Source organism: Cololabis saira, chromosome 6 (genome assembly GCF_033807715.1).
Source record: "Cololabis saira isolate AMF1-May2022 chromosome 6, fColSai1.1, whole genome shotgun sequence".
In the NCBI taxonomy this organism is placed as follows: domain Eukaryota; kingdom Metazoa; phylum Chordata; class Actinopteri; order Beloniformes; family Belonidae; genus Cololabis; species Cololabis saira.
In genome coordinates, this window is record NC_084592.1 from 12,562,959 (window position 1) to 12,635,047 (window position 72,089).

Here is a 72,089-nt window from a genome sequence, read left to right on the forward strand (position 1 = left end):
ACAGAATTAAACCCTGCATCCACGAGAAGCCAACGGAAGTCAGTGCAAGCTAGATGAATCTACCAGCTTTCATGTCTTACCTGAAGATGCAACAGAAATATTTAGTCTGGTCTTGGAGGCATCACAGCCTGCCACTGGAAATACCAGAGCACGCATCTCTGAGCGCGCTCTCTCTGCTCCTATTCCCACACCAGGCCACAAGTAGCAAAGGTCAGCAAACAGATCCATCTGGTTGTCAAGGGAGAGTCAGAGGTTGAGATTTACTTCACACTTACCTCACTTGACTCCCACTCATTTGCAACAGCCCTGCAACTGCACCTCAGTCAGCTTAAAGCCTGAGTTATGGTTCTGCGTCAAAACGACGCCGTGCACACGCCGTCGCCATGACGCCGTCTTGAACCCTTCAGACTTCTCCGTAACTCCATTTCTCCGCGGTGCAGTACCCCCCGTGACCGCTAATTCGCGATCTTTTCCTGAATGGTTTATCCGACTTTTTCCGGTCACGGTGAATCAAAGAGATATGACTATTGTGCAAAAAAAACTAAATAAAAAAAATCACACATACATGAAGAAAAGAGCGCTGAAAGTTCACGACTGCTTCAAACCGGAAACTGGAAATGCGTTGCTACCAAGTGAACCAATCACAGCCCTCTCCGTCTGCGTGTGGTCTGCGTCGCCTCGACGCATAGTTACAATTTTTGGGAGGTGCACGTCAGTGACGGCGTCAGTGACGGCGTCAGTGACGGCGTCAGTGACGGCGTCAGTGACGGCGTCAGTGACGGCGTCAGTGACGGCGTCAGTGACGGCGTCAGTGACGGCGTGTGGTCTGTGTCGACGAGTACCACACGCCGTAGGCACGGCGTCGTTTTGATGCAGAACCATAACTCAGCCTTTAGTGTCATTTTTCCAGCACTGTTCTGCTGTACGACGGCTACTGTGTGAGAACTGCTGCATGTGATCATTAAAATGTGACGCTAGACTCTCAGAAAAGGTTTCCATCAAATCTAAAACTCAATTCTTGCTTATGACATGTCACTCGAACCAAGACAAATAATGCTTTTTTGTTGTTTTTGCATAAAAAGTCCAGATGCAGCTACTCACTGAAAATGAGCGGGCAGCGGAGTTGTCACTTTCGCCAGGTAATTTACATATTGCGTCAGATCATGTACAAATTGACTCCAACATTTATTTAGAACTGAAATCAGACATGAGCAGCAGAATCCTCCACAGTACAGTGCAAACATCCACTAGTTTTTTCTTTCTAGATGTAAAATAGGATACAAACCAAATAGCGTTGAAAGCAGAATGTGGTAAGAAAGGCTACACCTGTGCCTGAGTTAATATGCCACATATGTGAACTTTAGTGAAAAGAGACACATCCCTGCTGCTATTGTTTTTATTTCTCCATCTCAACAGTGAGGCGATGCTGCTGAGATCCTGTCCCCCACACAGAGATGCTCGCGTACGCGTACATGCTGGCGGAGGCATCTCTCGTGAATAATTCCCCTGCTGTGGAACTCAGCCTAATGCTCCCACCGTATCACCAAATACCACCCCAATTAGTGCCAGTCCTCCCCGTTGAGCTCTGCAGCGTGGGGTCAATTAACGTATGTGGGGTGGTGCGCTGGGATCTGCACAAGACACGAGGAGGATGCATAATCGCATTACACAAGCCAACAGGCTGTTTTTCCCCACACGGTGTAATGAGGTACGAGACACCTAATGACGACGGGAGGAGGCTGAGGGGATTCTCAGTCCGGTCTGACGAGTGAAAGACGTTTCTGTGTCGGTGTGCTGAGTGATGGAGGCTGCCTTGTTTTGCTTCTCCTGTGAGACTTCATCAGGCATGGTCTCCCAACCCCCCCCCTCCTCCTCTCAAACAACCTACCGACCTGCAGAAAGCTGGCGAGCTGCGGAGCCGTCACTGCAGTCAGTTTAATCCCCTCAGCCTCGGCACAGCACGGACATGGAGCCAAATGAACCTCGCGGGGCCTCGGCAGCCGCGGCGGAGCGGTGTCAGATTCTGCTGCAGCGACTCCCGCGCTGATATTCAGCAGTCACATCATCATGTCAGTTCATGATGTAACAGCCGGCTGTTTGCCTGCAGACAATAGGGAAGCTGTTTGTTGATGAGGATGATGATGATGGGTACAGTCTGTGTTCCTCTGGGAATCACTGCTTTCACCTCACTCACTTCCCAGAGTGACAGGCTGATGCACCAACTCACACTCGGGATATTGATGCCGATCATATCAGAGCTGAAGGAATTCATATCTGAGTTCAGATCAGGACATTTGGATAAAATATCCTAAGTTATTGAACTGAAGAAAGAAAAAAATACTGCTGAACATTTCTTGTAGCGTCTTAGAAGCGTGTTTCACCCCTCTGCTGGTAGATGCTGCAGCCACTCTCCCGAGTGTTTAGTCCAGGGGTCGGCAACCCAAAATGTTGAAAGAGCCATATTGGACCAAAAACACAAAAAACAAATATGTCTGGAGCCACAAAAAATGAAAAGTCTTGTATAAGCCTTAGAATGAAGGCAAATGGCAAAAGGCGAAATGTCGAGAAAAAAAGTTGAAATGTCGAGAAAAAAGTCGAAATGTTGAGAAAAAAGTCAAAATTTCTAGAAAAACATTTGAAATGTTGAGGTTAATGTTGAAGTACAATCTCGAGAAAAAAGTCGAAATGTCGAGAAAAAAGTCGAAATGTCAAGATTAATGTTGAAGTACAATCTTGAGAAAAAAGTCAAAATTTCAAGAAAAAAGTGAAAATGTTGAGAACAAAGTCGAAATGTCAAGGAAATAGTCAGAATTTCGTGAAAAAAGTCGAAATGTCAAGATTTAAAAGGAAAGGAAAAAGGAAGAAAAAAAGAGGAAAAAAAGGGAAAAAAAGAAGAAAAAAGACAAATAAAAGGAAAAAAGAGAAAAAAAAGAAAAAAAGAGGAAAAAAAGGGAAAAAAGAGGAAAAAAGCAAAAAAAAGCTCAAACATTTTTGAAAAAGCTCCAGGGAGCCACTAGGGCGGCGCTAAAGAGCCGCATGTGGCTCTAGAGCCGCGGGTTGCCGACCCCCGGTTTAGTCTCTTAAACTTTTTACCAGGGCAGATTTGAGCTCTCTCCAGAGATCGTCAACAGGACCTAAGTCTGTTTAAAACATCCCATCCTCTCCTTTTTTAACCAGCCTGTTGAGCTGATTGACGGATGTCTCAGGCTATTGTACAATCGCTGTTAAAACGGTTTAAGAGGCAACAATATGTCCCAGAAATGAATGAACACCAGCTGGTCAGCATCGGTGAGGAAGCAGACACATTTCAAACCACCTGGTAAACAGGTATGTTTATAAATGCTAGATTTCCAAGGGCATAACTATAGTTTAATAATGATTCCACCAAAGAGTTAAAGGTCAACCGCCTTCAGAGTCTCTGTAAAACCATCCAGACTGATCCATTTATATATAAAGACTTGTTAAATCAGTGGATATCTATGCTCCTTTTCAAACAGCCAAGTATTTCCCTCAGGAGTGGGTGGACACTGAGTACGGAGCTAAAAGTCTGGTAAATTAACAAACATGAAAGGTAACTCAACCACAATATGAACGTGGAAATCCCTTTCAAAATGTCATGCTGCCAGTAGATGCTCAGTAAGTAACTAGAGTTCTGAAGAGAATCCCTTTGTTTCTTCACAGTAACCGTGCCTCTCAGTTTTTGATGATGCAAATACCTTTGGGTTTGTGAGTGAGACAGAGCAGAGTCATCGTGCAGGCCTGACATTTTCTGAGCATTAGCCAGAGGATCTGAGAGCGTCACACCCATCACATATCAATGTTGCATAATGATCCAGAGGAAACATCATATGTATGTTTCCATGATATTATCCTATGGGCCGGGTTATCAATGAGTAGCCATGCACTGGAGACCAGAACTGGACTACTACCTAACTATAACCAGGAGTATTTTATGTAGAAAACCAATTTGTAAACCCCTAAAGTGGAATAAAAGAAATTAATGACAGTTATGTGCTGCTTTCAAGCAGAGTTCCTCTGGAAACTCAACTCGTTTCCTGCTTGAACTTAACACTGTTTTACTCGGTGGTAGGTCATATCAATTAAAGGGGTCCTATTATGGCATCTAATACCTATTTTAAACAGGCCTTGAATGTCTTAAAAACAAGCTTTTGATTGTTTTTAAATTAAAAAATTCAGTCTCTAAACCATGTCTTTATCTTCCCATTCTCTAACCTCATTATCTATGCAGGATTCTGAGTGGGCGGAGCTATGATAATGAGGCTCTGTGCTGATTGGCTGCCTGAATGACGCGACGAAAAAATGGTGGAAGCTCTGGCCGGCGGAGTTACACCGTGTCATAACTGCATGCGATGCGAGCAAGCGTCAGCGAAAAAATCAATTCCATCCATCCATTTGCTTTATTTTCTATTGGACTGTCCTAACTGGCCGCGAGCGATGCAGCGCTGCGCGACGCGGCGCTGCGCGACGCGGGGCGCCGTTTTGAGCTGAACATTTGTCGGACGCCCTGCTTCTATTTTCTTCATTGAGATGGACAGAGAGCGTCCGATGCTACGCGATAAGCCTGAATTAGGGTTCTGCGTTTAATCGACGGCGTACGGTGCATGTCGCCGCGTACCCTACGCCGTAGGCTCTGCGTCGGTGTAACGCGGAACCATAAATCAGCCTATAGTCGGACGCTCGCATGCAGTTACACGGTTTTATAGTTGTGGGTGTGGTTTGCATTTTGGTTACAACGAAAATGCGCAGAATCTGAACGGCTCGTAGAAGTCACATCAGACTGGACGGCTCATCCGGGCGGCTGTACAGACACTGCAGAATTTGGTTGCTTTCCTCCTTCTCTGAGTTGGCAGGCTGAGGGGAGACCACTTTATATATGTTAAAGCAAGAAAAAACGTTCATAATAGGTCCCCTTTAAGTTTTCATCATGCTGTTTTACTTTTCATTCAGTAAGTTTACTTGTTATTTGCTTACTTCAGGCTGTCCCAGTAAGGACAAATGTATGTCGCGCTCTGCGGCGTTCCGGCGGGGATATCGTCCACTTTCAGCTCGTTAACATCAAGCTTTTCTAGTTGACTTATTATACAACACCCCAAAAGAACAGATACATCTTTGGTTTAGCTGATGACAGAAAATTGGAGAAGAGGCAGTGAATCCGAAAGACGCACAGCTCTGTGCATTTTCATGCTTTCATTTTTATTTCCCTCCCTGTATCAACGATCTTCCAGAACTTTCCTGTCCAGGTCTGAAGTAGGAGCGCCGGCTCATGTCAAGGCTGCAAACTCATCATCTGGGTGGGTTGTGCCGACTAAAGACGTTCGGTCTCGTTCAATTTCAGTCGGACTAAGACGTTTACACGGATTTTAAAATCACGAAATTCAGCGAGACTAATGTAATAATGGATTTCATGTAGCGTGATGTAAACAAGCTGATGGATTCTGTGTAGGCACGAAGCCTCTGGGCTGGCACGGAGAAATGAAACACTCGGTTACGGGACGGAAATAAAGCACAGGTAGGTGTTCAGGTAGCGTCATTGAGGACATCGTAAACTGGTTCTGCAGGCAGGAGCTCCGGTGAATTAGAGACCTGGAAGCCCTCGTTTCACGGTCGTGCTGTCACAGTAAGCCAGGATTATTTTTGCTCACCTACTTGGATAAATAAAGCAGGGTGCTGCCGAGCTCAGCCGCGTCAGCGTCATGATGCCGCTGGCGCTTTATGACGGCCCAAGTCGCTGGGTGGGAGTCTGTCGGCTTATCAGGTCCATTTAACAACCCGCCAACAGGAACACAATTGAAGGCTTAAATATGTAAATGCCTATCGTTTCAGATAAATGTGTCACGTTTGTGTCCATGTAAGAGATTAATGTAAAGACTTAGAATGTGAAGCAATTTTTATGTGCTTTACCCATGAACGAAAGCGATTTACACACCTGTGAAAGGTTTTCATGAATGCCAAATAAACCAGAATTTGTCCTGCCCACATGTCGTGATTGAGGCATGCCACGTGCAGTTTTGATTTTCAAAATAATAAAATAGTTATACATTTTCAAGAAGAAGTTAACACAAAGACGAAAAGAAATGCTCAGATGAGCCATAATATCATAGTATCAAGTCATTACAGTTCAATGTTCTGGGAAGACCTGCATCCTGGCACTCACGAGCGTCCACTTGATACTTGCTACCCACCTAATGTCAGGGTTTGACATTCCCCCCAGCTTTTCAGTTTCTGTTTTGCCCCGCCTGTGTCCCATCTGCCCTGATTGTCTGCACCTGTGTCTTAATATGTTATCCCCTGTGTATATCTGGTCTTGTCATCCCCTTGTTCCCTGTCGGTCCGTACTGGTCTTCCCTCCATGTTTCCTGCCACGGTTGTCCTCCAAGTTTCTTGATCCCTTCAGTTGGTTTTTTTGCCAAGCAGCGCTTTGTTTCTGCCTTTTGTTAAATAAATCCTGTTTTTTGACGACTCCTGCCTCCCGCCTCCTGCTCTCCTGCGTTTGGGTCCACACCTTACACTCTAGACGTGACCAGTACGGACCGACAGGGAACAAGGGAATGACAAGACCAGATATACTCAGGGGATAACGAGACATGACGAGACACTGGTGCAGACAATCAGGGCAGATGGGACACAGGCGGGGCAAAACAGAAACTGAAAAGCTGGGGGGAACGTCAAACCCTGACACCTAAACATTTTTGCAGACCAGTCATCCTCCTATATGGCAAGTACAAAGCCATTTCCACAGAAGTCCCACGCCCCCACAAACAGCATCCAAAGGATGTATTACTAACAAACCCCAGGTCTCCCTCAGGTGTTGATCAGAGCCGTTCTGATGTCATGAGACGGTGCTACACAACATTAGGGAGGTGGTAATAATGTTATGAATGTTTGATGGTTGTATGTTAAGAGCTGATATCAAAATTAACAAATATAAGGATCAAAAACAGAAGGTATATGACCAAATAACTTATCAGTTACACCACACGGCTGCAGATTACTGTTGGTACCACCTCTTAAACCAGGTGTCACCATGGACTTTATAGAAATAAATGAATGTGTTAGTGCAGGGTGCAGCCATATTCAGCATACTGGCATTTAAAGAAAGATTTTTACTTCATAAATGTGTCCAAACAAGCAAAAGTTGGATTTCACCACTTCCCATTCTTGGTTTTAAGGATAAAAACATCAGATTTTCATATATAAAAAAACAAACATCAACTACTCTGGGCATGAGACGGATATTGCACCTTTATGAGTCCTGGTACCGTTCTGAGGTCACTATCAGTCAGACTGGAGGAGGTGTTGCTGTGAACAGTCCCTGAAGCTGTTGCCACATTCAGCTCCTCTCCATGGTGCTGAGCGCATCGCCGTGGCGACGTTTCACCCGGAGCTTTGTGTTTATGAGTCAGGCTCCCGAGCTACTCAGCATCAGCATGGTGCACTGAAATCTAAAAAGCTGCTCATGCCTCACCTGGACAGTTTGTCTGACCGTATGCTCGTGCCTTACGACTGCATTTCACTTTTTACTCCACTAGATTTATTTGACACATTGTCTTTTAAACAGTGAATTAAGATTTTATTAAAAAAAGAGATAAGATGAGTCATTAAAATGCACATTCTTTTAGGCTTTTTTGATATGCTATCACTTAATTTATGGTCTTTTTTTAAAGAAGCAAATCTTCTATCCATGACAGCTTGGATGTGCAATAGGAAGAACAATGGCTAAGGCAGCGTCTGCTGCTGAAGGGTCGTCAAGGTGACTTGATACTAAGGGTATCCATCCTCTCTTCAACCAAAGCTCATCTTCTCCAAATCAAACCCCAGCAACCTTCCTCCTGAATCAGCTCACACATCACAATCACCATCATCATCACCATCACCATCACCAGCATCACCAGCATCAGCATCAGCACCAGCAGCAGAGAAATCCCAGCGAATCTCACAAAGAAAGCCATCATCACCCAAGCAGCCTGTCAGGTGCAAAGTGCAGCGGGAACCAGAGCTGAGATGTCGACTCCTTTTTCTTTGGCATTTTCTTAAAAAAGCAGAAGTGCTGGAAGGACACGAGGGAAACCCTCAGCTGTGAGATCACTCAATCTTTTTAATTGTCTTCTGAAACCTTTACTTGCACTTTGTGGGATAAATTGGTGGAGCCGCACATGGAATGGGAGCTCCAGCGGGATGGTCTGGCATCATCCCTGCTCAGTGTGTTGGATGAATACAATCAAATGAAATACCTCCGCTCTCAACAGATCAACTTATAAATAACGTTTCTGATGTAAATCTACAAGCTTTTCCCGAGCTTTCAGTCCGTTTTAGAGCCGGACTGTCTCCAGCCTCTCCTGGTGCGTCTGCATCTGCTCAGCAGGCTGACAGCAGCGACCGCGGCACTCAATTCAATATATCTATAAAAATGTGTATGTATATGTATATAAAACACACAGCAGAGAGAGCACCTGTCCTTACCGTGTCAGACGGCAGGTTCCGACATGGACCTGCGTGCGGGAACACGGTGAATCCCGGAGCCGGTGGAGATAAATCCTCCGTGTGTCTCCTCTCAGGCGCTCTGATGCTCTCTGAAGCCTGAATTACGGTCCCGCGTTAAAGCGACGCAGAGCCTACGCCGTAGGGTACGGCGTAGGGTAGGCGTTGGTGTAACGCGGAACCATAAATCAGCCTTGAGACGAAACGCTGCCGCTCCTGCCGCGGTAGAACCCGAGGGCGCGTCACCGACAGACGTGCCCGGTGTGAACGGTGTGTACCGGCCAGCGGAGCTGGTGGAGCCGCGGATGGAGCTGGAGGAGGAGGAGGAGGCTGCAACCAGGTGTCGCCTAAACCTACTGTTAGAGTCATTCCTCAGTTTATTATTTGGCTTAGGCTATTTACACTCTGCTACCAATATCAATGTATGCTATTTGCACCCATGTATTATTAGAAAAAAAAAATGTAAAAAAAAAAAAAAATTATTGTGCACTTCGAGAAAAAAAAAGTCAAAATGTATTTCAACTTTATTCTCGAAATTTCGACTTTATTCACGAAATTTCAACTTCATTCACGAAATTTCGACTTTATTCTTGAAATTGTATTTCAACATTATTCTCGACATTTCGACTTTTTTCTAAAAATTATATTTCAACTTTATCTCGACAATTTGACTTTTTTCTCGACATTTTTACTTTTTTCTCGAATTGCACAATAAAAAAAAAATCTTCCCCTCTCAAATATTTTTCTCCTGCATGGCCCCGAATACACTTCCGTACAAATACAAAGCGTAAAGTTACCTCTGAATTCTGTTTCAGAATGGTTTTCTTCATTCTTTCTTCATCACAGGGCAGTGAAATGTGAACGAATGAAAATTGAAAATTGAAATGAAATTGCGCATTCCAGTGCAGACACATTGGTGCGCATGCGCATGGGCAACGCATTTGTTTTAATATTGTTTTCATGTGTCAACAGGGTGTGAATAGCTCAGCCGAGCTTGCTATTTGTACCCTGGTGCAAATAGTCACTCCGTTATTATTTTCATACCAAGCATTATTTACACATGAACCAGCCAAGCTGAAAATTGGCGGTAGATAGGCTACCTGGTGGGGTGTATTCCCTTCCTTAATTTACCTATCATCACTAAAGTCAATATATTCACTGGCTTTGTTCAAAAAACACTTGAAAAAATCATTCTTTAGTTAAGATCAGAAACGCTTCTGGAATTGTTAAATTGTACTTCTTTTCATGCAATTATCCTACATCTTCATAATTTTTCCTATCTTTCAATAATTCAGTATTGTATTCTATATTGTGTTTTTGCCTTGAAGTCAGCTGCTACTACTGCTGCTGTTACTGCTGTTGTTATTGTTATGTTTGTTTTATAAAGGGGAGGCATTTTCATAAGCCTTTTTGGCTTCCACCTCTTCTGCACAATGTTTAATTTGACCATTGTTTTTACTGTTTATACAGGTTCTGTTTTATGTGCAAATAAACTAAACTGAACAAACAATTTACTGCATAGATATGGAGCAAAAACTCATCAAAGTCCAAATTATTTAGAGACAATCCATTGTTCAAGCATGACTGACAGAAACGTTTGCCGATCTGGCATCTGCACCCACTTTTACAACATTAAAATATCTTCATTTCAACATTTCCTACAACTGAGCACCTATTGTTTTCTCTTTTTTTGTATTTACTTACTTATCACTTGATGTCAGCTAGTATGGTTTGAAAAAACTTGGGATGCTGTCTTAAATGTAATTAAAAGGAGAATCCACCGACTTACAACTCTTATAAATCCAACATATCAGATGTTAAAACTGAGACAATTTCCCATTTCATGGAAAATATGAGGTAATTTTACATTTGATATCAGCAACATGTCTGGGGTACGGGGGTAACTAAATGCTGGAAATCAACTGGCCTCATGAAGAACAGCTGGAGAAGTACATAGTTTACAACTGATTAGGTTGATTAGCAACAGGTCAGCACCAGACTGGGAGTTAAAGTAGAGGGAGAGCCTCCCAGATGAAAGGATGGGCAGAAGTTCACCAGTTCAACTGCGGCAAGACATCTTGGAACAATTTCAGGAAAATGTTCTTCCATGTAAAACTGCAAAGACTTTGAACATCCCACCCTCTCCATCTCTGTGTAATATCATGAAAAGATTCAGAGATCTAAGAGGAATCTCTGAAGGTTGACAATGAAACCTGGATGCTCATGATCGTTGGGCCCTCAGGCATCACCGCTTTAAAAACATCCAGGATTCTCTACTGGAAATCACTGTATGATAATAACAATAACTGTGAACACAGTTCATCATGCAGCTCACAGCTCTATCATGCAGAGTAGAAGCCGTATGTGAACATGATCCAGAAACACTGCCGTCTTCTCTGGGCCAAAGCTCATTTAAGATAGTCTGAGGCGAAATGGAAATCTGTGGTCAGATGAATCAAAGTTTAAAATTCTGTTTGAAAACCACTTCCGTGCCTTGTGGACTGCAGAAGAGGGGGGTCATCCAGCTTGTTATCAACACAATTAGTTGGTATGGGGTGGCGTCAGTGCCCATGAGGGGTGAATAAAACCACCAGCACATCAGTGAGGGGCGGACAGCCCATCCAGAAGCCTCTCATCCTGGCTCGGGATTTCAAACACGAGGACCCAAAGACTGTGACTGTGTTTACATACAGTCAATATCCCTTTTAAAACCTGAATATTGGCAATAACCCGAATTTGCACAGCCATGTAAACACCAATAACCCCTTTGAATACCCAGAATTTGCTCATATTCCAGTTTTTAAAAACCCGAATATGACCCCTGGGTTACTCCTTTTAAAACCCGAATATTGGGTCATGTAAACGCCAAACGGAATATCCCCATCAAACGGAACATTAATTTGTCCGGCGCATGCTCTTTTCGCAAGGAATCTTGGTCTTTTGAGTCCAGGACGTTCTTATAAACATGGAGAAACGCAAGACCACGGCACACTTTTGGAGTGAGGGGGAGACTAATCATTTCATAAATGTAATGAAGGATATGAACATTTCTGCATTTGTAGACGGTAGAAAGTACCGGGATAGCGAGATTTTCAAGAAGGTGAGCGAAAAGTTGCGCAAAGCAGCATTTGTTTTGAATTTGGATACAGGAAGAGGAAGCATAATGATGCTAATTGCGTCATGACGTTTTCCGTGCGTCAATGGTTTGATCCAGATATCCCGAATGATTAATTACCATGTAAACGGAATATTCTGAATGTTTCAGTAACCGGAATATTAGCAATAACCCGAATTTTGACTGCATGTAAACATAGTTTGTGTTTTCAGTACATCGATGCATAGACTTTCCAACAAGGGGAAACAACACAATGCATCTTGCTTACGCCACTCAGAGAGGAGCTAGCCAAACACCAGATTAAGTCTGTCAGTGTCTCTTACATACTGGTCCAACAGCTTGACAGACGATGCCATGTCCTCTTCTCTCGACACAGCCCTCACAGTCATGTGACTGCAATCAATCTCCCTGTGGCGAATGGAGGTTCTGGCTAGGAGACTGCAGGTGGTGCAGCCCGGCAGCAGCCCATGCAGCACCATCACACTGAACACAGGGGACCCCAAGGATGTGAGGTGAGGCCCCTCTCCTTCATTCTGCTGTCCGAGGACGACACAATTCAATTCAATTAAATTTTATTTATATAGCGTCTAATACAACAAAAGTTGTCTCTAAACGCTTTCCAGAGACCCATACCCAGAACATGACCCCCGAGCAATTATTACATAAACAATGGCAGGTAAAAACTCCCCTAGTGGGAGAAAAGCCTTAAGCCAAACAGTGGCAAGGAAAAACTCCCCTTTAGGAGGGAAGAAACCTTGAGCAGGACCAGGCTCATAAGGGGGGACCCTCCTGCCGAGGGCCAGACTGGTGGGTCAGGGACGTCAACAGCACAGCAGGCAGGTGGAAGCAGCAACGGGATGACCGGGGGTGGGGACCGCAGGCCAGCATGCAGCTCCCGAAGCTCCGGCCCAATCATCAAGTCCCAGGTTGGGGTGCAGGGTCGGGGAAAGGTTGAGAAGGGGCAGGGCCAGGGAGAGGAGTCTTGACGGACAAATCTCTCCCCCGCCTGCCCGGGCCGTTACCCTGCCCCTCTCACTCCCACGCTGCAGGATCCGGTGACACACCGCTGCAAAGCTGCAATCTCTCTATCAATCATCTCGACTGCGGTGGGTCTCATCAGCACCAGAGATGAGACAGACTACAGACGTGAGGTGAGGGGACGAGCTCTGAATGTGAAGAAGACAGAGGAGATGAGAGGTGACGGACACCCAGCATGCTCCTCTGTGGAGAGGGTGAGCAGCACCAAGTTGATGCTGTTAATACTGCATCACGTGCCGGGAAGGCCCAACAGTCCCTCTGGAAGGTGAGAGGAGCCCCGGCCCCGTCATGACCCCCTACTAAAGAGGCAGCATTGAGAGCTGAGCAGCTGCATCTCTGTGGTACAAGGCCTGCGCTGTGACCTGCCACAAGGCCGTCCTCTGTTCTGGGACCGGCTGAGAGGATTGTGGGTGCCTCCCTCCCCTCCCCCCCATGACATCTACAGCACCACCCTCACCTGCAAAACCCTCAGCATTCTGAGCATTCACCTGCCACACAGCTTCTTCAGCGTGCCACCGTCTGGGCCAGGACCAGCGGGCCGTGGGCCGGCTGTAGCCACCGTGATGTCAGAAACCTCCCCTCTCTCCCGCGCCCCCGCCCCCACACTCACACTCACACTCACGCTCACAAAACATGTTAATCCTACGTTCGCAGTAACAGAGATGATGGGGGTTTGGTCCCGGTGGGTGAGGGGGTGGGGCAGCCATGCAGGGCAGAAAACTATGAAGAACTTCCCTCTGCAGCAGAAAAGATGTCCACTGGGAACCAGGGTGCAGAAGGACACGTCTTGCATTTTCTTTTATACCAACCGCTGTTAAAATGATCAACTCACATAAATTTTAATATTTTTAATACATTTTTACCATTCTGCCTGCACTGCTGGAAGCACTTCTGCTTTTACTCATTTATTATGGTTACTATGTCATGTTTTAATATTTTAATTGTTCTTATTGGTATGTCTGTCTTTGTATGATGACTGTTTCCCATACTGCTAAATGAATTTCCCCTCGAGGGACAATAAAAATGACTCTGACCCTGACCCTGATATGTTATACAGCTGGACTCAAATCTTATGAAACATCAACATTCAATATGGGGACAAAAGACTGCAGCACATTGAAGGGGATGGTTTGTTTATACGTTTCTTCAGTGTTATGTGAATTAAAAAGCTGTAATGTTTATAGATAATAGAGCAGATAGAGCAGATCTGAAAGGCAGGTGCTCAGAATTGGATAAATGGCGCCCCCTGGTGGTTATTTAGTGTGAATACGACACTTAACACAACCTTTATAGCATATTATCTGCCTCATTTAGTTCAAATATCAGTGGTAATCCACTATAAACATATACATGCGGACAAAATGTGTTGGAATACTTCCTTTAAAGAAAGAAAAACCCACAACGGTCACTGGAACGACCTGCAACTGACAAGAGTAATAATAAACGATAATTAACTTAGAGAACTTAGTGTCAGAGTTTGACATTTCCCCCAGTTTGTGTTTTCAGCTTCCATACCTGTGTCTCATCTGCCCTGATTGTCTGCACCTGTGTCTCGTTATCCCCTGTGTATATCTGGTCTTGTCTTTCCCTGCTCCATGTCGGTCCGTACTGTTTCCTTCCTCCATGTGTCCTGTCAGGTTTTTGGGTTTTGCGCTCTTGTTTTTGTTACCGGTAATCCTGCTCTGCAGTGTTTTTGGTTCTTTTTTTTGGTAAATAAATCCTGGTTTTTTGCAACTCCTGCCTCCTGCTCTCCTGCGTTTCGGTCCTCAACAAACCACACCCGTGACACTTAGAGACATTGCTTTTGAGTTATAGTTGAAAAGAATCAATTAAAATAAAATGTAAGAAAAACAAGTGAAACTGGTCTTAAGAAATTAGAAAGGATGGACAATGATTTGACCGTAGCAGCATGTTAAAGTGAAGCATCACAGGCATCTCTATCTTGCTAAAAGATAAAGGATGAGAAGTCGTCACTCTGTCGTTTGGCATCATGGTGTGCACCACCATGACCAGAGAAAGCTAAGAAAGGAGTTGTTTGAGGGATCAGAAAGGCATTTTAGACAAGCATGTTAAAGGTAAAGTCTAGAAGAGCAGCTCCCGGCAGCTGGATGACTATAGTTGTATCTCATTCAGACGATTAGGGTCCACAGGACTGTAGCCGGCCTCCAGTATCTGGCTACAAGAGGAAAACTGAAGAGACAGGTAAAACAAATGATAACTAAAGAGCTCAGAACGGCTTCCAAAGAGAGTGAGAGGGAACTTGAAGGTCAGGGTGGATAATTGTCAGGTCACATCACCGTGTGAGCCCATATGGATGATCGGGGAGAACTCAACCGTTGAGAGTAAATAACAAATAAAACAAACTGGAATTTGTCAAAATGCACACTCACAAGCCACAGAACTCCTGGGAGAATGTTGTTTTGATAGATGAGACAAAACTGGAGCTTCTTGGCAAGTCACATCAGCTTTACTGTACATTCACAGATGCAAAAATGCAGCAAGACACCAAGACTGGCTGAGAATAACACGCTGACTGAGACTGCCGACTTCTCCAGGCCAGTTCTTTTCATTTCCTTCTCTAAATGATTCCGTTTACGCACAATTTAACAGCAATCTCCGATTGTCATTAGTCAATCTAATTCAACCAAGTTTTATTGTCGCATATTTACAATATTGCAAGGCTGTTCTGCCACAGTTGATAAAATGCTATTTGATGGCTCTTTATTCTCTATAGAAGTTATTTCAGTGACCAGTGTGGGATTTTTCTATCTTTAGTGGTAAAGGTGGCAATAAATGTGTCTTGGTGAGATGGATCTACCTCACAGAGGTGGATACATCTGACGCTGTGATCAGCAGCCCCGGAGTACAACAGGGGACCGTGCTCGCCCCCCTCTTGTTCACTCTCTCACTCACACTGTACACCTTTGACTTCCTGTATATCCCTGAGATGTATTTGGGTATGTCAGGGCTGGACAGAAGGAGTACAGGAGCCTGATTGAGGACTTTGTAACGTGGTGCAGTTCTAACCGTCTGCAGCTAAACACCCCCAGGACCAAGGAGATGGTGGTGGACCTCTATCTATCTATCTATCCATCCATCCATCCATCCATCCATCCCCGCATACATATGATTTTCCATCTGAAACACTGCACCGTATTCAGACATACAGCTCTTAGCATAAATATCCATTCCCTGGAACTTCCCCTCAGTTAGGCCCGGTGTTCTGCCAATTTCTTCTGCTTTGCCAAAAAATGCTACCTAATAGTTTTTCTACCTTTTGTAGAGCTACAATTCTATTGTGTTTTACTCCCTGGCCCACTTCCTTTCCCCCAAGTGGCCGTCATTGTAAATAAGAATGTTCTTAATGACATGCCTGGTTAAATAAAGGCGAATGACTGAATGAATATCAAATAAAGCGATAGAATTGGGTTTTTTTTCTCTCTTTATCGTATAATGTTAACAAAGTGTAATGCATTTCATGTCATGGGTAGTGTATTTTGAAGGATCAAATACTCAACATCCCATGATTGAGGTGGCAATCAAACTTTGAAAATCCACCGTGCAAATGCGCAGAACCACAAAGTAGCATTTTCTGGCAGGTAGCAAACATTGGCAGAACACCGGCTGTGTTTCATATAAGTCTTCCCTTCTCTAACGCAACTAGACACGGGGCTCGTGAAGACCAGGAGCTCCTCAGAACAGATCCCGGGCAGGGCTCCAGGAACACGGGTCAGGGTCGGGTTGTAAAACCGCAAAACTTCAAATATCCTCCTGAACACACAAATATCCTTTTGAAAAGGGAGAGAATAAGGTATCACAACATTCTCCCAGTGCTCACAGAGCAGCTGAGAGAGGAATTAGCCGAGGAGTCAGGAGGGATGAGTGGGTCGGTCAGGAATTTACATGCAACGTCAACAATTCAACAAATGTCTCAACAAGCAAGACAAGTGTATTTTTAGGGATCTTTTCACAAGTTAAAAGCCACACATTTCTTCACAAGCCACACCATATAAAAGACAAGACACAGGCATAAAACAGAGGAAGCATAAAACATAAAAAACACAAGAAAGAACATGCTACCGAATCCTGGTCTAATTAAAAGTCTAAATAAGAGGGTCTTTTTAAAAGATTAGTAGAGTCAAGGCAACATAAGGAAGCAGGCAACACTTTCCCCAGCCAAGCCCTAAAAGCCTGCTCACCTCTAGTCTTTAAACGAAGTGCACAGCCCCACCAGCAGCCTTTGACCCGGTGACCTCAGCCTGCGAGGCGTTGGGAGCTAAAAGGTCTGAGATGCAGCAGGAGTTTGACCACACCAGGCCCTGAAAGGGAGAACTGAAATTATAAAAACAGATTCCAAACTGTAACCAAGGCAGAGATTAACACCGCGGTGTGTGTTGTCTCTGTCCTGTGTTTGTTAGGAGCCTTGCAGCAGCATTCTGGACCGTTTGTAGATATAAGCTATCTTTTGTTTAAACACATCAAAAGGCTTGTACAATAGTCTTAACCAGAGGAAATAAAAGCATGAACAATCATCTCCAACCCAGATTTTGACAGTAATTTACAAAGTTTGGCAACGTTTCCAGGTGGAAAGAAGAAACTCTTAATTAATTCTGTAGCATGACTTCCTAAAGACGCAGCAAAGTCACAGATCAGTCACAGATAACGCTGAGGTTCCTGAGGCTTCGCCGGACAGACGAGCCCAATGCACCAAGGCGCTGCCATGATTCAGGTTTCTGTCTTCTCTGCATTTAGTCTCAGGTCGTTGTCACACAGTCACTGTTTGATGCTGGTCACACTAGGGTTTAAAAGAGCAGTAAATCTGTATATCGTTAGTATCAACAACTACCCATCAGCCCGAGACCCCCAGCATCAAGTTAGAGCTTCTGATTAGAGGTCAGAGGTGGAAATCTGTTTTCTCAACTTTCTCAACTCGACTCAAACTGTTACCATGACCTGGTTAGACCTAGTGATAAATATGCCTGGTGTTGACTAGTTCCTCCACTAGTTATTAATGAAGGTTAATGCTCCAAGTTTGGATGTTTATTTAGTATCATTCAGGGTTATTTATGAACAGTTTATGTGTGTGTGGTCCATGACTTGGTTCTGGAGACATCACATTTTCTAATACAGGTCTGAAGAGCTTCTGTATGTCGACCTATGGAGGGAAATTGTGGAACAGCCTGAGCATGGAGTTAAAACAAAGTCAAAACATATCACAATTTAAAAGAAGATACAAAGAAACATTCTTTTCAAAATACAGATGTGAATAAACATGTAGATATGTACATTTATAAGTATATGTAGATATATAGATGTATATTATGGATATAGATATGTTATATGTAGGTATGTAAATGTATATATTGAGTTGTATTATACGTACAGTATTTGTGTATCTATATCTCTATTACAGTAATATATATATGGATTTATAGTTATATGTAGATATGTCGATATATAGATTTATAGTAATTTTTATGGATGTAATTGGAGGTAAATATATGAACCAGTGTATATAGCATATCTACTCTTATATAGTTCTTCAAGTATATTGTTATACCATTGCTGTCTATTGTTCTCTATTATATTGTAGTATTATAGTAAAGTAATGATAATGTAATACTCTGCATTATAATTACTTCTATTACTACATATATAAATAGTAGCACAACTAAATGCTGGGTGTTTGTTTTGTTTTCTTTTGTTTGCCTTGATTTGTTTTGATTTTGACTATATTTATATATACATATAATTGAGTATTATATCACTGTATTGGTTATTAAAGTAGGTATGTGTGTTTTATAAGTAAGCTTATTGAAACTCGTCTTATTATATGTAAGATTGTATGTAAGATTCAGGGGTAGGACTCGATAAGTGGTTACTTCATTCCTACTCCGTACTTTTTTGTACTCTTTTTTTTATCATGCATGTTCGAAATAAAATCTTCAAATCAAATTCAAATCAAATCCTCTCCTGCGTCACGTGGAAGGAAGTTGCGGCTCAGTATCACGTCGTCTGCTCCGGCCTTTCCAGCGAGCCATCAAGAAAACCCACAGTCAGCACATCATTTTCCTCATGATAAGACATCATTAGTTGTGTTTGCAACATTAATTACGCCACAATGACAAACAGCCCCGGGAAGTTCCCACATCCTCCTGCTGGGCAGGTAACTCGGTCAGGTTGACACGTGCACCGTCACATACCGGCCAGGGTTTCCTCATTTCTCATGACTCACAGCTGATGAGACGGCACAAGGAAACTCACAGAGGTGAACTTTGGATCAGCCTGTTCATACATTCATACATGAGAAGACTGAATCTGCTTTAATATGTTCCAGCAACGGTTGAAAAAAACCCAAAACAGCAACCGTGACAAACGCATAAACTAGTGCCCAAGGGAGACAAGAGAGTGTAACTTTGATTTGCGTTAAATTCATTACAGATGAGACAGGGAAGTGTGTGATTTACAGACAGTGGCTCAGCTTTATTATTTTTCATTACAAATACAGATTATTGCTGACGTGACATAATAAAATAATCACAATATGTATTCATGTCCAAAATGAGGAAATGTTTAGGAATTACAGCTCTTTAAAATCCACAATCTCCTTTTCTCAAATGGAAATGACTGAAGGAACATCACCAGAGATGAGAAATAAAGAGTTTATACAGCAGAAATGGTTTGAGATATCGACCTTCAGCTGCTTTTTGTTTGGTGCTTTTTCCTCTGTTTGGTTTGGTCAGGTTGAGATGAAGTTACTGACTCAGCCGCTGTGAAATATTCCACTTCCTCACCTTGACAAACTCCTGGTTTTTGCAGGACTTTTTGGGTCATCTGCCGTCTGCACTGTGACTGCACTGTACAATAATCTTGCTGCGTCAGCAGAAGATAGAGCGCTCACCCCCGTCAGGCCAGCTGACAGTCTTGCCAGGGCCCTGGACAAAATAATCTAAGATGGGCCCCCCTGCGCCCGGATCTCTCCTTCTCCTCTTCTTCTCCTCTCCCTCTGCTCTTCAGGTTTTTATACAAGCTAATGGACGTTAACATTAGAGCTAGCCAGTTAGGTTAAGTTACAAGGTTGGTAAACGTTGGCTGCACTGTTTCTTACCTTGCTCTACGCTGACTTTATTAATTCCAGCTTCACCGTCACCACCTTTCTTAAAATATTTGTGTAGAGAATCTCTGAGGCCTCTATTTTCTTCTTCTCTTCTTCTCTTTTCTCTTATTTTCTGAGCACCGGACTTGTGCTGACCGGACATTTTGACCATTCTAATGGTTGAATTAAATGATAACATTAAATTTTGATCAGCGGATTAACATTTTTGTGTTGGGGGTTCTTGACCACAAGGACAATTAGGAAGAAAACAAATAACAAGCTTTAATGTAACTCAAATATTACATATTTTTCCACAAATAGGCATATTTTGAAACATTTTGAAAAATGATTCCATAATTTAACGAGAATAAAAAAAAAAATATATATTTTTTTTTTAATTATTTTTTTTTCCCCAGTTCTGCCCCCCCCCCCCCCCCCCCTACCCTGGGCCCGGGACAACAGACCCGTTTGTCCCCCCCTATCGGCGGGTGTGACCCCCGTACATGTCAGGGGTCATCATGCTCGTCTGTCTGCCCTCAGTCACTTCATGAATAAACACTAATGATCCAGTTAGTGGAACTTTGATTTAATCCTTCCTATTGTTGGTCAATGATTAGTTTTTACTTCTACATTTGCTCTCATACTGTAAATACTGCTCTGCATAGACTCTGATAATGATTACCGATTAGGGCATGTATGGGACAGAAAACGGTTGATCTGATCTCATTGTTCCTCTGACTTGGTTCAGATCAGCAGAACATTTTAGGGTCTGCTTGCAGCGAGAGCTCCCTCGACTGCATGATGTGAGTTTCACAACAACGTCCAGACAATGACGCACCAGAGCAGCTGCTCGTAGGAACGGATCACATCCCTCACTCGGTGCGTTACTGTTGACCACATACTCATTAAATGTAGGTTCTTGCCTAATATTTTATCTCTGAAAAGTCAGCACACATTACACAACAGTAACTACAGTAAGTTACAAACACTCTGTTAAACACATACTGTAGCAGCTAATGAAAGAGTATTGTGTGTTTGAATGTCCCTTGATTCTGCTTTATTTTTATATTGTTTTTTTTTTAATTGACTGATGTGCATTCGACTTGTCATCAATTAGTAATTATTCTTAATGTTCTCTTTAGCATTAAATATGTTGTTCACATGTACAATAAGAGAACTACCCCCCCTTCATCAGCTCAACGTTTCAGAGCATGAAACGTGCTTTTTAAGTGCAGACTCACAGTAAAGAGGAAGTGTTGGGCAATGAAAACATATCTATAGGCATGTTCCTGCATGTACAAATCTGTGTGTGCCCAAACAAAAACTTTCATTGCAGATATGTGTTATTTCAGGTAAATATTTACTGGAAATTATTTGGAAAACTCCAAATGAAGCGAAACCGGAGTGCCGTCACATGAAAGAGAAGCACCTCATCACCAATATTTTCCTGTTATATTTAGCAAAGTCCTACATGAGCCAACTCCCAACTCCATGACGTGGTCGGGAGGTAGACGGACGTTACCGATGAGAAGGTCACTTCCTTGATTGTCTGAAAATCAACAGATGTTTTCCATTTGACTGCATCTCTAAAATTTCCTCAGAGTTGTAAAGAATGACAGAAAGTCCTCATTTGGTCAAGAGTGACTTTTTTTTTTTTAAAGAGGAACACAATTTCACAAATACTTTGACACTCAGAAGTTAAACTAATTGAATTGTTACTTCTCTTTATTCTTGGAGAGACGGTCCATCAGAACCACAAGAGTAAAGTTTACTTCAGTTTTACTAAATTTGAGGACAATCTATGTTGTTTTTTCTAAATGCATTTGATGTTTTCATTTTGTATTGTACCAAATCACCACAACAAATTCCTTGTGTTTGTTAAAAAACTACTCGGCAATAAACTTCTTTCTGATTCTGATTCTGATTCTGAACTGTGATGTATTTCCATCCTGCTTGTGTGTATGAAAGTATGAAAGCAGCTGCAGTCTCTTTAAACAGGGGACAGTCGGTGATAATCTGATGTTTACTTATGTATTTCTCCATTTATGTATTACTTTTTCATTTAATTATGATTGTATCAACTGTGATTTTCATTCTGATGTTTATTTGTGTAGTGCCTCACTGCTTCCTAGGTTTGTAAATGTAAACACTGAACAGCTGGACAAATTAAAGTGCATGAACATTAATAACATGTTTTATATAAACCAGGACAGTGCACTGCTTTGTTTCTAATACTGAAAAGTCAGTAAGCAACTTAATTTTGCATAGTTCCTCACTGCCTGCTAGTCTTGTAAATGTAATCACTGTACAGCTGGACAAATTGAAGTGCATGAACAGTGCGGTGACAACCGCGTAAATCCATAATATGTGTTGTAATAAAATATTGATATTTGCCGTCAATTTATCGATTATTTATTGCGACAGAGAGCGCAACAATATATTACAATATCGATTCCCCCCCCCAGGCCCGGTTCTACGAGGGAGCATAAGCATTGCACCCTCAGTTTATGTGTTTGCATGCTCAGTTGAAAAGACGAAAAGAAAACTGACAAGTGCGCGCGCGTTAAGGCTGATTTATGGTTGTGCGTTACACCATAACCATAATAATTCAGGCTTTAGTGTACATCACTCATCTGCGTTACCTGCACCATCAAGACGCTGCTCTCTGCTGCACCGTTAACACGTTAAATGTAGCATTTTCTTTGTTCTGCAGCGATATTACTGCAAAGATGCACTTGAAAGACACTTTAAATATTATTGTTTGACTGGTATCATTCCACTTGAAATGACTGTCATGTTTAGTGATGGTTTTGAGCTGTATAGATAAAATTACTTTGAATTTTTATGTTTTATTTTCAGGGTAAAAAAAATCTGTTGCTACATTGTCTGATGGGTGAGGTAGCCCAGACTAAATGTAGCATTTTCTTTGGTCTGCAGTAATATTGCTGCAATAAAGCATTTGAAATACACTTTAAATATTCTTGTTTTGCTAGAATCATTCCGCTTGAAATTATGGGAAAATGCATAATTTAGTGTTGAATAACGTGCCAGGCATGTGCCCCCCCTCTGATCTGAGATGCAGCCCTAGTCATCATTTTCTAGAACCGGCCCTGCAGGGAGGTCTCTGTGCACTGAACTCTGCACCCCCAGCAGAGCAGCAGTCAGCAGGACAGGAGGAAACCACTCAGATATGAATTTCCTCCGCGTGAGAGGAATTTCCAGTGTGGGCGGAGCCAGCGGCGCAGGAAGTAAAGCATGCTCCGTGTCAGCCCGGGTCCACCAGTCTGCAGCTCCGTGTCAGCTCCGTGTCAGCCCGGGTCCACGATCACTGCTCCGTGCGCCATGGCCGTGCTGCTGGACCTGCTCCACGGCTGCCCTCATGAGGACCAGCTGCTGCTGCTGCAGGACTCGGACCTGCACGTCTTCCTGCTGACGGCTGACCCGGAGCAGCGGAGCTTCCTCCCGGACCAGACCCCGGTGATCGTGCTGGAGCAGCGCTCCCCGGCCCGGGCTCTGTACGGGCTGAAGCTGCGGCTGGACCAGCTGCAGCTGAGCCGGGTCAGGGTGGTGACCAGCCCGCGGGGCCGGGGGCAGCTGGCCCGGTACCAGCAGCTGCTCTTCACAGCTGTTTACACCTTTGACTACACCGAGGTCCTGGAGGACAAGTCTACCTGTCCCAGCTGCGGAGGCCACGCCCACCCAGACTCACCTGCAGGATCCGTGCAGGAGGACGTGTCTGCGCTGGTGCAGCAGCTGCCTGCCCTGGGAGGAGACATGAGAGTTCTGACCTCCGCTCTCATCCCAGGTCAGTTTCATCAACAGTCCATCAATTAAGCAAACTCAAAACTCATCTACCAGAGCTGCCACCAGAGGAGATTGTTAAACTGCACATAGAAAAAGTGCCTTTGGGCAGTCAGCCTTTTCCTATCGAGCAGCTCATACCTGGAACATTATACCCATAGAACTAAGGAACATCACATCTCTTTATTCCTTCTCTAAAAACATAAAACAGTGGTTACTGGATAATCAAACATGCTGTCATAATCTAGTATAGGGTTTATTGTTTGTATACCTGTTTGTGTTTATGTGCTTTTTTGTGAGCTAAGGTGTTTGTGTGCTATAATTATTTTATGTTGTTTGTCATTATTCGGAGTGTCATGGTTTTACTAATTGTTTTGTACTCTTTGTTTTAGGGTTTTAGTGTGTGTTTTTCAATGTTTTTTATATATAGCACGGTGGCTTAGTGGTTAACACTGTTGCCTCACAACAAGAAGGTTCCCGGTTCAACTCCCAGGCCCAGCAGGGCCTTTCTGTGTGGAGTTTGCATGTTCTCCCCGTGCTTGTGTGGGTTTCCTCCCACAGTCCAAAAACATGCATAGTAGGTTAATTGGTGATTCTTTCAGAAGAATCTGTCCCTGAGTCAGTTTGTTCTGGTCCATACCTGAAGCTCCTGCCAGAAGGCAGAAAGAAGTGGAAACCGGGGTGGGTGTTGATGAGAGAGGGCAGAGGAGTGTTTGCCCCCCTCTGCAGCCTCTTCCTGTCTGCTTCAGTGCAGCTGGAGTGCCACACTGTCACAGCAGGACGTGGAACGGTGGAACGGTAGCTGTGTGTTCAGGCGCTCCTTCCTCAGGAAATGTAGCCGGTGCTGAACCTGCAGGGTTCAGCACCGATGGAGCAGCTCAATGGACAGCGGGATGTATGCAGCCTTGTATCGTCTGGTGTAACGTTAAAATATAATAAAGAAACGTCTTGTAATGTACAGTGATATAAACATCGTATACGATCGTATACGATACGCAGACGATATAGTCAGATAAAAATCACATTACCGTTCCCGTATGATTAAAGGAGCTTGAGGCTCCTTTTAAGAAATGAGACTCTCTAGCGCCACCCTTCACCACGACGGCCGTTGGTGGTGAAGCCAACAGTGAAGCCGGCACAGGAGAACGGGGAGAACGCGCATGCAGCGTCATGTGACGTCACATCCGCAGGACAGCGCGGGAAATTCCGGCCCGGAATTGCAGCACATTTTGCAGCGCACAGCCTGTTCAAGGCAACGGAGAGATACACTAGAGGGCTCATTCTTTTTGGTTTGGAACGCTTCATCTGACATTATTACTAGAAAACTTAAAACGTATACGAATTTTTATCATAAAACTTGCCTCAATGCTGCCTCAAGCTCCTTTAAACCATGGATGTAAACACTGTGTGTGTCTGTCCATTGAGCTGTTACGCAGAGAGCGCCCCCTGCAGGTTTGGAGCACTTCCGGTTGTAGTGACCGGTTATGAAGCGTTTTTCTTTTGAAGATGGTTTCTTGTTTTATATGGTTTTGTGCTTTGCATCGTTTCTCTATTTGTAGCGCGTTTGATGATGCTGCATTTGTCTTTGTTTTTTGCAGCACGTTTTTTCATTTGCACCACGTTCCTCTTTTTGTACCTCGTTTTGAGTTTGTGAATTTGAATCGTTTCTGTACTTGAAGCCGTTTTCCTTAACTGAGACGCATTAGGCCGTTGCAGTGCGTTTGGCCCTTGTCGGCCACCGTAAAAACCTTCTCATCAGTGAGTTTAGATCTGTCGGGAACTGTGACATCACAGACCCAAATCAGAACAGACTTATCCAACTTCCCTCTGCAGGTGGGTTTGCACTAGCAATGGTCCGGGGTCAGACCTGAGGCCGGAGCTGTAACAGGGCCAGCCTTTGGTCCTCTCAGCCTGTCCGTCTCAGTGACAGACACCCTGACTCAGAAAACCACCACTCCATGCCACTTCCTAGTGGTAACACACAACTTTTTGCTATTTCCTAACCTCCAATTAAGAAAACGTATATAGAGGCCAAACATCAGCAGTGAAGGAAGTGAAATGGTTGACACGTTTCTGTTCAATTTAATGTTGTGCAACAGAAACTCCAGGGGACGTCGAGACGGCTGAAAACACGAGTTCCTGCACAGAGTGCACCTAATCAGCACCATTCCTGCTAACGAAGACTCAAGCCAGGGGTTTAGAGTCTATAAAAGTTCTGCAGAAACTCGCTAATGCAAACCCGTCCCTCGATGCACCTCAGACGTACTGTAGGCACCACAAAGCTTTTGCACCGTTCTGACACCGGCTACACCCCAAGGACTAAATGTTTAGTGTGAGATCAAGTGTCCACCCCCTCTAAGCTGCCCTAAACAGATGAGCGATGACGAGGTGGAAAAGTGTGGTTTCGTATCGTCTCTGTGGCATCGTGACCTTAACATGTCACAGATATTTCGCCAAGAGCTCAGGAAATTGTGTAATCTCTGGGAAAATGTCATAATATATATTTCCTATAACATTACCGCTGCCATCACACACTGTGGAGAGAAGGCATCTGCTAACAAAGTGCTGATAAGATCAAATAAAAATTAAATAGAATCCTCTGAACACACTATGAATATACGTTTTAATGGTGTTTTGAACAGAGACAAGTGGCAGTATCAATATTAATTATAGTTATGCAAAATAACGTAAACTTCCTTTTACTTCTCAGGACAAAAATAAATAAATACGATTTCTTTTTTTCTGAAAAATGGCCTGGTCCCTACAAGTCTTAAGAACAGGCAGATAGTTTTAGGATAAACAAGTGTGAACTCCAACGTGGGAGTGGTGTGTGTAGAAGTAAGTACTCCCGTGATACAGCAGCGTGTGGGAACGTCTTCAGCAGCGGTAGCTTTAATCCTTTTCTTATATAGTTATCAGTCTCAGGAATTCTAGCGTCCATGTTTGTTGGAGTCTGAGTGTTTCTGCACGTGCAGCCCCCTTCTGGTTGAACTCTGGACTTTTGGGTTTTGCAACACTTTAATTCTCTCAGGGGCAAGGCCAGGCCAGGCAAGTTTATTGATATAGCTTATTTCATGTACAAGACAATTCAAAGTACTTTTACATAAAAAGATCTTTAAAAAGTTCATTAAAAAGTTAAATAGTTTAAAAGCCGAAATTAAGACACAATTTAAAAAGAGTAAAACAAACGAGATGCAAGAAATAAAGGTTATAGTTCATTCTGGTGGATGACTGAAATGCCTCGGTAAATAAAAAGGAGCATCAAAGCTGAACGCTGACTCAGCGTGGTTGGTGTTTGGTGCAGTAGTTTGGTTACGGAGGAGTTCGGAGGCAGATCAGTGATCTCAAGGTGCTCAGGTCCTTTGACTGGAAAACAATCCCAGATCATCACCCTGAGCACTGATATGCTGTTTGGATTTTGCCAAACATAGTTTGGCGCATTATGGCAAAATATCTCCACTTAACCGATCCGTCCTAAACACATTGTTTCAGGAGTCATGCTGTTTGTCCAGATGCAACTCTGCAATCTCGACTGGTGCTGCTGGAAGCCTTTTTTAGATGGATGACGCCAGGGGTGCAGATCCGATGTCAGGATTGGGGGGGACACCAACGTGATTTTAATTTTAAATTTTTTGCCAATATGAAACTCATACCATGCCACAAATTGGTAATGGCTCGCCAAAAAATACTACACAGCCTGTCGCTGATCCACCAATTGATTATTGAAAAGGCTTCGTTGAAAACAGACGCATACGACCAGGAGGAGGCAGGAAAACAGCGGAGAAGTGAGCCACATGTTGGCTACGGGCAGGTACGAATGTAAACAGAACGTTGACAAAAAGTCATTGTTGAGCCCGTCAAACATTTTAAAAATATTAATTCAGACTAAAAAAAAAAATGTATGGAGTAGCAATACTTTCATTCTGTACACCTCAAAACGCACCGTGGATGTATTATTTTTTTAGAAATATATTTTTAATAAATATTCTACATATTCAACCTTTAAGTCTGAAAATACATTTGTTCAATTTTGAATAATTTAGGGTATTTTTATTGGGGGGGACAATTCATGTTTTTCAGAAATTGGGGGGGACATGTCCCCCCCGTCCCCCCCGGGATCTGCACCCATGGATGACGCGTTCATTTGGCAAACCTTCCAAATAACCACATTAGTTTACTTTTTTGTACCGTACCGTTCCGTTACCGTCAAGCACTCGGAAGTCTGCAGATTTTAATGTAACTCTTCCATTTTTGGGCAGTTTCTCTGAACATGGCACAGTCTGACCTTGAACTTGCTGGTGTGTCCACTTCAGGGAACATGTTCATGAATGTGAATAACTGCTGCGTTAACAGCTTTGGTGGCATCTTTCTTTCCTAAAGCTTGAACGCTGTAGAGCAACAAACGGACAAAAACATATTTACAGAAGTGCTCACACCTGCTGATGATCATTTGGATTTGAGAAGGTGTATTTCCATAATCTGGCGGCCTTTTAGAGGCAACGTGAGATTATTTTTCTGTTAATCTTTTCCCTGCGTCTCTGTGTCTCAGACTGCTTCGGTCATGGCTTCAGCACCCGAGCTGGCGGCGTGTCCTGCATCCCCACCCTGTCCTCCCTGAATCTGTTCAGCAGCAGCAGGAGGAGGGATCCCCCGGCCGTGGTGATGGAGAACAGACGCCGCCTGGCCCTGCACGCCGGCTTCCACCCTCTCCCTCTCCGTCTGGTGAAGGTACTGACCGATCATCCTAATCCAACGCAGTACAAGTTATACATTGCTATACAGAGTTTACACGTGTTATAATCAGTACTCGAGTTGTAAAAAAAAATCAGGGGCGATGGTGGATTCTATCATATGGGGACAGATAATTTGTGCTGATTACAAATAATATAATATATTACAAATAATAGCAGTGACCAAAACACCTGCAGAAATACTGCAGGAATGACATAGCAGCAGTTAAATGCAGCCTTCTGTAAGCTTTAAATATCCACTGGGCTTACATCAAATACATCAAAACACAACAATAAAAAACACTTTTCTGAACTTATCAATATGACTCTGTCCTTCACAGGATAAGTAAAATGGATCACTGCAAAAACTCAAAATCTTAACAAGAATATTTGTCTTATTTCTAGTTAAAATGTCTCATTTTAGTAAAAAAAATCTCATTACACTTAAAACAAGACTCATCACTGCAAAAAACAACAATTTTCACCTGTTTCAAGTAGATTTTCACTTGAAATAAGTAGAAAAATCTGCATGTGGAACAAGATTTTTTTGCTTGTAATGAGAAGATAAATCTTGTCCCACTGGCAGATTTTTCTACTTATTTCAAGTGAAAATTTACTTGAAACAGGTGAAAATTGTCAAATAAGTTATTTTTCTGGTGATGACTCTAAATGTTGAAATAGCAGTAATACCACATTCATTGATGAAATGACATAAGGGATGGAAAGGGGGGATGGCAGTTTTACAGGGGGGATGATTTGGACCGTTTTTATTTCAGGGGGGGATGCCATCCCCCCTAATCCCCCCTCAACTCCAGTACTGCTTATAACAGTCGAGGCCATGAACTTGTGCATCATTAAAACATATTTCCTGTAGGTGAACCACGCCAGCGACGTCTGGGTTTTGGGGAAAGCTGAGCCAGAAAGCTACGACGCCATGGTGACCGATCAGCCTGGGGTTGTTTTAGCCGCTCCGGGGGCCGACTGCATGCCCATCCTGTTTGCTGATCCAGTGAGGAAGGTTATCGGAGCCGCTCATGCAGGTCAGCCATATGTTTTAAAAAAGAAGCAACCCTTACTTCATCCTCTGTTCCTTTGCTTTTGACCTGAACAATCAAAACTGGATTAAAACATGCAGGATTTAATTCCAGGTTGGAAAGGGACAGTGATGGGGGTTGCTATGGCGACCGTGAATGCCATGGTGACGGACTTGGGCAGCCGGCTGAGCGACATCGTGGTGGCGGTGGGCCCGGCGGTGGGGGTGTGTTGCTTCACCCTGGACAGAGAGCAGGCGCTGGACTTCACCTCCATCCACCCAGACTGCGTTCCTGATCCGGAGTCGGCCAGGCCGCACGTCGACATCCGCCTCGCCAACAGGTACGACCATGGGGGGAAAACCCTGTGGAACAACGTGGACAAACAAGTGCAGAACAGGCTGGAACCATGAGAGAACACCAAAGAAATTTAATACTGGGATCATCTGCAAATCTATTAACTTTTAAAAGACATTAACTATATTTGTTATTGTGAACTTTGTTATAAAGCCAAGCAATGTAGCAATACCAGGTCTAACCACATGGGGGCAGCATATCACAAGTGTCCACCCCTGGCATGAGACATGATGAAGCGCACTTATAGTTGAACAAAGTAATATTAAATGGTACACTAGACCAGTGGTTCTCAAATGGGGGTACACGTACCCCTGGGGGTACATGAAAGCACTAGAGGGGGTACATGAGATTTTAAAATATACATATATTTAAAAAGTAGCATCCATGCAAAAATCCTTTAAAAATAAATGTTTCATAAATAATTGAGGAAAATATAAGTCTAAATTCATAAATGAATTTTATCTTCAGGAGTAGGCTATTCAACTTATTATCCTAAAACCCCAGAGTATCTCCCACACCAGGATGGTTCCACCTAACCTGTCAATCACCTGGACCAACGATGGAGTCGTGGTTGAAGCGTAGCAGCAATATTTATGTTTAATAAATCAGTTACTGATGGCACAGTGCTCTTTTTTAGGTCTTTTTTTTACAACCAAAAGTGCTTTGCGCTGGTTAGGGGGTACTTGGCTGAAAAAATATTTCACAGGGGGTACATCACTGAAAAAAGGTTGAGAACCACTGCTCTAGACTGTGTCTACTCAAACTACTGTCAGTGGCTCTTTTACCACCTCAAAACACTGATGTGCCCCCATGTGGTCAGACCAGGTATTGCTACATAGAGGGGCTTTAAAAAGTTCAGAGTGGAGTTCTGAGATTGTATAGTTCCAATTTTTCCAATTCCAAAAGTTCCAGACTATTTGTTATAGACGCTCTCCATTTATCCATGTTTCCTCCTTTAGTTCTGATGGAAATGTTTCTTTCTCCATGCCAGAGTTCTCCTCCAGAGAGGGGGCATCCTGCCAGAACACATCCACGACAATGCCGTGACAAACCAACCCTGCATCTCACCCTGCACGTCATGTCACCCCAAAGATTTCTTCTCCCATGTGAGAGACGGACTCAACTTTGGTACCCAGGTGGGTTTCCTGTGGATCCGGGGGACAGAGGATCACGCTGGACCTCTAGCCAGCCAGACGGGCTGATCCAGGGACATTATGTTCATGTGTAGAGTTCCTGAAAATCTTCAGCACCATCAAATACATCTGTCTTCATCCAGCAGGAAGTGGACAACCTCTGTTTACGTACCACATTGTGGGTAAATAAGCTCTAACGGACTTAAATGATGATACGCCTGATGACCAGGCTCACAAAAGTGCAACTGTGGCGTTATTGTTCCATCAGGAAGGTGAAAGAGTCCTGTTAACAACCTCAAGAATATATTCTCAACCAAAACCTCACAAAACCTGCACATCTCAGCCGACTGGACCTGGAATCTGGGTTTTAACCTCAGGGATGTTTCCTCACAACATGTCATGAACTAAATAAGGAGCAAACACACATCTGACTCTCCTAACTTTCTACATCCCCTGGCAAGAAATAATGTAGTCACCACTCCTGGAGGATGTTTATACTTCCTTTTTCTATTTTGTAGAAAAAACAAACAAAAAACTCACCCAGATGGCAAGATGTGAACTATGTCAACCTAGTTTTACATTCAATGGACCCGTAATAAACTGTAAACACGGCTTTAATGAAACGGTTGGTCCAAATACTGAAAAGGATTATAACTCAAGCCCTCAGCAAGTTTATTGACATGTCATGTTTTGGGTCTCTGAAAAGAATCTAGAGGCAACTACTGTTGTAATAGATGCTATACTGCCCTTATTTTTAACAACTTTTTATTATTTTACTTCTTTTCTTATCATTTTATTTTGTTATTTAAGCGTACTCTTGAATTAGCAACCTGTGCTTTTATTATTATTTTACCTTCTTTTTTTTCATAATTTTATTTACTGTACAATTATGTCTTGCTGCTTTTAATGTGGATGTAAAGCACTTTGAATCACCTTGTGTTTTTTGTGAATTGTGCTATATAAATAAACTTGAATTGAATAGGTGCGAAGGGGAATCAAGTTTGTGCATCAAGAAAGATGCCAAAACTGTGACTGTTTCTATTTGTATTAGATACATCTGGCAACAAATAATTGTCCATCAGCATTCATCTGGAAATGGTTTCTTTGCTGCTGAAAACAGAAAAGTTTTTTTCTAACAGGCAAAAAGCTCTTCCTCCAAAATTCCCCACGTGAAGAATGTAAGGTGGAGATGTCACCACCTCCCAGAAACCACCACTGAACCCAGAGAAGGATTTGGAAGGAGTCAAAACAGATTGTTCTTTTCTTTTCTTGCATCGTTTTGTTTTTACATTTAGACTTTCTAATTTAAACCATGTTTAAAATGACACCTGAAGACAAGAAGGATTTCTAAGAAAATGTAAGCATATTACCCTAAATCCTTTTCTTCAGAGGTTTAGACAGAAACTAAAAATGGAAAATGAATATATATGTAGAATAAAGTCAGGAGACGTTCTTTTAATGGTTGTGTTAGGAAATGCATCCAACAAAAACATCTTTGGCAAATCAATCTGTTGAACAGAATAATCAGTTGTGATGAACTTTTGTCTGCTTTTACTTTGCCAAAGAAAAAAATCTGAATAGTTGGTGTGTCTTGGAAATGTTGATGAATTAAGAATCTCCCTAAACTTAAAAACACATGGCATGAATTCCTCGTTAAACATGAAGAATTTAGCAAAGTATACTAAGATTAGTTTTTTAAAGTACATTTTTAACTGTGCTTTTGGGTTATGTAAAGATACTGATGAGAGTTTAGGCCGGGTGTTTCTGCTGGATGTTTGCTGCTCTTACAAAAGTAAACGTATTCAATCAAACCCATCGCGTGTGTTTTATATGAGACAAGACCAAACCAGATGTTTGTAGGATCAAACAGCATTTATTTGGAGAAGATAAAAGTCTTGATTTGCCTTTAAAAGCAGCCCTTTTCAGAGAAATAACAGAAGTAGATGAGCCGAGTGTCTCTGACGGGATCGGCAGGTTTCTCAACAGCTTCATCACTGCATAAAAGAACAAGATACAGAGAGATATCTTGTTTCCAGGAACTGGATTTCACTCATACAGACTTTCATGACTTTATTTCAAAGTAAATCATGAAATCTGATAGTTTTTTTCTTTTTTTCACAATTCAGTGCAGTGTTAGTTATAACATCAACCAAGACGTCACTCAAAACACTTTGAAGTCCAATTCTTCTAAAATAATCAAACTTGACCGAGGTGGGATCTTCTGCACAGAACAGCACTGACACAGAGCCGTACGCTACATGAGTCATAAGGTGTCCTGATTCTGGACAAGATAAATGACAGACAGAACAGAACAGAGAGAAACATACGACATGCTTTGTGGAAAACACACATTCCAACAGATTTAAAGCAAAACCCTTCCTCTGTGTCGCTGGATCTTTTCTCCTCGTTCCCTCACAGCTTCAGAAATACGTCCAACGTCAAGGCCAGTTCCTCCCGTTTGGTGCAAACATCAAGCTCGATAAAGATTTAGCATGTTCATTTGTTTTTTAAGTGTTTTCCCGTGGAGCTGCACTGAAGAACAGGAGACAGGAGCAGCAATGAGGAGTTATTGATTATAGTTGCTGTGCAGTGACCAGCGACAGAAAGTCTCAATCATACGAGGTTTTTTTCTTTACATTTACCACATTAACCATCTGACGTGGTTGCGTTTGCTGAGTCATTTTCTTTTTATTGATGTGCATCTCTGAAGCTCGTGTTATTCTGTGGTCAATTATTGTTTGTGTGTTATCCACCCACACGCTCTTATTTTTGTATGCGTCTCATAATTGTCTTGCATTTATGTCTGCCGTCATTTTCCAGTAGTTTTTCATATTTGTGTATCTCTGCTGTAGTTTCAGATTCACGTTTTCTGCATCTTTGTCATGTTTGTGTAGTTGTTTGGTGAAATATTGAAGCCGAGCTGCTTTTTCTCTTCATTTCAACGCATCATTTTCCTCTGTCTCTGGTCACTGTTTCTCTCTATTGATGTTAATTTGTCTTTTGAGCATTTTTTTTTGTAGTTATCTATTCTGCCTAAGCACAAACTTTAAAAAAGCCGTCTTGACCAGCCAGGCGCCGGTCTGACTGCATGATTTAAGAGGTTTTAGGAAGTGGCAGGTTCATTTCAACGTTACTGGGAGCTCTGACAGTAACTGAAACCGCTCAGCATTTTAGTTGGAAACTCCATTATACAAGTTCAGTGCAGCTCCCCTCCAAGACAACATTTACCAAAGCAATCTCACTCAAAAGGTTCACTTATTTAGTCAGAAAAACATTAAACATGTTGCCACATATTGCAATAAAACAAGTGTCACATTGCACATAAACAGTAATTCATGTCTGGAAAAGTACCGTCAACACAACGCTCCACCGCGCAATAAAAAAAAACAACAAAAAAACAAGAAGCAGACGTCACCCCCTCTGCTTCCAACATTAATGCTTCATTTAACAAACTGATTTTTGAATTTGTGGACACAAGACATTATTCACCAGCTGAGCTGACAAAAGTGTTCAAATGAAGGCTTCCTCATCAAACTGGGCTGTACTTTAAAAACAATCATTACTGACCACAAACGTACCAAAAATACAAAACCTCAGACACAGGAAAGCTTCTGTCACTGCTGGAGATAAAACGGTCCTGAAGTTGTTTCCTAATAGGTTTCATTGCAGTGAGCACCGCTGCGTTCCTGCACTGCTGCGTTCCTGCCAGCGCCCTCAAACCCCCGTCTGATCATTTACAGGAGGCTGAAGCCAAACTGCACTTGAACTTTAATCCTCGCGGTTTTACGGCTGCTCCTCCCGTGATCACGGTCCGTCAGCTGCCCCGTCCTCTGGACTACTCTGAGTTACTCTGAGTTACATGTAGGAATGGGCAATATTTTACCGTTCACGATATACTGTCAAAAAAATTCCCCCACGGTAAGAATTTGTCATCTCGCGGTAAAAACGATACATTTCCGTTGATGACGTTTTTGTGTAAACCCTGATTTATGGTTCTGCGTTAAATCGACGCACAACGTACGTGAAGGAAGGAAGGAAGGAAGGAAGGAAGGAAGGAAGGAAGGAAGGAAGGAAGGAAGGAAGGAAGGAAGGAAGGAAGGAAGGAAGGAAGGAAGGAAGGAAGGAAGGAAGGAAGGATGGAAGGAAGGAAGGAAGGAAGGAAGGAAGGAAGGAAGGAAGGAAGGAAGGAAGGAAGGAAGGAAGGAAGGAAGGAAGGAAGGAAGGAAGGAAGGAAATGAGCCTGAAAGAAACAAAGATTTATAGTTAAAAAGGTGGAGTTGAATTGGTATTTTTTTTATCGTCATTTTTATCGTTATCGGGATAAATGCCAGAAATTATCGTGATTAATATTTTAGTCCACACTGCCCATCCCTAGTTACATGCTTCCCGTCAATGTGTGCAAATGAAAAGCCTAGAAAGTGTAGTGTAATCTACTATAAAAACAGGAAAAGCACCTTCAGGTCATATCGTCATACATTTTCCAAAACGTTGCTATTAAAGTTATTCTGATTTGGACATCAAAGTAAACTTGATGTCTTGAATGGAAAGATCCAAAAAGGAGTTTCTCTGTTTTCTTTGTTAAAAATCTAGTGCTTTTTTGTTAGTTTTTTTTTTAAATTCATATTAATTCCTTCCCGTTCAGATTTGTGCAGATGAATGAGAGTGATGAAAACGAGCTAGGGAGTGAATATGAGGGAGAGCAGCAGTTGCATCACACGAACAAATCTGTCTGTCTGTACACAATGTCCCTTGATGGGCAATGTTTCCACATTTAGCCCTGAGGAGATGGTTTTAGTTGCTCAGGTGTGTCGAGGTCCAGGAACGTCAGGATGGGGTTTACAGCTTTGGACACCACTGACCGGTCAAGTACGCGGCAGTGGTCCCACCTCAGACTGCAAAGAGTCGTTTTATTCACAGCTGGTGACCAATGATCAGGGAAGAGATTTCACTAATGATTGGTAAATGGATTTGCAGGGATTCTGAGGATGCTGTGCTTTTGAAATGCCAGTGGGATCATTGCAACTGCTGCCATGGAAACACAAATCCTGATGTACCGCAGGGAACTTTCATCCCTGGGAAAGTTTGAACGTCACTGCATCCAGGAAGAAAGTCTGAATAACTTTGAGCTGACCAGCTCAACCTCAAACTTTCAGGGCGAATACTCAATCAGCGATTCAGCTTTAATAACCGATGGTTCCACGATTTTACAGACGTGACAGGAATGTGCACTGTTGTTCCAGCAACTTGGCAGTTACTTAAATGTGCTTAGTGTTATGAACTTAATAAAACGCCCACCCGGAAAATAAATAAGAAATAAAAACACAAGGACCTTGGACATAAACATGTCTGTCGTGTAAAGAACACAACTGAACAAAATAAATGGCTACATTTTCGTTCAATACGACGTCATGAATGTGACAGTAAAATCTGCTCAGAGCAAACGAGGTAATTTTTTTCTTCTTTTTTTTTAAACTTAAATGACCTTTCAGGAGGAGGCTGACAAACTAAATCAATCTCTGCACTGCAGTCTGCCTCTCTTGAAAGTTTCACATTTTTACTTGCATTTAAAATGTTCTGCATAAAAAAAAAAATCCTTCAAGCTTATAAAACTTTAAACAATTGCCACAAGCTGCCACTAGAGATCACCAAACTGCAAAGATCCCCCTGCGGTGTCGGTCACAGGAAGAAAACCGTCCTTTCACTTCAGGAGAATGCTCAACATCAAGTATTCACAGCTATAAAATCATTCAGTTCAACGTAAACTTGTGACCACATGACTTTTTCAGGTTCCCCCTGGTTCATATTTGGCTTGTTTGGATATGGCGGGCAGCCGTCAAAACAAACAAAAATAAGCGGAACAAGTTCTTTTGATCGCCGTATGCCTGTGATAGATGAGCTTTGTGAAGCCTGGTGATCCGGAGATGAAGAGACAGAAAATGAGTAGAATCCTGAGGGAGTGAAGACGGTTCAGCTGCATACAGGAAAAGGAAATGATCCGTTCACACTCCACATTTGAATGAACAGCCGTCACTGTTTTCATGCACTAAAGTAGCCAAATCACTGCCGCAGCACTACTCTGTACTGCTCAAACACGCCCATATACGCTACAGAAAGGAAAACTTTAACAAGAATACAACCCAACTTCAAACACAACTTCGGTCTTAAAAAACTGGACTAATTTTCATTCAATTGCCTAAATGAACATTGTACGACGGAGTATTAGGGCCAAACTAAGAAAAAAAAATTGAAATTACGAAAATAAAGTCATAATAATATGAGAATAAAGTCGTAAAACTACGAGAATAAAGTCATAATGTTGCGAGAATAAAGTCGTAATATTACGAGAATAAAGTCATAATGTTGCGAGAATAAAGTCGTAATATTTTGAGACTAAAGTTGTAATATTACCAGAATAAAATTGTAATATTAAATATATTATAAATATAACTTCACAAGGTGCTCAATATTTAACATCTTAACACAGGGAGAAGATGCTCTTCCTGTTAGAGTTCTCATAAATTAACACTTTATTCTTGTAATATTACGACTTTATTCTCATAAATTACGACTTTATTCTCGTAATGTTACGACTTTATTCTCCTAATATTACGACTTTATTCTCGTAACGTTACGACTTTATTCTCGTAATGTTACGACTTTATTCTCGTAATGTTACGACTTTATTCTATTACGACTTTATTCCTGCAACATTATGACTTTATTCTCGTAATTTTACGACTTTATTCTCATTATATTATGACTTTATTCTCGTACTTTTTTGTCTTAGTTTGGCCCTAATACTCCGTCGTAACATTGGGACCAAACTGACCCGAATAGAAGATGACCCTCATCATCTTTAAAAAATGCCAAAACACCTGGTTTGAGTTTTTTGGATCCAGGTGTGAGCACTGTTTTCTGTAACGTAATCACACGGGGATGAAAACACAGCAGTCCGTCTGCAGAGTCTGTCGGAGGTGCAGGAGGAATCTCATCATCTCCTGCCCTCGAGCCTATTGAGCTGCATCATTAATCTGCACCAGCTGAGACTGGATTTACTCTCTTCAAAGGCTTTCAGATGAGCGACGGCTAGTCCATCACTTACACACCCTTCGCTTAGAAAAGCAACTGGCTTTCTTGGACTGTTGATGTTTTGAAGGCGGTCGCAGCACATTCTGGGATTTTTCTTTTGCTCCTTGTCAGTTGTTTTACAACTACGGTTTATCATCATCTCAGTAAAGCTAGCGACACTTCCTGCCCCTCGTCTGCTCTCGTTCCCTAATCTGGGCCCCTTTGTTCAGGAGGCTCAGCATCTTCCTCTCAAACCGCCTCCAACTGTCAGGAGTTTCTGTTTAAACCTTTGATCATGAGACACATTCACGTTACAGGCGCCGCACCAACGGCTGTCAGTAGGGTTATCAGTTCTTTTGTTCCTCAAAAAAGTAAAAACCATTAACAACTAAAATAACATGGACTGTAGCAAATCTTTCTGCAGAAATATCTCAGAAATATTGATCTTTTTCACTTTTTTAGTACCATACAGTATTATAATGCTAATTTAACACAATTTACACAGCAAACACTCAAATCTACCAAGTCAAATACAGTCCAGCTAAGTCTAAATGATATTCAAAAAGATTTTAAATTCATGCATAATCTACCACATCTGCTAAAGAAAACAACTTCATTTACCAAGGTATTTTTCCTCAATCTCCTCCTCCCAACTGATCATGATCAATATCGATGGATTTGCTGATCCGTGTCACTGATTACTTGTTTGCTTTTGGACACCTACACACACGGCATTCAAGTCTACTTGGGTAAATCAGGCGTCTCTAATTACCCTCCCTGATTATTGTGACCAGCATTCTCCTTTCTAAGAGACTGTAATCTGGTTACTGAAGTGCATGTAAACATAATTAGCACCTAAATGGAGCTTCAGGAAAACGGACCTCCGACAGTACCGAGAAATGCAGTTACAGCTGTGTGATGACCACAAAATGAACTTAAGAAAGGGAAAGAAAGAAAAATGGGAGAACAAACAAATGCCCGATGAATGAAAGAAGGGATAAAAAAACATACATCAGGAATAAAAAACACAAAGAGCTTTTTCAAGATAAAGCAAAACAAAACATAGAAGGAGAAAAGTGTCCAGGCCAAATCCTCAGAGGATTACAGTACAGAAGAAAGTTCAGCTACCTTAGTGTGCAAGTGTGTGTGTGTGTGTGTGTGTGTGTGTGTGTGTGTGTGTGTGTGTGTGTGTGTGTGTGTGTGTGTGTGTGTGTGTGTGTGTGTGTGTGTGTGTGTGTTGTGTGTGTGTGTGTATCAGCTGCAGTGGCAGAGCAGCAGTCCAGCCACTAGAGGGAGCAAATTGAGCAGAAGGAGCCACAGAGTGATGGCCAAACCTGGAGAGCTGGAGCACGGATCTAAAAATCAAACAAGACCCAAAAGAAGTGTTAACTGCCACTAGATTGTACTGAACCGCACACACGTATAGACACAAGATAATAGCTCATTCTGCATGTGTCTAATGGCGCTTTTACACTAGTACCTACTCAGCCCGACACGACACGTCTTGCCCTCGTTTCTTTTCAATACCCAGATCAGAAGTAGGAGGTTGGAGCTGCTGTGACGTTTGCAGCCTTGAGCAGACGTGGACTGAGAAAGCTCCTGGTAGATGTTTTCATTCCTCGTGGCCCCATCTAGCTCTCTCTGGATATTTTCCTCACCACCAGGTTTAAGAAGGTCTCCACCTCAGAATTTGACTACGGAACATTTCTGTGCTGCCATTGTTCTTCGAAAAAAATGAACAAAAAGCCACAAGTCGCTCTTGAAATGATGTCACATCCTGACTCAGACATCTGATTGGCCAACCCCCCCGACCAGTCGTGGCCTGTAGTGTGATGACGTCAGATACAGCCGACTCAGCCCTTAGAACCTTGGCAGAGTAGATACAGAAAAGTATCTACTCGGCACGTTAGACCCCTAGTGGGAAAGAACCAAACCGAGTGGAGGCGAGTCGAGTCGGGCTGAGTAGGTGCTAGGGGTGTAACAATATATCGTGCCACGAAATTTCACGATACAAAAACTTCACGATACGTGTCGTGGAGGTGACAAACTGTATTGCGATATTGGGTTTATTAATATTAATCTATTGTGTTGACTAGAAATTATAGTCCCTTACATCAGAATATAAAGAATGTATATATAAAATAATGAACCCTGAATTACCAAAATAACCTTCTTAACAAAAAAAAATCTCCTCTTACACTTATAAGGTGAGCATGAATCAATCTTTTTTATGATGTAAAATTGTATGTATTCATTTACTTTTATTTATTTTATTTATTTATTTATTTAATTTTAGTTGTTAAATTTCTGGAAAAGAAAAAAGTCAAATCATACATGAGAGAAACTATTCAGTTTGTGGAAAAATATTTGTACTTGTATGAAACTGAAGATGCATAATGCAAACCTGACATTTACTTTTAGTTCAGTTCGTGGAAAATGGTTGGCCTGGCTTTCTCTTTAAAACTTAAACAGTTATAAAGCATTACAAACTGTAACAATATTGTTTTGTATTTTATGTCTTTCAAATAAAAGACAATTTTTTCCAGTCATATGTTCCTCATTCAAGGTTGTTAAAAAAATACTGCTATAATATCGTATCGTAATCGTGAGATTAGTGTATCGTTACACCTCTAGTAGGTACTAGTGGAAAAGCACCATAAGTAATAAAGGGATGGATCTCTGGTGTGAGCAGCACTGACCGAGGGGGTTGCTCCTGGAGGTGTTGACAGGCGGGAGCTGGTGGGGGAGAGCGCAGTCGTCGCAGAAGTCGGTGCAGGCGGGGCACATCAGGACGCCGTTGTAAACCCAGTCCTTCAAGCGGACGCTGACGCTGAGCAGCTGACCCTTGTGGACGCACCGGAAGGAGCGATCCTGAACGTACACCGTCAGGCCCTGAGCGGAGCACACCACCTGCACGGGGAGAGCGCAGCAACAACACGGCGCACCGTTACCTCTGTTCCATGCAGACGTCCTTTTGAAAGTTATTCAATATAATATAATAGACGCGTGTTTAGCACATAAACACATTCAGAATGATCGCCTGTCGGGATCATCAGTGAACATCTGCTTTTTCAGTTAAATGCTACGCTCGCTGGATCTCTCAAACCCTGTCTATATGTTTATAAAATACAAATGTCAGCTGATTCATTATGCTGATTTTGCATCCATTTGTTGGAGAGAAATCACACGACCACTTGATTATTCAGACGACTGAATGAGCTTCACATCTTCAAGCATCAAGCCAAAAGTTTACATGTGTACAAAACAATCCATATTATGTGTTAGTTTAAAATGAAGCACAGGTTTTGAGGATGCAAAACCTTTTTGTTGGTTACAAGGTTACCACTCCAAACAGCTGATGAGGTAAACTGTTTTTACTGTTTAAGGAATATCTCTAAACTAAGAAAAGTTGTTTCCAAAAATGATCTGGAGGTAATTATTCATGCTTTTGTGTCATTTCGTTCAGATTACTGTAACAGTTTGTTTTCTTGCTTAAACAAGAAAGAACTGTCTCGTCTTCAGCAAGTCTAAAATTCTGCAGCAGAGCTGCTGACCTGCTCTAATAGAAGGGCTCACATCACCCCAATTTTAAAAACTCTTCACTAGCTCCCCCTGTCCCTTTTCGTTTTAATTTTAAAATCTTGGTCCTGACTTTTAGAGCTCTGCGTGGTCAGGCCCCCTCCTGCATCAAGGACCTACTATCCCTTACACTCCGTCTCAGCGGCTGAGGTCATGTGACCAGAGCCTGCTCGAGGTCCCTCGTACCCGCTTAAGGAGAGCGTGGAGATCGCTCCTTTTATTAGTGACCGAGCACCAACAAGGCTTGTGCAAAGCCCTATTGAAATCGGTACGATTATTATTTTTCTTATTTTATCTGAAAACAATTGCGTTTTTGAGGCGCATAACTTACTCGAAAAGTTGTGAAACTTGGCACGCACGTCCCATGTGGCAAAAATTACATATTCTAATGGTGTCAAAAAGGGGCGTGGCCTAATGGCTCAACAGCGCCCCCTAGAAGATTTTGTGCCTCAAGCCCCACAATACCGTTTGAGATAGCTACACGAAAATCGGTACACACCTGTATCATGTCGCAACTTAAAGAAAAGTTTCTTGGTGCTATGGCCGAAACCGAACAGGAAGTCGGCCATTTTGAATTAATCGTGTCATTTTGGCGCAATTTTATGCCATTTTCACGTGTCGTACTTTAACAAACTCCTCCTAGCAGGATGTTCCGTTCGACATAAAACTCGCTCAGGAGACACAAAAGACGTTAACGATGAAAAGTTATCAAAATCATGAGTTTTCATGAAATGGCGTGGTCGTGGCGCCGCGTCAAACTTCAACGCTAAACAGGAAGTGATACTAGTAGCTGATTGGCTGATATGTGATTCTGCTATAACTTTTGAATGGTTTGACATAGAGAATTGTGGGTGGTGTCATCGGACCCGGTTTTGAGTCCTTGACCTCAATTGGTGAAAATTGCGCGCGAGGGCCTGTTCATCGCTGCTTGCAGCTTTAATTTATTATTGATGTTTTATTTTTGTGAAGCACCTTGTGACATTCTGTTGTCTGTGAAAGGTGCTATATAAGTAGAATTGACTTACTTACTACAAGTTGACAAATCATGGTCTGGTTTAACATTGGGGGGTTTCACAAGATTGGTTTGAAAAACTCTTAGCCAGCAGAACTGCTGATTAGCATGTGGCCAACTGAACTGCACTTTAACATGTTACCTAAACTGTGACATTTTGAATTTAATCTGCAGCTTTGTTCAAAGTTGAATGTGATTGCAGAGTCCCGAAAAGAAAGCAGGTTAAGCTGATTCCCAGCTAAACTGAGTGCCAACTATAAATATGCACGGGGCCAGAGTAGTGGTGCTTTCACCAACTCCCAAACCAGGAGCAATCTTCAGGGAGAGGAAATGTGCTACATTCTTAAGATTTAGAGCACATCTCCTGTGCTGAACCTGGGCTTAAGTGGGCTCATTCAGTAACACGTTACACATGAGACTGTCAGAAACCTTGTAGCAGCCGGAGCCCCAGTCCGGGTACGTCATCTTCCGGGTGCACTGCTCCATCACAAACGCTGACTTCTGGTACAGACACACGGAGTCCGGCCCGTACTGCTCTGCTCCGTAATTCCTCCACCAGTCTGAAACCACCCACAAAAAGTTCACACATCACACACACGGCATCAGCGTCAACAGCACGAACAGCTGCTCAAAACAGATGATATCCACAGCTCAATAGAATAACTTTGGAACTGCATTTAGTCATTTATCGGTTGTTTTTTCTCCAAACCGGCTCACAAGGACTCACTAGGGCACAGTGGCGTCAATTCAGTGGAAGCTAAGGTATGGCAAAGTTCACAGAGTCACAGAACTTAACTAGAGTATCAATCAACACGTCCAGCAAATACTCATCACAGAAATCTGCTATGGAGCTTATGTGTGGTCAAGAAAATTGGAACTTTTTCAAATGCAGTCTCACTCACTGCAAAAACTCAAAATCTTATTATATTTGTCTTATTTCTGGTTAAAATGTCTCATTTTTAGTCAAAAAATCTTTTTACAGTTAAAACAAGAGTCATCACCAGAAAAATAACTTGTTATTTGACCATTTTCAAGTAAATTTTCACTTGAAATAAGTAGAAAAATCTGCCAGTGGGACAAGATTTATCTTCTCATTACAAGCAAAAAAATCTTGTTCCACTGGCAGATTTTTCCACTTATTTTAAGTGAAAATCCACTTGAAACAGGTGAACATGGTTGTTTTGGAGTCTTGTCTTAAATGTAATGAGATTTTTTTTACTAAAAATTTCACATTTTAACTAGAAATAAGACAAATATTCTTGTTAAGATTTTGAGTTTTTGCAGTGTATAATAACTAGTGAAATTGATCATGTTTTTCTGATTTGCATTTGTAGTTATTCTATATGTATTAAAGGGAAAGTTTAGTTTTTTACACCCTGGACCTTATTTCTGGCATTTTTTATGGTCGTATACTCACCCAGAAAAGTTTGGTGTCATTTGGAGTCCTTCGGAAGATATTAGGAGTTTTGTGCGAACCACTTATCCATATAATGGTAGCGCCATCTCTGTGCGCGCATCGCAGACACAGCTCTGTGTACAGCTGGAGTTCGCTACTGTTAGTTTACTGTTAGTTATTTGAAACATGTCTGAATATTTGTCAAATTCTGAGGTTGTGGACGACGGCTTTGAATATGATGGATGTCCTTACCGTTTTGTACCGTTTTGTACCGTTTTGTCTTTCCGGGATGCGCGCACAGAGATGACGTCATGCAGGTCAGAGGTCTTGTTTACAAACTGATTTATTTGTTACACACACAGCCCCGGATGCAGACAACAGGTCCTGGAAGATGCCCAGAAGCAGATCTAGTGATTCATAAAAGAAATGAACGAGTTTCGCGGCAATAATGTGTTATTTAGACGCTGCATCGTCTGTGTCCCGCTGTGCCCAATTGACGCCCCTGCTAGGGCATACTCATTAGCCCCTTTCACACAGAGATTCCGCAATATTGGTGTAAAGAAGTCCTGCCAATACGCCGCCTTTGTTGGTTCACACAGAACCATACAACGCCGGCATAACGCCGCTCCCATCTGTAATTTCACACAGCATGCCGGCGTTCCGCAATCAGAGGCGTGACGACAGCGTCAGTCCGACCGTCATGTCAGCGGCATGCCGGCTGTGTCATTCACACAGACCCCGTTTCGGCTCTGTGACTACCTCCGCTGCCGGCTTATTGGTGGGGCCACTTGGCCCCCCCCATTCCGCCTCCGTGACTTTCACACAGAACAGCGAGGCGGCTTAAAGGCGCAACGTTCCCGCCTCGAACTGGCTGTGTGAAAGGGGCTATAAAGTTTAAGGACGTTAGGAGAGGAGACGCTCTTTAAAGCGGTATGCCCCTGCTCTCAAAGCAGTTGGTGGCTTATCGCACCAGCATGGAAGCACAACAGAGAACAATCCCCATGGATCAGATGGTCTAGAAGACGCAGGACACTGTACGACTAAATGGAGACAAACCCCACAGTCACTCTGTCTGCTAAAGAGACAGTGGATTAAGAGGATTTCCTCCACATGGCTTTGCGGCATCCCGCGGAGAGGTGAAGGGATGAGGACGTTTGACTTTGACAAAGCTGGATTTATACATCTGCATAGCAGTTACGTAGGTAGGCTACACACGGCACCGACGTCCTCTCTGGCGTTTACACTTTATCGTTTAAGTTGCCCTATAACACTCTGATTGTTCCATATCTGACCTACTGTGTTGAAGTTTGAGGATATGCCTGTAAAACATATATTCAATCAATTTTCATTCAGCAAAAAAGAGCCATAAGAATAATCAGTAGAAAACGATATAAAGATCCAACAAATCCATTATTTCTTCAGTTAAAATTGTTGAAATTTCATGAACTAGTAGACTATAGTATTCTGCAAATTATGTTTAAAGCTCATAAAAAAACTTTACCAATCAACATTCAGAAAAGATTTGAAAAAAGAGAAAGCAAGTATAACTTAAAAGGAACAGAGATTTTTTTAAAACCAAGATTCAGGACAAAACTGATGGAACGTTGTGTTTCTGTGAAAGGAATCAGTTTATGGAACAATCTGAATAAAGAAAACAAAGAATCAAAATCAAACATTACATTCAAAAGAGCAATTAAAGCCTCTATGTTAAGTAAATATAATGAAATATGTTAGTTAAGTTTGACATACCCATAGACCATGGTAATTTTATTTTATTTTTTTATTTACTTAGTTGTTGTTTTTTTTTTATTTTTAATTTATGTTATTTGTGAATTTATTTCTTGGAAAAAGGGGCAGATTAGATAAGATTTTTCTTCTTTCTGCTCCATTTTCATTCACAATTTATGAACATTTGAATTTGTATTTGTATTGAATTGTTTGTTTTATTTTTTGATTTAAATAAAGAATAAAATGAAATGAAATGAAATAATTGCTCCACCAACCGATAGGCAGTGCAGGTTCTCTTACTGCAGCACCGGAGCTCTCAGCGCTCACTTTCCTTTTGTTTACTTCCTGTATGTAAAATAAAGTAGAGAGGCTCTGCGTTGCAACGCTGTCAGAGCCTAAATCAGGCTTCACATCTGAAGAGAGCGGCACGTCAGGCTGCATGTTAACCTACACCATCGGGTTTATACCCACGCCGTAGCTACAGCGTAGCCTCATTGAAGTTTCTCTGTTGAACTGATGGTGTCACAATGCAGAGCCTGCTTCAATGCGGGCCGTAAGAAACATGATTGGTAGATTTCTTAGGCTTTTTTGGGGATTTCCTGATGCTTCTTTGTTGGTTTCAAGTTGGGTAAGAGGATCATTTGCTGCACCGTCTTCAAAATCAACTGATGCTCAACATTTATCAGCTACAACTTGCATAAAATATGCTTTACTTGCTCAGTTGCCATGTCTGACCGACATACAGAAAATAAATAAAAGGAAGCTCTGGTGCTGCAGAAAAAGAACCAACACTGGTGTAATTACACAGCAAACGCAAACAATAAAGGAGATGTGTAAACGCCAGAGACGGCCTTGGCGCCATGCGTAACCTACGTGCATCGATGCTACGCAGAAGTATAAACCAGGCTTAAACTGTAGAGTACAGATAGCAGAGTACAGATAGCAGAATAGGGCAACATTAAAAGCTATCAGTATGTTACAAGCAAAGTGCTTCCTGGATGGTTGAACCACTTCTCTTCACCCTCATCACATATGAGGCACATTTAAAAAATAACTACAATGCTCCCAAACAGCAAGCAAGTATCCATCACCAGGCAAGGATGAGAAATACAAATCAGATCTACGTCACTGATAAAGGACTGAGCTATATCAATAGCAAAGTTATGATTCTTGCCTTCCCTTTTAAAAGGCATTAGATTCCTGACAGTTTTGTGGTAATGGTAGAAGCAGGAAGGTACCTGGCTGGTTCTCAGACACCCTGCAGTACGAGTTTCTCTGGTATTCTCCACTCAGGTGCCAGCTGAACTCCTGGCTGAAGGGACAGTAGTCAGCAAGCTCCATGGCGCCCCCGAAGTATGACAGCTGATCTGCAGCCATGTCCGGGATCCAATCAAAATACTGAAACATAGAAACAAACACAGATATACTTAAGCTAGAACATTCTTTACACAACATTAAAAAAAAAAAAATAATAATTATTGACTCATCTGATCAACTTTTGGTTCATTTTATTCCCTTTATGTTTTATTTCTTATAGTACAAGTATTCTTAATAATTGTTAATAATTACACGTTTAAGTGTATGCACGGATAAATCTGTGTTGTTTTTTTCCCGGATGAGAAATTAATGTCCAGTCCTTTTTTCTTTGTTTTTTTTTTTAGTAAATGTATCAACAGTAAAAACATCAATGAGAAAAATCCAGCTTTTCTTCTGAAGTAAGAACATCATGATGATTTAATCACCTAGAAGCATGCTCTGTTTTTCACTTTGAATACACAGTAGTATTCTCATAAATACCCATTTGTTCTACATTTATGATCAAAAATACCTTCACAGGCACACGAGAAACTGAATTCAGTACTTGTTAGGTCACCCTAGTGAGCATGCCCGAGGTCAGGAATCTCACAAAGGCAAACAAATATAAACCTAGGAGAGCACATGATATGCAGCCTCTGCCATCTATTACTGTTCAGTTATGTCACTCTATGCAGTCGATGTTAGTTTGTACAAAGACTTTATTCATTCAGCTGCATTCAGCTTGTTTTAGTGGCCATTATGTTACTTTAACCCTTGTACTGTCTTCGGGTCAAAATTACCTAATTCTCCTATCCTTCTTTCCTCCTGCTCTCTCCTTCCTTCTTCCCTTCCTCTTTTCTCCCTCCCTTCCTTCCTTCCTTCCTTCCTCTCCTTCCTTCCTTGTTTTCTCCCTTCCTTCAATCCTTCTTTTCTCCCTTCCTTCAATCCTTCTTTCCTTCCTTCCTTCCTTCCTTCCTTCCTTCCTTCCTTCCTTCCTTCCTTCCTTCCTTCCTTCCTTCCTTCCTTCCTTCCTTCCTTCCTTCCTTCCTTCCTTCCTTCCTTCCTTCCTTCCTTCCTTCCTTCCTTCCTTCCTTCCTTCCTTCCTTCCTTCCTTCCTTCCTTCCTTCCTTCCTTCCTGCCTTCCTTCCTGCCTTCCTTCTTTCTTTCCTTCTTTTCATTCTTCCTTCCTTGACCCGAAGACAGCACAAGGGTTAAAAAAAATTAAAAAATGTAATGTTGTTAATGTCAGATCCGACAGACATCTTTCAAGGTGACACAACATGTAGTTTACACCTGTCAGGGCTTGTCAGAACGAGAGTAAAAGTCCTGGTTAAACCTCAGATCCACTTCTTCTTCTATTAGCGTTGTCCCAAAGCCCTGGCCAGCTCTCGTGGGTGTGTGTACCTGGTACTCCAGCGGCAGCTCCGCAGCGTATTTCTGGAGGTTGCAGACAGCCACAGCCAGCTGGTCCTGTCTGCAGCTCAGCTGCAGCGGTGACGCCCGCACCGTGTCGCAGTACGGGGTCACAGGGTGTCGCCTGAAACAACAAGAACAATACGTGTGACATGAGTAAAGTGAGGCACCACTTGCTCCGATTCTTCTGCAGGACAAACTCCAAACGTCTGAAAGTATTATATAAGCAAAATAAACTAGGTACTTTTCATGAATGAGTGCTTGTTAATGAAAATCTAGCCAAGCAAAATAAAACACACTTCTGGGAACTTGTTGACAGTCTGTGACAACAATTTTTTTTTTCAAATCAAATGTGAGTTTTGCTTTTAGCCAAAAAATAAAAGATTAAAAATATCATCCAAAGAGAACTTTGACGGGAGTGGATGTGACCTCTGACGCTGCCTCTCCATCCAGAACTTGCAGCTCTTCATGACGAAGTCACAGCCGAGGCCGTGGCCCCAGTCCAGCCTCTGAGCCAGGCTGTAGTTGGCCCGGTACCAGCCGCTGTCCTCCATGATGGCCAGCGTGAGCCGGGAGAACACCCGGTTCTGGGTGTGGGAGCCCGTCATGGCCTCATTCTGAAGGATGGGAAAAGGAAATAAAAAATGAATAAAAAAAAGATAAAAACAAATGTAAAACAAAACAAACAAAAGAAAGTAACGCTATTTTTCTACAGGAAAGCTGTCAAGTGTGAACCTCCAGGAGTCTCTTCTCCCAGTGGTTGAGTTCAGTTCCAGGTCCTCCCTGGTTCTCCAGCTCCATCCCCTCCAGGATGGGGCAGTTAAAGTGTCTCCGTGCCTCCTCCTAGGTAAGAAAAGACATAGAGCTAAGTTAAGACCAAATAGACAACCTCAGCTACCAAAATGACACAAAACAATAAAAGATTATTATCAATGAGATTATTAAAAAAAAAGACAGGTATTACAAAATTCAATCAAGGAATTTAAACCCACTCAAACACACAGCTGAAGCATCGCTGCTTAGACATCATAGCTCTATCACTTTTTAACCCTTGTGATGTCTTTGGGTCAAAATGGCCCAATTCTTCTATCCTTCTTTCCTCCTGCCATGCTCTCTCCTTCCTTCTTCTTTTCCTCTTTTCCTCCTTTTTTACCCTCCTTTACTCCTTTTTCTTCCTACCTCCCTTCCGTCATTCGTTCCTTTATTACCTTCTTTGCTTTTCCTTCCTTCTTTCCTTATTTTATCCATTCCTTCCTTCTTCCCTCCCTTTTTTCTTTCCTTTTCTCCATTCCTTCCTCCCTCCCTTCTTTCCTTTCTTTCTCCCTTCCTTCCACCTTTTCTCCCTTCCTTACTCCCTTTCCTACTTCCTTCCTTCTTTTCTCCTTTCTTCCTTACGTCCTTCTTTCTTCCCTTCCACCTTTTCTCCCTTCCTTACTCCCTTTCCTACTTCCTTCCTTCTTTTCTCCTTTCTTCCTTACGTCCTTCTTTCTTCCCTTCCACCTTTTCTCCCTTCCTTACTCCCTTTCCTACTTCCTTCCTTCTTTTCTCCTTTCTTCCTTACTTCCTTCTTTCCTCCCTTCCATCTTTTCTCCCTTCCTTACTCCCTTTTCCTACTTCCTTCTTTTCTCCTTTCTTCCTTACTTCCTTCTTTCCTCCCTTCCATCTTTTCCCCCTTCCTTACTCCCTTTCCTACTCCCTTCCTTCTTTTCTCCTTTCTTCCTTACGTCCTTCTTTTCTCCTTTCTTCCTTACTTCCTTCTTTCTTCCCTTCCACCTTTTCTCCCTTCCTTACTCCCTTTCCTACTTCCTTCCTTCCTTCTTTTCTCCTTTCTTCCTTACTTCCTTCTTTTCTCCCTTCCTTACTCCCTTTCCTACTTCCTTCCTTCTTTTCTCCTTTCTTCCTTACTTCCTTCTTTCCTTCCTTCCTTCTTTTCTCCCTCCACCCTCCCTTGACCCAAAGGCAGCACAAGGGTTAAACTGTGGATTAACAGCGTGACCTCCGTCATCAGCTTCTTACCACGACGCGGGGCGTGACCAGGATGTGCACCTGGTGTCGCACCATCACCCCTCCCCTGATGTCCCACAGTCTGGTGACCCTTCTGATCACCGCGTCGCTCCACTGGTACAGACCCAGGCTGAAACACACGTTTAGCATCAGGTAAAGCTGTCGGTGCCTGCAGACGTGTCCTTACAGAACAAACTCAGACGCTTTCTAACACTAAAACAGAGGAGCAGCGCTGACGACTTGTTCACTGTAAGTTTTCTGAGCTCCAATAACGGAAAAACAGGATAATCAACTTCAAACTGGGAAATACTCAAAACATGTCAATTAAAAGTTGTACTTTCTAGGTGGGATATAAAACATTAGATTACACAGAACATTAGCTAGTGTCTTTCTTAAATAAACTAAACGTTTTCAGAATAAAGTGGCACCAAATAGTGACATTGTGGGGTTTTTTGGGGTTATTTTTAAGATTTTTTGAATTTTTATGCACTTAAAACACCCAAATACGTGTTCTTTTCCTTTTATGTCAAGACAACTTGGTATTTGGTGCAGAATGTCCCCTGACATGCTCCGTATTGGGTGAGCAAACACACATCTTTGTTGACTACTGTACTCATGATCATTATCTCTGAATGGAGATTGTTGTTTTTTAAACCAGCTAAAACAAATAAAACCTTTAACGTGCTTTGTGCGAGGTAAGATGTGTGCGTTTTTTTTTTTTTTTAACATGGCAAGGTACACACACACACACACACACACACACACACACACACACACACACACACACACACACACACACACACACACACACACACACACACACACACACACACACACACACACACACACACACACACACACACACACACACACACACACACACACACACACACACACACACACACACACACACACACACACACACGGATATAGAAAAAGTAAAGTTGCTGTTCAACAGCTTTAGTTTGTCTCTTTAGTAATCAGATCTTTACAATCCCATATAATCTATCATCTTCTCTTTAACTTTCTCGTATCATGCTATCATATAACTGAACTTCTTGAAATGCTATCAAATTAAACCTGCTATATATGACAATTCTCCAGTAAATGAATCCAAACATCTTCATGTCTGCATAGTGATATCAAGCATTTCAGGCCACTGCATGTATTTTACAGAAGCATCGGTGGATCTGCTCGCTGTCACTCACCTGACAGCTGACTGTACAAGGTGGGATGCATGTTTACTTGTGTACAGGTGGAGGATAGGATCTGATTAAAAGTGATTCCTTTATACACACGGGAACACCATTATCAGGTAACATTTGGGACACATGTGAATCACCTTTCATTAAAGGCAGGCAGGCCACTAGCGAAGCGAGGCGTCAGGGGTTTGCCCTCGTCGTCATGGTAGAAGGCGAACAGACCAGCTGAAAACCCCTGGAGGACAGAGAAACAACTTCAGTGGCTATGTTCCTATCTCCAACCCTTATACACAAATATTCCCAAACCTCACCACGCCAAAAATGGATGGAAATGTTTGGTGAAGGTCATGCAAGTTATGGATCAGCGTTTTCAAGCTATGACACACTGTTATTTTGCAACAAACATAAAAAGCTGATGAGTGGTGTAGCCTATAAACCGTTTCACTCCTTCCTTATTCAATAAAACAACATATCTTGACAACAAAATATTAAAGAGAGACAAACAACATTAGGAAACAGATATTTTCCCATTTTGCTGGTGTATTTATCCTCCACTGTGTACTCATCATGGATTTATTAAAACAAAACAAAAACAGTGACAGATCAATACAGCTGCAGTGAATCATGTGAATCATCTTTTCCATCTTTCATTATTTGCATTTATTGGCTAGAAGTACTCTTGTTCTTCGAGCTTATCCTGATAATAATCAGCTCATTCTAATCAATTCTAATTATTTACACGAGATTCTCCACTCATGAAAACACATTTGTATTCCAAGCTGAATTTCCTCCAACGGCTCAGCAGAAATATTAAACAATGGAACTTTAAAATATGGCCTCATCCCTAGCCACCTAAAATGGATATACATTTCTGGCAGTTACTGGTCACTGATTACATGCAGAAGTCTGGCTTCTGAGATCGGATAGCAAGTGTAACCATTTCTTTAAAAAAAAAAAAAAGATTATATGCCAAAAACTTGAGTCACCACAAATCAAAAACAAACAAAGCTATGTTTAGTACAAAGCCAATCAAAGGCTGGTTAGATAGTTTTTCTCCACAAATTAGGCACACTGGTAGGCCACTCTCATCAGAGGTAAATGCAAAATTAATCTGCCAAAGGCATCATTGAATGTTTGATTTTCTTCAGATATTTTTCTTTTCTTACATTTCTCGCCGGCTCCGGAGCCGCGGGTTGCCGACCCTTGGTCTAATGCAGGGGTCGGCAACCCAAAATGTTGAAAGAGCCGTATTGGACCAAATACACAAAAAACAAATATGTCTGGAGCCGCAAAAAATGAAAAGTCTTGTATAAGCCTTAGAATGAAGGCAACACATGCTGCATGTTTCTATATTAGTTATAACTGGGGGAAGATTTTTTTTTCATTATGCACTTTGAGAAAAAAGTCGAAATGTCGAGAAAAAAGTCGAAATGTCAAGATTAATGTTGAAGTACAATCTTGAGAAAAAAGTCGAAATGTCGAGAAAAAAGTCAAAATGTTGAGAAAAAAGTCAAAATTGGCCTAGCAGGAGCCCAGACCTCAGTCAGTTACATCAAAAAAGACACAAAAAATCTAATGTTGCTTCAAAACTGGTTCATCTTTGATGTTTCTAATAAACCTTTCACTGCAGTTATAAAGTATTTTACCAGAGCATGAATGATCTCATGTTTGACGGTGGACAGCATCCCTTCAAACTCTCGAGGCTGAGAGGAGATCATGGTAGGACACAAGTTGGCATAACCTGCAATGGGCCTGAAAACACACACACAAACACGAACATCAGTGATTTATTTTATCCTTGTAATGTTTGCAGTACGTGTGCTGTCCCACCTGTCCAGCTCTGCCTCTAGCTGGCAGTAGGCAGCGTAGGCCACGACGTTCTCCTGCCCACAGCGCTCCGTGGTGATGCCGCTGACGTACAGCACAAAGTCCGACCCCCCCACCCCGGGGCCGTCTGGGGGCCCCGTCGGGCCGCAGGACTTCCCAGACTCACTGCACACCTTACATTGCTGAAACAAGAACAAACCCAGCACGATTAGACAAAAAGACCAAACTCTAATGGAAGAACTCTTTAGTCCTCAGCAACGCTGTAATAAATGTGCCTGTGGCACGTCCTGACCTGCAGGTGGTGGTGTGGCACGGTGACGGGGCCACACCGAGTAACGTCTGCACAAGACTCCTGGCAGTAGCGGTGAGGGTCATCTCTCTTCCACAAGTACTGGTTGGTTGCACATTGTCTGAAACAACAAAGATAACAGACACAGATGCTGAGTCCCTCTCCTGCTTTAGCTTTGTCCTCTGTTATGCATAAAAACAGTCATTTCAAAAATATAGTGCCATTTAAATCGTGCCAAAAGCGGATACATCCACTGCAAAGTAAAGATGAAGGCTAAATCCTACAGGGACTGACCACTCGAGAACATCAATAACTATTTTAGTGAGAGAAATAACATCATTTTCAGTTTGGGGGCTTGAAAACAATTAGTTTGGTGCAACATGAAAGAAGTTTATAATATCATTCTGAACTTAAAGGGGACCTATTATGGCATCTAATACCTATTTTAAACAGGCTTTGAATGTCTTAAGAACAAGCTGTTGATTGTTATTGCTAAATAAATTAGAAATTCAGCCTCTGAGCCATGTCTTTATCTTCCCATTCTCAAACCTCATTATCTATGCAGGATTCTGAGTGGGCAGGGCTATGATAATGAGGCTCTGTGCTGATTGGCTGCCTGAATGACGCGATACACCGCTACGGAAAAATGGTGGAAGCTCCGGCCGGAGTTAGTTGTGGGCGTGGTTTCACACATCGGAGGCCATCCGTTGTAAATCGCTCCCATCGTTACGTAACGAAAGGGAGCAGAATCTAAACGGCTCATAGATCCACATCACACTAATGGATCATCCGGGCGGCTGTACAGACACTGCAGAATTTGGTTGCTTTCCTCTTTCTCTGAGTTGGCAGGCTGAGGGGAGACCACTTTATATATGTTAAAGCAAGAGAAAACGTGATTTTCATAATAGGTCCCCTTTAAAAGTAAAATTCAGCAAACTCTTAAGTGAAAAAAAAAGTTCCTGATAATGGCTTCTCAAATACGGATGAGAGCAGAGGTCACATACCTGCTGAGCAGTATAGGTCTCACCCTGCGTCTGACACTGAAGGCCCTTTCCAGGTAGCCAATAGCCTGGGGAAACAGCTTATCCTGCGGAGGAACAAGCACAGAGGAACGTCTCAGACTGTAACACTGCTGAAAACACCAACACCTGGTAGCATAACACCCTGGAATACAGTCTGGAATCAGTTCAACCACAGCAGCTCAACAAATACATGCTGGCTAGGGTTGCACTTAAAACTCGTCACAAAGTTTGGAACCCAGCAACTGCAGCGACAGTTGAACACTCAAGCCCAGGAAGACGTGCTCAAGCTGCAGAATGAAAGATGTAAACTTTGCTGAAGGGAGATCACAAAAAGATATACTTTGTCCTACAGTTTTATCAATGAGTAGCACCAACATGGAGGGATTTCTGCCTCCCATATACATTGCAACAGAATACATGACCTCAGAGTCCTGATCTTAACATGATGTGTCACACTGGGGCTGGATGAGCAGATACAAGAAAGTATAACAGCTTAGGCAATACAAGAACTATGGCAGTTTCTCCTGTAAATGTGGAACAATTAACCTGCAAGTTATCTTGGGGGTAAAAAAAAAAAAAGAACCATTTCTGCATTTGGTTTCTTTGCCTTTAGTTCACTTTGTATGAAAGAGATAACTGATCAGATGCAGTGATGGGAACACTGGGTGTCACAAATCCAAACCCAAGCTTGAAACATCCCTTCACATGTCTTGGGGTGACATCGGTGGTGTCACTGTCAGGAGGTTTAGAGGTGCAGTTTATTTTTCTGTTACTCTAACAAAACAGACGTCTTCTTACCTTCACCAGCCTCCTCTTGTCTGCTGGAAGCCTGTCGGGAAAAAGCACATGAGCTTATGGAAGAAAGAAAAATGCTGAGAGATACATGGTGCATTTGGACACAAGCAGCACCAGAATCAGAAATGTGCTGTATCAAATGTCAGACTGCACCCTTAAAGTTGTAACATAAAACATCTCTTCCATGGTAATGCTTATATTTACTTCTCAGAGCTTCCTTACACTGTACCCGTTTATGTAAATGAATGCAAAGAACTGCAACAGAACCTACTGGTCCACACTTTTGTCATAGATGATCTTTATCTTGAGCTGCAAGTCATCAGGGGAGCTCCTCTTACTCAGACGTTCAGGCTTCAAGTAAACACGATGGATAACCTAAAGGAGGCCAACAGACACTATAAGACCAAGGTTTCAGGCAAAGTTAGACAATGTTGGGTTCTCAAAAATTAAATACATTCTTATCTTTACATGAATGGATTAATTATTTCTATGTCCAAAAAGGTGAGCTTTTCTAACATGTCTAAAGTATGATTGGTCCCTCTAGGAGAACCGGACAGAAGGGGCCACTTCTGACTAAACACACCTACCACAGATAATATCATGATTTCTAATCCGAAACCACTGGCAGATACAGTCACCGTTTATCATTAGGTACACCTGTTTAAAGGCTTGTTAATGCAAATATATACATCAGCCATTCACACGACAGCCTCTCAATCCATTATTCAGACATGATGACGTGACAGGAAAACTTGCTGATGTGCAAACCAAGTATCAGAACGGGGAAGGGAGGGGATTTAAATTACTTTTTTTTTTTTAATATATATTTTTATCCCCGATTCTTTCCCATTTTCATCACCCAGTGCTCCTACCTAAGTAACAGTCCTGGGCATTGCTCCCTCTACCAACCCCGGGAGGGCCCTGCACTGAGCTCAAGTCTCCTCCTTAACCTGATGAGTGAGCAGGCCGCTTCTTTTCACCAGACAAGGTGGGGTTTCTCCGGCCGGACGTAGCGCGTGGAAGGATCACGTTATTCCGGCCAGATCTTCCCCACCCCATTTGACGCCAGAGGGGGCATGTATAGCCCAGGACTGTTGCATGTTTTTGTGAGGGTAGCTCCCATTAGCTACCCAGGGGAACACGGGGAGAACATGCAAACTCCACACAGAAAGACCCTTTCACCAACCCCACCCAGGGTCTGTGGGCACTGAAGTCATGGGGGAACTAACACGCACTTCAGCGCCCACAGCGTCCCCGGCAGGAATTGAACCCAGGACCTTCTTGCTGTGAGACCGTGCCCCCTGATTTAAGTGACTTTGAACATGGCATGATTCTTGATGCCAGACGGGTTGGTCTGACTATTTCAGGACCTTTGATCTGCTGGGATTTCCACACACAAGCAAATCTAGAGCTTATAATCTAAAAAAAAGGGAAAACATTTAGTGAGGGGCAGTTGCCATGCTGACATCAGAGGACAATTGGCAAACGGGTTTGAGATGAAAGAAGGGCAACAGTAACTCAACAAACCACTCATTACAACCAAAGTATGCAAAATACCATCTCTGACTGCACTACACACTGAACCATGAAGCAGATGGAGAGATGGCTACAGCAGCAGAAAGCCACACAGTGCCACTCTTGTCAGCTGAGAATGGGAAACTGAGGCTACAGTTTACACAGACTCGCCAAAATTAAACAGTATAGGATTGGAGTAATGTTGCCTGGTCTGATGAGTCTGGGTTTCAGCTGTAAAATATGTGGTAGAGTAAGAAACAACCAAACATGGTGGATCCAGCCTGCCTTGTACCAATGGTTCAGGGTGCTGATGGAGGTGTAATGCGTGTGATATTTTGGGGCCTTTGTAACAGCTGATCATCTTTTAAAAGCTACAGCCTACTCGGTTATTCTTGCTGACTCTTTATGTCCGGTGTCCCTATTTTCTGATGGCTACTTCAGACAGGATAATGCACGTCACATAGCTCAACTCATCTCACAGCAGTTTCTTGAATATGACTGTACTGCACCTGCCTGTACAGTCATAAGATCCATCTTAATCCAACCTTTGGGAAATGGTGGAACGGGTGATTTGTATCATGGATGAGTAGCCAACAAATCTGCATCAACCATGTCACATTATCATGTCAATTTGGACCAAAACCTGTTTCCAAATCCTTCTTCAATCAAAGTTGTTTAGAAAAAAGTCAGTTCTGGAGGCAAAAGGGGTTTCAACCAGATACTAGCAAGCTGCACCTAATGGTGTGGCTGGTGAAGGTACACTGGAAGTCAGATGATCTTGTCGTAGTTTATGGTTGAAACCATCACATAAAGGTATAAATACATACACAAATATGTAAAAAGGGAAAAAAAGGATAATTAGATATATTGAATTTAATGTCTTTTATTGTCATTATACATTGTATAACGAAATATTAGTTTCTCCTGTGCTTAGTGCAAAACAATTAAAGTAAAAAACAAGTAAAAAGTGTAGACATGCAAAATAATGATATAAGAATCAAAAGATAAACTCTTTAAAATTGTATCGTAATTGTATCGTAACTGTACATATATGAAAATCCCAGCTCCTAGCTCCTATCTCCTAGCCTCTAGCCCATAGGTCCTAGCCCCCTAGTTTAGTTTTAAGTTTAGTTTTATTTAGCACATACAATAAAAATAACATCACACAAATAAGTGCATTTAAAAGAAACAGGGAGGAGCGAGCAAGCCAGTAGGCTTATGAGGAGCCCCCACCTAATAACATTTAACAATATAGTTATGAGGATAGAAAATCATAAAATTAAAAAAAATAATACATTATAAAAATTGCATGCAGAACATGAATGAAAATAAAAAAAATACTGTTGACCTATAAAGACATGATCACGAAAATATGAATATTATGCTGAACAAATGGCAACACAGAATATGAAGTACAAAAGAAACATTAACAGTGGGGAAAGCAAGAGCTTTCTTGGCTACCTAGCCCCTAGCCCCTAGCTCCTACCCCCTAGTTCCTAGTTCCTAGCCCCTAGCTCTTAACTCCTAGCCCCTAGCCCCTAGCTCCTAGTCCCTAGTCCCTAGTTCCTAGTTCCTAGCCCCTAGCTCTTAACTCCTAGCCCCTAGCCCCTAGCCCCTAGTCCCTAGTTCCTAGTTCCTAGCTCTTAACTCCTAGCCCCTAGCTCCTAGTCCCTAGTCCCTAGTTCCTAGTTCCTAGCCCCTAGCTCTTAACTCCTAGCCCCTAGCCCCTAGCCCCTAACTCCTAACTCCTAGCTCCTAGCCCCTAGCTCCTAGCTCCTAGCTCCTAGCTCCTAGTCCCTAGCCCCTAACTCCTAACTCCTAACTCATATCTCCTATCTCCTAGCTCCTACCCCCTACCCCCTACCCCCTACCTCAGCCCCTCGGTTATAATCATTACATTTCCGGTCGGCAGCTGCTCATCATGGGTGTATTATTATATTAACCTGCTCACCTCACTGGGGGACGGGGCTCGGTGCTTGCAGGGACCGTGACAGCCCGCTGACACCGCCAGCAGCAGCAGGGGGAGCAGCAGGATCCAGGGCACGGAGGGCGGTCCGTCCCTTAGCCGCGGCTCCATCCTCCCTCCTGCCCGGCCACCACGGCTCGGCAGCCCGCGGTCAGCACGACTCCCGCCGGTCTCGGTCCGGTCCCCTCGGGGCGCGGTTCAATCATCGCTTCCGGGGTAATCACAACATATTAACATTCTTGAAGAATGTAGATGGTGAATCTGAATAGTTTGTAACAGAAGCAGCTCTGGGGGCAGCAGGACCGCCGGCCGGTGAGAGCTCTGACAGCTGTGAGAGGACCCGGATGTTGCTCTGCTGTCACGGACCAGGGCCGGAGATCGTCTGTAGAGACCATGTATTACTCCAACGGAAATTATGACTACCGGTGTCAGCAACAATCCCAGCACTACAAAGATCGTCTGTTAATATAATGAGTTACTCATAACAGCGGATGATTTTTTTTTTTTTATTGACGGATCTACAGGACTGTTTTAGAAAATTAGAATATTGTGATTTTCTGTATTGCAATTACAAAAACCAAAATGTCATACATTCTGGATTCATTACAAATCAACTGAAATATTGCAAGCCTTTTATTATTTTAATAATGCTGATCATGGCTTACAGTTTAAGAAAACTCAAATATCCTATCTCAAAAAATTAGAATATTCTGGGAATCTTAATCTTAAACTGTAAGCCATAATCAGCAATATTAAAATAATAAAATGCTTGCAATATTCATTTGATTTGTAATGAATCCAGAATGTATGACATTTTAGTTTTTTTTAATTGCATTACAGAAAATAAAGAACTTTATCACAATATTCTAATTTTCTGAGACAGTCCTGTACAGAAAAGCAGTTCTCGAGTTGTAAAAATAAATCAGGGTGGATGGTGGATTTTATCATATGGGGACAGATAATTTGTGCTGATTACAAATAATATAATATATTACAAATAATGGCACTGACCAAAACACCTGCAGAAATACTGCAGGAATGACATAGCAGCAGTTAAATGCAGCCTTCTGTAAGCTTTAAATATCCACTGGGCTTACATCAAATACATCAAAACACAACAATAAAAAACACTTTTCTGAACTTATCAATATGACTCTGTCCTTCACAGGATAAGTAAAATGGATCACTGCAAAAACTCAAAATCTTAACAAGAATATTTGTCTTATTTCTAGTTAAAATGTCTCATTTTAGTAAAAATAATCTCATTACACTTAAAACAAGACTCATCACTGCAAAAAACAACAATTTTCACCTGTTTCAAGTAGATTTTCACTTGAAATAAGTAGAAAAATCTGCCAGTGGAACAAGATATTTTTGCTTGTAATGAAAAGATAAATCTTCTCCCACTGGCAGATTTTTCTACTTATTTCAAGTGAAAATTTCCTTGAAACAGGTGAAAATTGTCAAATAAGTTATTTTTCTGGTGTTATTTTTCTGGTGATGACTCTAAATGTTGAAATAGCAGTAATACCACATTCATTGATGAAATGACATAAGGGAACGGTGCAGGGGGGGGGTAACAGTTTTACAGGGGGATGATTTTGACCGTTTTTATTTTAGTAGATATTGTTTCATCCATATTACCACAAAAAGAACAGAGTGTGTCAATGTTTATCTTATATTTAATAAGATTGGTTTTGACTGGATAGCATCTATGAAGTATTTTAAAAGTAACCTCTCTTACTTTGTTTTTAATAATATATTTTCTTGATAAGACCCATGTGTTTTTCCAATCTATCTCATTATATAAGTTATTCCAATAGAAAGCTGCCGCAGGTTTAGAAACAATATCTCTCTGTATAACATACCTAATGCAATGATTCATAGCTTTATCACTTAGTAAAGGACAAATATTACCAACATATATGTCATCAGGATTCAACCTTGGAATATTACAATTTTACCTTTAGGAGCAAAACACAGTAACCTTGGTATTGCATCATAACAGTGGATGATGGGTTGCTGTACAAACGCTCTGTGACATCGCTCTGAGATTTTCTGAAGAGTGGTTTTGAATCCTCTTTTTCCTCTTCATGCAGGCATGTTGGAAATGGGTAGAACAAGGTGTTGGAATTATTGTAGTAAGTTATCATGCTCGCTATTAACAGAACGTATAATAATTTGCTTACGCCTGTGATGCACTGATAAAACAATGCTGTGTTAAGTGATTAAAAAGTGCTGCACAAGAAGTTTCCGGATTATCAGCATAAAGCAGAAATCTGCAGAGAAGAGGAAACTTCTTGTTGCTAAACAAGAACAATCTATACCTTTCCACTGACTGCGACCACTCCCTTTTCCCCCTCCCTTTAGGGGCGCAGTCAGCTATGTAAACCTAGGGCATGCCCAGAGTGAATAAAAGCAGGGGAGCAGCAGAGACGAGTTAGAGTAGGTTTGAGATTTATACGTCTCGACTGCTCTCCTTGCTGCAAGTCATTTAACCATGCTGTGTCTTTCTTTTTGTCTCCAGAAAGTTTGATGATACTAATGTTAAGTGTATGAACCTAACATCTGGCTGGAACATGCCCACCACATGTCCATCAGAGTAAGCCATAGCTGCTTCAGCTTTCTATGTTGGAGGAGCAGTGGAGCTGTCAGCAAATATTTGCACCTGAATATCATGTTTTTTTTTTCAAAATCTTAAACAGCCTCTGTGTTTAGCTGATGTTGGATTAGTATAAACTATTAATTGCTTCACTAAACTCTGTAGCATGACAATGACTGAGGAGGAAGTGATAATGACTAGCCATTGGCTAAGCTGACAACCAATCAAAGGTTTGTCACATGTTAAAATAAATGTATTGCTATTATATATATATAAAGTCAACTGGTGTGGTACAAAAATAGAAATAAAGCTCCTCACTGTTGTTATGGATCTGAAATCCAGGTATGGAGAGCAAAATAGGTTTTTGAACCGGGCTGTAAATACGTTTGTTTCTGCTGGAAAGTTGGACATTTTAACAACTCTCTCTTGAAACCTGCCCCAACTGGTCAGGTGATGAACTGCAGCTCTTCTCAGTTCCAGGTTAGCTTCAACCAGGAAGTTAACTTGGAACCCATTTGGTTTTGCTCAGGCTGGAGAAAAGTAGCAGAGCTGCTTTTGGTGCCGTTCAAAAGCAGTTTGCAGTGAATAAGAAGAGCTCCATGTAGATTTGACTGGGAAAACACCACATGGGAACTGGGCCGTTCCAGCAAATATCACAGACAGATGACGGGTTCCATCTGTACTCCAGATTTGGAGTTTGGTACTAGGCTCAAACATCATGTCCGTTAAAAACTTGAAAACAGAATGTGACGCATTTAATTTCCCACTACATCCAAGTCTCCAGCGAGATGTCTGAGTGTAGCAGAGCTAAGATCAGCATTACTTACACCCAATGATCCAGGTTGTCATCTCCATTACTCTTCCTTATTCCTGGATTTATCCAAGTTGACAAGCTGGAATTCCAACATCAGTGAGTCTTTCACTTGTCACCAGTGACAGTTGTGTGAGTGAAACCACAATATGGGAACTGATGAGAAACATTTGAAGTGTGTTCATTTCTGGTAGTTTGTGCAAAATGTGTGTCCCCAAATCAGCCAATCACGGTTTGGCTTCTGCAGCCTCATTTCAATTCACAGGTCTGCTGCAGAGATAAATGAGAAAGGAGATGAGCCTTAAGCACGCTAAACACATGCTAAAACGTTGCTTATTTGATAAATGACAAATAAACAAATCAAGCCAACTCTTGTAGAAACAACCCTTTTACCTCATTTTAGAATATACTATTTAACATGACTGCAAATTACGGAAGAGTATTAGGGCCAGGCAGGAGAAAAAATATTTGAGAGGGGAAGATTTTTTTTTATTGTGCACTTCGAGAAAAAAGTCGAAATGTTGCGAAATGTCGAGAAAAAAGTCGTAAAGTCGAGATTAATGTTGAAGTAGAATTTTGAGAAAAAAGTTGAAATGTCGAGAAAAAAGTCGAAATTAAGTAGAATTTCGAGAAAAAAGGCGAAATTTCGACTTTTTTATTTTTTTCTCGAAATTGTATTTCAACATTAATTTCGTCATTTCAACTTTTTTCTCGACATTTCTCCTGCCTGGCCCTAATACTCTTTCGTAGCAAATTGCAAATGATTCATTTGATGTTGAATATGTTTGTGGAATAAATATCACTCTGTGGAGAGAGTGTTTTTGTTTTCTTCCCCTGATAAACACTTTCCATGAGAGGAATGAAGTCCTCTCACCCCTAGAGGGAGACAGCGTATTTCATTTCTGACATCAAATCCCAGTTTGATTCCTGTTCATCTGAAATTCATCTGGTTATTGTGGAATTGAAAAGCCAGCAGAAATCTTGTGGTCGGCAACCAGTAATTCAAGCTCAGTTTATATAAACTGTATCACCAGTTTAGGTTTCAAGCTAAATGGATTTGTGTTCTAACAATTTTATCATTTATTTAACTTTTTGGAATTGATAATTCACCAAGATAGTCTCGGTCTGATTTTCTCTTTCATCTAATTTGTTGTTCAACTTGATTTTTGATGGGAAAGATGCTACATCTGCTCTGGTTGCCTCAAGTTTCCTTCAGAGAGAATTAATAAAGCTGGTACTGGTATCTCCACAACTAAGAACATACTGCCCCTCTCAGCGCCCAAAGCATCTGTGCAGCAGATCTGTAAACTGACAAATAATGCAGCAGCAGCAAAACCTCCCCAGATTCACAGACTTGTTGACAGGGTCAAGTTTTACTCAGCATTTATGAATCTGCCTTGTTAGTGATTTAAGCTTTTAAAGGAATATCAGAAGTTAAATAAACCTTGTTGCAACAACATATATATTTATGACAAAATAGCCAAGTATTAGAAGAAGAGGTTCTTCCTGTTGTGTCTATTGTCAGTAGTTTGCACAATTCACATCATTCTGCTCCCTAACAGAGGTGTCAAAAGTATTCACATTCATTACTCAGGTAGAAGTATAGATACTAGAGTTTAAAAATACTCCTGTAGAAGTTGAAGTATCAACTCAAGTTTTTTACTCAAGTAAAAGTATAAAAGTACTGGTTTCAAAACTACTTAAAGTATAAAAGTAAAAGTAATGTAAGGGGGAAAAAAGCCATTAAGGACAAAAGCCATTGAAAATGAATGCATCTTAGTATAATGCAAATATATTAAAGAACCATATATGTGTACTATTGAGCATTAACATGTGTTTCAGAGAGCAGGAGATATGATGACTAGTTGTCTATAAGTATTGTAATGGTGCAAAAAGTCAAACTTCAGAGGCCTGTTATCATTTATCCTAACCTTTATTGGAATGTACATCCAAGTTTAGTTGCAGGAATCTGAGGGAACGGATGTAAGAACAAAACTAGACAAGAACATCTGAAACAACCACAACCAAATTCACTCTATTAAAGGTCGAAATGAAATAGAGTAACAAGGCTGTTTTTAAAATGTAAGGAGTAAAAAGTACAGATAATTGCGTGAAAATGTCATCTGAAAAATAATTACTCCATAATTACTCCAAGTATAGATAACCAAAATTTCTACTTAAGTAAGGTAACTTGTGTTACTTGACACCTCTGCATGTAGATATATCTTAGAATTCTGATGTGTGTTTGGGTTTAGGAAGGTTCACAAAGGTCATGGGTGGACTGTCTGTCGTGCCCCGGCTGCAAGTCCAAGAGAAGATAGTTCAGGACCAGACCGGGCGGTTTTCTAGGACAACAAGGACAGAGAGGAGTTGTTTGCAACGCAGGCACCTACCAGTTAAACACCTCCACCACACTCACAGTGTCGCCTGTCTGATCTTGTCAGTCTCTTAAAGATGGGGAAGCTGGCTTAACGTTGCCAATAGTTTTATTTATTTTTTATTTTTTTTATTTATTTATTTGCACAGTGATAACACAATAATTTTTTTTTTATCATACAAGGACAAATAATTTGTGCAGGAGAGGAAAAGAAGCCCGAAGGGCTTATAAAAAATCCTCCCCTCAATACAAAATCACCAAAACAAATCAGTCAATAGCAAAAGAATAGAAAGGAAAAAGAAAAGGTAAAAGAAACAAAGAAAAATACAATAAGTACACAAACAAAAATATCCATGATATCCAAGTTTCGATATTTTGATAAAAAATTCTTCAGTTCCAGTGAGGGAATTCAAAAATAAATCAAAAGCTTCTGCATTACATCAAAGTTGGAGAAAACATTTGTCTTCATATTAGACTTCAATCAAGCTAATAGTGTTAAGACTAATGGAAGACATCTTAAATTGGAGGTGGAAATAAGTGTATAACCAGTCACATGCTCCAAATGTCTGAGTCAAAACTGAATCAAGAACTCACACACACACACACACACACACACACACACACACACACACACACACACACACACACACACACACACACACACACACACTTGAATAATGCATTTAAATGCATTGCCTTTTCTTGTTCCTTCCATTCAGTATGATGTGCATGTGTTTCTTTTACAAGCGTATGAACTTAAAAAAATAAATAGATAGATAACAGATTTGTTCCTTGTTGAGTTTAAGTTAAAGCTCAAGTTGACCCTGTGAATTTTGAAGCGCAGGCTTCCAGTGTTTTTCACCCATGGTGTATCAGATTCCCACAGTCTGTGACGCAGACACTGAGACTTGATTGATGAGCTGCAGAGACACGAGTTAGACGTGATTAGCCGTGGACAGTCCAACTGAACTCAGCCGTCTTTGATGGCTGTGAGCGACTAATGGAGAGTCATGCAGTCTGATTGTCTGTCTGATTACATTAACTCGTCTGATGGGACGTTTCTAATAGCAGAAATGCTAGAACTGGCTCAAAGAAGATCCCAGTCATACAATTGATTTTATATTGACTAAACATACATATATAAACATATTCAAAGTAAAGGGATTTTCATATGCTCCGTCAAAGAGAGCAAACACAATCTTGAAATAATCAGTTCAACCTATCCAATTTTCCAGGCATTTAAAATGGGCCTCATGTTTTATGTCTTTCAGCTGGCTTAGGGAACACCTCGGTATTCCCTAGAGAGCTGGAGGGGGTGGGAGCGGAAGAACGGGGGGGTTTTGCTGATGATCAATGCTTTTGCCCAAAGAATAATTTATTAAATCTGCAGCAGCATTTTATAACACATTTATTTTTAATACTTATGCCTCTTCAAGGAAATCAAGGTTTTTGATTTTTAATGTAATATTTTCAATGGTAATTATTAGAAAAAGCTCATGTAATTATGAGATGAAGTCAGAATAACCAGTTGAAGGCGTTGTTTTTTTCAGGGTGAAATCACTCTGCTTCAATTGAGTGAACCAGTAACGTGCCTCAGTATATTTGTGTTCAGAAATCAGCTCTTTCATCATAATAACTGGGTGTTTCTCCTCAGTTTCATCTGTGTTGTGGTCCCTGACATTTTTTAGACCCCAAACACAAAATCAGTCATGTATAGAAACCGCAGGGACATTAAACTGTAGCAGAGCCCACGTCCCGACCCAGAACTTCAACAGACGTTGTTGTAAAATTTTGGTGGTTTTCAGCTTCTCTTTCATTTGTGTTTTCTATGACGTTGCAAAGTGAAATTTTAATTATTTTTTCAAGAATAAAAAAGCTCAGTGCATGTGTGTGCGTGTGTTTGTGTGGGTGTATGAGGATGGGTTGGTCAGGATTCTGTTACTGCGTAAACGTGTTCATGTTTCTTACACAACAGGACTAATACAATCCTTGCACACCATTAGATAATAAGATCCAGGCAACGTCTGCCCTACGAATCCATAAACACACCAAGGAACTGAAAATCCTGTTTTTCCTTCCTACATTCATTTAATCCTCATCAATAATGTGTGTTCCAGGCTCGTGTGGCGGCTAGATTTCAATTATCAGTTCAGTTCAGATTAGGGCTGTGCGATTAATCGATTTTAAATCTAAATCGGATTTATTAATCAAGACGATGTTAAAAAAAGGAAAATCGGAAAATCGACTTTCCTTTTTTGCAGCTGGCTGCATTACAGACAGAGCTCGTCTAGTCATCTTTGTTTGGTCAAGAAGATTGTAAATGTTGTCACTTTACTAAACTCAAGGAGGATTTACAATATCTTTCAATTACACTTCATTCCCAATAGGGACATTTGTTTGCTATTTTTCTTTAAAAATAAAGATAAAATATTTGAAACAATTTATTCCATTGTCTTTTGTAGTTTTACCCAAAAAATCGAAATCGAAAATCGGGGTTTCAGAGAAAAAAATCGGGATTTTATTTTTGTCCAAAATCGGCCAGCCCTAGTTCAGATCATTTACATCACACCGATTCACAACAAAAGTCATGCCAGGGTACTTTACAGAAACAAAATAGCAAATTGCTCCAATTTAATACTATTACTATTACTGTCATTTAGCAGACGCTTTTATCCAAAGCGACTTACATCTGAGGGAATTTCGCCCTGGAAATTGAATCGTAGTGACATACGGTTTTATTGCAATTTAATCAATTTAATTCAATACAATTTATTTTGATCAAGTTATTACCATGTTATAATGCATTTTGTAAAGTAGTTTAATTGAAGAAATCAAGGACTGTGTGAAATCTTTACTTAAAAACTTGAATCCTGAGTATGTACAAGACTGCAGGCGACAGTGGAGAGGAAGGTTAATGATAGTAATAATGACATACACAGAGTAAAGAGAGCAGGGTAAGGAAACCAGTGCATGATGGACCTGGACCTATAGAAAATAAAGAACTCAAGTCCAACTGTAAGGTTTATTTAAAAAGCTTTAAGCCTAATAAATTTCATTTGAACGAAAACTTGTATTTCTTTTTAGGAAGTGACATTAGCTCACATGTTGTTCAGAGTCTGTTGCCGTTAAAAACCATCAAAAGTAACGGGACTTCCTTCACAGTTGTCTCTTGCCACAATACATGTCATACATGAACAGATTAGACTAGCCCCCAGCGTGAAAGCTATTATCTTATTATCAAGCGTTTTCCTTCCAAAACATTGTGTTGATAATGAGATTGTATCTTTCTGGTAGAATGAAATTAACTAAACTTAGACGTTCAAGTGTTGTTTGTAAAAACAAGGCTCAGAAATCAGAAGCAAATATGTTGGATGGGGTTGGGAATCGTCACATTTGAAGGTTTTCTTCGTTACCACAGCAACCGAGTAATATCTTTGCATCCGTGCGTGCACCAGAAACAGGAAGTGCTAAATGGCTGATCTGGAAATAAGTGCAATTCAAATATGAAAACAAATACAAACGCGCAACCCACCATATCACCTTGATGAAAATGAAATGGGATTTGATGGGTTTTGTGGTCTGGGATCGGATACTTTTCGCTGGTTTAACATTTACGTCTCAAAGAAACACTTTGCTGATGACTCAGTTCACATTTCCAGCAGATTTGTGACGTCCAAACTAAAAATGTGCACGAAAACAAACAGATGGAAAAGACAGATTCAAGAATCATCAGTCTGGCACAGAACAAACTTTATTGTCAAACAAAGTACACAAGCTGCAGATACTGTTTTTCCACTTCTTAGTGGTTTTCTACATTTATATAGTTAGTCCCTGGATCCTTTCAGTGTTTATATTCAGTCATTTAGAAACTGGAATTTGGATTACTTTCCTTTCCATGTTTACTCTTGGAAATAACAAAATGTCTCAGGTAATTATGTCGAATTAATATCTAAGTTCCTAACAGTGATTCTGGGCCTGAACGTGGAAAAGCCACCGTTAATTCACCGTGTGCACTGTTTGATTTTTACACAGGTCTAAAAGATAGAAAACAGTTTTCACTCCTGTATATTTATACACGTGTATGATAGTAATGATATTTAAAGAATGACATCACAACAAAATGGAGACCAGCTCCAGCAAATGAATCCTTTTCACACAACAAATACCGGTAGTTTTCCTGTGCATGTCTGCCAGCAGATCTCTGACAGTTTCAGGAGTCACAGCTCTTCACTGCTAACTTGCTGTGTGGGACAAAAGTCAGTCTTTGGTTTATTTCTGTCCTCTCTGTCCGTTAGAAATCCAGGATATAGCAAAGAGAGATCATAAGATCTATTAATAATCATAATGTCTTTCTGCTCAGCGACCAGCATGATAACGCTTCCTTAGATTTGCGTCAGTTATTGTCTTTGCGGGACGAAATCCTTCCAACGCAAACCATATATAGTTTGCATTTAAAAAAGAAATAGCAGAAATGATTTGGGCTGAAATTGCAATCAAATTCAGCTGTTCCAGTCGGATTCAGAAATGCCCAAGCCTTTAGTTTTACACCCACTTGAGGTTCAGGTACTCATTTTCCATCCAGGATGAATTGTAGCATCTTTAACAATCCTGGAATCTCAGATTGTAAAACGTTTATTACTCATCCTCTGAAGTTTCAACAAAAAGCTTTTGCAGAGGTTATAAAGGACTTGAAAGACAAAGACACCACATACACAAAATACATAGACTGCATTAAGGGGAAATCAAATTTAAGTAAAGTCAAATTGGCATGTACATTTGTGCTATTAGACTGCAGCACCCATGGAGAAGCCGTCCAGGGAATCTCCATGGCAATCATCCATGAGGGGGTTTTAATCATTAGGTTCTGCCCCAAAACAGTGCCAACCCATCACCCCCGGTATCAGACACTGACGGGAACAGGCTGTCAGGTTTTAGCCAAAGACAAAACTTCCTAAATCCTGGCCAGATGGATTCATCCACAACTGCAAATCACAAGAATCCAGTTGCCGTGTGAAAGACATTTAGGGATGTATTTGCATGTGCCAGTTTGCTTAAAGATTGTTAATTCATTCATTTTGGTGTAAAATCCTGGAGTTGGGCTGTTTTTCATCAGTCTCTCTCAGGGACTCCAGTGTCCAGTCTCTTCTGGACACGTCCTCATTGTAGTTTCCGGGTTCTTTTTATCTGAGTATTTAACATTGTTTCATACTGATTACACTTTATCTCCTTCAAAACTGATACTCTGGCATTTCCTCGACAAAAAAGGCTCAAATGAATGCCCAAAACAGAATACTTCAATACTATTTTAACATACATATTTCTCAAAAAATAAAGGAACACTTTGTAATCAAAGTATCGCATTGAGTCCAAACATCTGGGATATTGATCTGGTCTGTTAAGTGGCAGAGGGAGTTTTTAATCAGTTACAGCTGCTTAGTTGCAATAGAGGGGCAACAATGAGACGACCCCCATTTTTTTTTGCCTCCTCCTCTTTTTTGCCTGTTTTTCACGAGCTTTGCACTTTGCGTTGGGCAGTGCCACGACTGCAAGCATGAGGCGATTCCTGGAACCTACACAGGTAGAGCAGGCAGTCCAAATCCTCCAGGATGGCACATCCATCCGTGCCAGCAGGCCTGCTATGTCTCCCAGCACAGATTGAAAAAGCAATGGGGGAGATTCCAGGAGTCAGGCAGAGCTGGACAGGGCTGTAGAGAGTTCCAGCCCCATCAGGAGGACTGGTATCTGCTGCTCTGTGGGAAAATGAACGGGATGAGCCCTGCTGTGACCGTCTCTGACCACAGAACCAGAAACAGATCCCATGTCGTTTAAACGTCCTGTAGTTGTCCCTGTGCTCACTGCCCGGCACTGTGGAGTTTGATCAGCATCTTCCACAGAACTTCAGGACTGGCAGGTCTGTCTGCCCTGGACTTTTCACAGATGAGAGAAGGTTCACCCTGAGCACATGTGACCGGTGTGAAAGACTGGAGGAGCCTTGGACAATGTTATGCTGCCTGTAACATCGTCCAGCATGACTGGATGCCCCGACTCCTTTATCAGTCAAAGATTATGTGGCTCTTTTACTCACTCATTCGCCTCCACATATAAATAACTGTTCAAGAACTTCTATTTGAAATGTAAAAGTTTACTCAGAGAGTGTGAACACAGCCAGCAACAGGATGAAAAAAGGCAGAGAGACTGGGAACTGGACTGAAGAAGTGAACCATGGGATATTTCTGTAGCCTCTCCCTCTGGGATTGGATGGGGTGAGGAGGAGGAGAGAGGCAGGGGTAAAAAAGCAACTCCAGAATTATCTTGAGTCTCCAGCATATCTCCTTATCTCTTTCGTCATCACCTCAAGTTATTTCTCCTGTTCTTGGTCCTGCCTTCCTCCCTCCTCCTCACCCTCCTCTCCTCCCCGCTGCTCCTCCTCCTCCTCCTCCTCGGCCTGCTGCAGGGCGTTGAAGCGCTCCACCACGCAGTGGGCCGTCAGCCTGGCCTCGGGGTCATGATCCCAGCACTCAGTGATGGTGGAACAGTAAACGTTCATGCCCTGCAGGCCAGAAACGTAGTGTTAAAGAGATGTCAGAGAACACGAGCAGGCAGTGAACTGTATTTGAGGGAAAAGAGAGGTACAAGCAATACAGTTAACGGGACACAGTGGTCATGGGAGAAGATAAAACGAGGACCCTAGTTTTCCTTCCTAAGCAGAAGTAAGGACCATAAATATAAAAACTTATTGTTCTTACATCTGTTTCTTTGGTATGAAATTCAACTTTTTAAGTGTCAGATTTGTGTCTTTTTAACCATTTATTTTCTTTTAGTTGATATTAATCTCATTTTTCATTTGTGTCTTTCAGTTGTTGTTTTCTATATCAGTATGTTTATCTTTTTGTGGTCATTCCCATGCCTTCAATGTCATTTTGTCTTTCTTTGTGGTACATTTTTGTAGTAATTATTAAGGTAATTGTTTGTTGTTGCACTTTTTGTGTGAGTTAATAGTATATTGCTCTCTATAGTTATTATAGATATAGTTATATAGTATATCTGTGTAGTTATGTTATCTCTTTTGGATACACTTGGTAGTTACTCTTTCTGATCTGTTCAATGTATTTCTCGTTGTGGTGATTTTACGTTCTTCTTAAATTTTCATAGCCTCTCCATGAACACTGTGGCAGGGTGGAGAGGTTGATGGGACACACGCACCTGTGTCCCATCCGCCTGAGTGGCTGCCGCCCCTCCACCCTGCCTGCCTTATAAGGCAGAGCTGGACAGCAGCGAGGGGTCGGAGGAGCTGCGGTGAAGGTGCTGATGTGCTTGTGCACGTGTGGGTGTGAGTTGCTGAAATAAAAAGGGTTCTGCACTAAACTCCGTGTCCTCTCCATCCTGT

The 72,089-nt window shown here is 41.7% G+C and overlaps 3 protein-coding genes across 3 annotated transcripts in view; 1 reads left to right on the plus strand and 2 right to left on the minus strand.

The window, feature by feature from the left end:
• The first annotated feature begins 22,988 nt into the window (after positions 1–22,988).
• lacc1 (laccase (multicopper oxidoreductase) domain containing 1) lies at positions 22,989–31,070 on the plus strand. Its single transcript, XM_061724395.1, has 5 exons — positions 22,989–23,553; positions 28,099–28,277; positions 29,154–29,319; positions 29,428–29,653; positions 30,659–31,070. The coding sequence occupies exons 1-5, from the start codon at positions 23,004–23,006 to the stop codon at positions 30,867–30,869; spliced, it is 1,332 nt and encodes a 443-aa protein (XP_061580379.1). The 5' UTR covers positions 22,989–23,003; the 3' UTR covers positions 30,870–31,070.
• Positions 31,071–37,484: 6,414 nt separating this feature from the next.
• lmln (leishmanolysin-like (metallopeptidase M8 family)) lies at positions 37,485–59,231 on the minus strand. The gene is made up of 16 exons (XM_061724396.1): positions 58,898–59,231; positions 55,703–55,806; positions 55,435–55,465; positions 54,619–54,701; positions 53,618–53,735; positions 53,329–53,507; positions 53,145–53,250; positions 51,639–51,733; positions 50,309–50,426; positions 49,028–49,135; positions 48,722–48,909; positions 48,284–48,416; positions 46,822–46,981; positions 42,889–43,019; positions 40,568–40,778; positions 37,485–39,223 (listed from the first exon to the last, which is right to left on the minus strand). The coding sequence occupies exons 1-16, from the start codon at positions 59,021–59,023 to the stop codon at positions 39,123–39,125; spliced, it is 1,992 nt and encodes a 663-aa protein (XP_061580380.1). The 5' UTR covers positions 59,024–59,231; the 3' UTR covers positions 37,485–39,122.
• Positions 59,232–68,441: 9,210 nt separating this feature from the next.
• tgfbr2l (transforming growth factor beta receptor-like) overlaps positions 68,442–72,089 on the minus strand; it is a 30,997-nt gene continuing 27,349 nt past the window's right edge. The window contains exon 8 of the mRNA XM_061723302.1: positions 68,442–71,252. Coding sequence (XP_061579286.1) covers positions 71,061–71,252 — 192 coding nt within the window. The 3' untranslated portion in view covers positions 68,442–71,060. The remainder of the gene's footprint in view (positions 71,253–72,089) is intronic.

Excerpts from the sequence above, each read along its gene's own strand:
- lmln (XM_061724396.1), bottom strand. The coding sequence starts at position 59,023 with ATGGAGCCGCGGCTAAGGGACGGACCGCCCTCCGTGCCCTGGATCCTG. Across the intron at positions 55,807-58,897 it reads GAGCCCCGTCCCCCAGTGAG|GTTATCCATCGTGTTTACTT; the intron begins GTGAGCAGGTTA and ends GGCCTCCTTTAG. Across the intron at positions 53,736-54,618 it reads AGACCTATACTGCTCAGCAG|ACAATGTGCAACCAACCAGT; the intron begins GTATGTGACCTC and ends TTGTTGTTTCAG.
- lacc1 (XM_061724395.1), top strand. The coding sequence starts at position 23,004 with ATGCTCCGTGTCAGCCCGGGTCCACCAGTCTGCAGCTCCGTGTCAGCT. Across the intron at positions 23,554-28,098 it reads GACCTCCGCTCTCATCCCAG|ACTGCTTCGGTCATGGCTTC; the intron begins GTCAGTTTCATC and ends TCTGTGTCTCAG. Across the intron at positions 28,278-29,153 it reads TCCCTCTCCGTCTGGTGAAG|GTGAACCACGCCAGCGACGT; the intron begins GTACTGACCGAT and ends TATTTCCTGTAG.